We start from the raw sequence: 72,089 nt of genomic DNA, 5'->3' as shown, positions 1-72,089 counted from the left end.
CACCATTTGGTCTGGAAGGAACCCAAGTTCCAACATTATTCTCCAGAGAGACAGGTGTGATGTATCACCTTACATTAAGGAAATTCAGTTTCCTGCACTGGTTTTGAATCAAGTAATCCAGATATAAAATGATTCATGAAACTGAGCTTTCCTGGAAGAAACAGCTCTGTGAAGGAGGGTTTTACTGATTAAGTCTGATGAATGATGTTCTGGCTTTTATGTCTACAATGTTCTGTGAGAACCAGTGTTGTGAAGAAAAAGATGCAGCAAGATGGATGTCTTAACAGAGTGAAAAATTCGATTTCTTCCATTTTATATGAATTCTAGAGGAAATTTTATTGCCATGAAAGAATTCAGGTGTGATTTTTTTTTTTCCCCATCTAAAGTGCTATGTCAAGCCACCTTCTTGAATTTGGAAAGCACATACAAGGTCAGAATAAAGAAAACACCAGTATCTGGGGCTGCTTTGTCCCAGAACGGAGGGTGGGTTGTGCCCCTCGTGCACTTGGCAGGAGGGAACTTCAGCTCTCAGTGGGAAGGGCCGCGCTGCCGGCCCCGCAGCATCCTGGTGGCAGCAGCAGCAGCAGCAGCAGCAGCAGCATCCCGGCTGCTCCGTTCTCCCGGCTGTGCTGACCTCTGCTGGTACTTTTCCGAGGCGCGACGTTTCCCATTCTCTCTCATTTTCAAGCCCCTCGCATTACATTAACGCAGAGATGTTCTTCTTTCACGAATCCGTCCAGGTTTTTCTAAAACGTTTGTTCCACCGTGTGAAGAAGTGACGAACTCATTTTCTGTTGACGGCGTCCTCTGAAGTGCAGGAGCACAGTTTCAAATTCAGCTCTTCTTCATTGCTCCACTCCTTGGTCGTGGACCGAAAGCAAACTTCTTGCTCTCCTTTTCCCAAAAAGCCATCATCCCACATGCTCTGTATCATACCCAGTCAGGGAAACAGGGCTTGAGCTCTGTTGTAAGCCAGGCTCTCACTTCTAACACTCACTTCCATTCCATTCAAAGTACACTCATTTACCCTTATTTTTAATTTTGAGAGCTATGCTTGCTGTATTTGATCAATGATTTGGTCATCTGTGTCAACTGCTGTGTTAGCACATCCTCTAGACTTCCATTTACTACAGTATAACAGTTTCACCTTTGACAAGAGCATCTAATGATAGGACAAGGGGGAATGAATGGATTTAAACTGAAAAGTGGTTTAGACTGAGTTTTAGGAAGAAATTCTTAATTTGGAGGGTGGTGAGACATTGGCCTAGGTTGCACAGAGAAGTTGTGGCTGCCCCATCTCTGAAAGTGTTCAAGGCCTGGCTGGATGGTGCTTTGAGCTACTTGGTCTAGGGAAAGGGGTCCCAGCACATGTCAGGGGTTTTGGAACTAGTTAATTTTTAAGGTGCCTTCCAACCCAAACCATTCAATGATTCTATGAAAACCCTTCCTATTCTTAATAGAGCAGCCTTACTCAATTGACTGGCTTAATGTTTAAACTGGTCTTTCAATTCATGCAATAGCTCAAATGTTCAAAATAACAAGATCTAGTCCAGGCTAGTGGTTCCTCTTTGGCGAAATAAGACAAAAGTCTGTATAGATACATTCAGAATATCAGGCATTTTCCATGTTCCATTCTCAGTATGATTTATGCCTTTTTTCCCCCCCTTCAAATACACAAAGAACTGCCTTTCAATATCTGAAAAACAACTTCTGACGTTTCGCTGTGAATTCTGGATGTGTAAGATTCAGATGAAGCCTGATCAAGGACTGCAGACTGAACCCCTGAAGAATTTTGACACCTCTACTTGAAACCAGTTTTGAGTGTGTGCTGTCTCACATCTCTGTTCTGAGTAAGGCACCTTGACTATTTCAGGAGGTATGACTCAGTACTTTGGACACAGATTCTGTAGGTGTATCCTGTGAAGACAAACTCAGTTCCTTCTCCTGGTTGGGAAACTGAAATCCTCATCTCCCCTCAGCATTCAGTGAGGAGCTGGATGCCAGATCTATGCACCTTTGCTGCCACGGTTGTCAAGAGGTGCAACAAAAATTGAGGATTCATACAAAACAAGGTGGTCTCTTCTAATCTATGCTTACCTTTTTTTTTTAAATGAACTCAGTGCTTCAGGATTTGACCTCCAATTAACACAACTGTCCTTTGATGTTGCCTTTGAGCGTTCAGTTTTATTTTTGGATACTCTCTTTGGATATTCTCCTTTACCCACAAGGAAACATGGATCATTATTGGCTTTCTCCAAAAAAAAAAAGAAAATACCAGGATTTTTTTCATTTTGATCACCAATGATAGATAAAAAGTAGAACTGCAATCCAAACACTAGTAATTGTCAAAGAGCATTTGTATAATGATCTGTTCCCAACTTATAACCTTGTTTGTCTTTTGACTGTAAAATTGCTCTTTAGTATCAGTTTCTCAGAAAGAATGATCTTTCTCCCCATCCCTTGGTTTAAGTGGCCATCCCTTCATTCATTTATCCCCTGAGTAAGGAGAAGGCTGAATCAATTAATCAAAAGCTTGCAAAACAACACTGAGCAAGGAAATGGTTGGTTAAACATTGCTTTCAATGTAGAATTGAGCCTTAGAAATTCCAAAGTAGGTGTTTTCTTTTTACAAAAACAACCTTGAGACTGAAAAACAATTTTTTTCTTTCAATTCTCTTCTGGCATCTCCTTTATTCTGGATCAAACTGAAGAGCTTCATGAAAACCATGTCTGCAACTTCACTTTTGGGCTTGCCTGTTTAAACATGATACTACCACGGGCTTCTGCTTTGGTAATTGCAATTTAATGGAAAGGTAAGTTAAGGGCAAGAAAGAAGAAAACTTCTAAAGTGTTAATTGATGGCTATGTAAATAACATATCCTTGTCACAGCTGGGTCCTAACGTTTCATTTTATTGGTTTAGTGTGTATAGTAGCAAGGTCCAGAACTGGAAAATGGTAGAAGGCCAACTTCTTACTGGATTTCCAGTTGGAGACTTTACTAGATCTTGAAAAATTTTGTCTTCAAAAGGTAATTTAAAGTAATAAGGACATTGCTGTCAGAGAGTGCTGGATAACTAAGGACAATATTGACACCTGGGAAGATGTGGAAGAGAAATAGAACGAATCCTCCTTGAGCCTAGGGCTAGAGAAGCAAAGTTTCAGGCAAGAGACAAGATGGAAAGCTTCTCCAAAAAATGGGACTCAATTTTGATCCCTTCCCTCAACTCAGTGCTTGAGGACTGGAAACATATACCAAAAAAAAGACCAGAAAGTAACTGAGAGGAATATTTTGAGCAGGGCTTCCAAATGGATAATCCTCAATGCCTTCCTAAAAATTTAATTTTACTTAAAAATCTCCTATATTATGCACTTGATCTCAAGGGTTTATATTTAAAATGAAGACATTCTCAATTTCTTTATAGTCTGCATGCAGGAAATTACTTCAGCTGATGCTGAAATGCAAAGTTATGCTATTAAAATTTCATGTATCTGTTATTCTGATTAAAAATAATTTTTCTACTCAATTTAATGGTATCTGATTCCAATTTTCTTTTTTATAGTCGTCAGGAGCTAAATACTCGGTGTACCTGAATGCATTGACCCTAATCACAGAAGACTGAACATAGAGACTGATCAAAATAGCTCACTCTAAAGCTGTGTGTAAATATTATTTCTGCATTTTTGGATGGGTCAAGCTTATATTTAGCCAGTAATGTTCATCAACAAGTCATGATACACAGTAAAAGCAAGAGCGATCTTTACGCTCATTTGCTTTTTGAAATTAAAGAGGAAATTATTTTTCATGGCTCAGTAAAGGTAATAATAATTACTGACAGGTTTATAATAATTCACAGAGAAGGTGTTTGCTGGTGGTTGATTTTCAAATGCAGAACCACAAGTAAATGAAATCAAATTAATTTGGAAAGCATCTTGAGGAGTGACTATGTACTGTTCTGCCTCAAGCCTGGATCAAGCACTCATCCATTTTGGACAGATCTTACCTGTTTGTATAAGACTTTCAGTGATGCATACTCCACAACCAGGAAACCGATTTTTGGGCTTCAGCAAAGTAAGAATTTCCCTGAAATCTAACCTGAAGCTTCCTTACTACAGTAAGACACTCTACTTCTCCCTAACCTTCTTTTGAGATGAATAACAGGTTTTTGTTTTCTTTTTTGCACAAATTTTTTACATTTTCAAAACTGTTACAATGTCCTGTCTGTTTTCCTTCCCACTTCTCATCACCTTCTCTTCTCTAGGCAATCATTGTCATGTCACCTTGTCTTCCACACCTCACAGACTTCTGACCATTCTTGTCACTCTTCTCTAAGATTTCTCCAGTTAGCCCAGATCTCCCTTGGAGCGTGATACTTGAATCTGGACACAGAGCTCCAGCTGAGGTCTTAGTACAAATAAAAATCATAGGTCCTACATCCTGCAGATTTCTCTCTATTTTCCCATGTGTACTTGTCTTTTCTGGGATAGCGCACCAATGTTGAATCACAGTCATCTCACAAACCTCTGGCACTTTTCTGGAGAAGTGATTCCTAACCAATCAAGGTTAAGGTACCTAATCTTGGTCTATACGTCTTTTAAATTACTTCAGTCTAAATGCAGTGTTTTACACTTTATTCTATTGCTTTTAATGACCTTATCTCAGTCTACAACCCCTCAAGAGGAGAAGAGGAGGGGCAGGTACTGATTTCTTCTCTGTGGTGACAGTGACGGGGCCCATGGTAATGCCCTGAAGTTTTATCAGGGAAGGTTTAGGTTGGGTTTTAGAAGAAGGTTCTTCACCCAGAGGGTGGCTGGGCACTGGAACAGGCTCTCCAGGGAAGTGGTCACAGCCCCAGCCTGCCAGAGCTCAAGAAGCATTTGGACAGTGCTTTCAGACACGTGGTGTGACTCTTGGGATGGTGCTGTGCAGGGCCAGGAGTTGAACTCGATCATCCTTGTGGGTCCCTTCCAACTCAGCTAATTATGTGATTCTGTGATTCTGTGGGTTTTTTTCCAAACTATTAAGTTTCCCAGTAATTTTCTTTCTTCCCCAAGTGCTTCTCATCATAACATTATCTGAAAGCTTAAAAAACAATATATCATTCCTTGTGGATCACCGAAACCATTAAGGAAAATATTAAATAATACCAGGCCCTTGCAGAATTAAACTCTATATACCCCTGGACTTTGCCAGGGAATTGCTCACTAAACAAACAGAATTGTAAGTACTGCGATTTCTGGGAAATGTTTTATCTGCTTTCTATGACTTACATCTTGTAAATCTTGTTTTCTTAAAATGATATGAGAATCAATGTCAAAAACTTTGCTAAAATCACTGTATATGACTGCTCTCAGTTACTTGTAAGGCCTGGTGTCCTACAGCAAAGCAATGAGATAGGTTTGATATGATTACCTAGTAACTAATGTAGGTTGTTATGGACTGTTCACTTTTCTTTTTATGTTCCAAACACTAATAAATATCCTCTTTGTTCCAGTAAGGAAGCAAACCTTAGGTAAATGGATATCTTTTTCTCATTTTTTAAAGCTATGTGCTCTGGTGCTACAGCATCACAGCTGCATCTTCACAAATCCTCAAGGAGCTGTAGCTGAAGATGTGCCATGAGTAGATTCTGTAGGTATTGCAGTACTCAGCTCCCAGGCCTCTGGCATGAAAACACCCAATTTCTCTCTACCCACTCTCTCTAGGGTTGCTCAGTCATCTGTATAGAGCAACAGGGCAGAAATTATGTGTTATGTATTTTCAAAATTTCATCGTATGATTTCAGTCATATAAGTTTCCTGTATTACCAGTAACATTGCAGATTCTCTTCCACCTAAAAAAGCAATGAAAGATACATCACATCAGGGTGATCAGAGCCATCAACACCTGGAATTCTTGTAAGGATGATGCTGTCTAACACCTGCTTGTGCCCCTGAAGCTTCCCTGTGGGCACACCTTTCAGCTGGAGCAGAGCACTGCAGAGAGCCAGCCAAGGTCTCTTTGCTCTGTGTGGAGCTGGTTTGTACCTGCAGGACACAGCACCTGGTGGGGGACATGCTGTGCTCCCTCCTGAGGAGAACCTGAAGAGAAAGGAGGGACCCAGCTGCCTATGCACCCTCTGCCCCAGCTCCAGTGTGGGCTCCTCTTCTTGGGATCACAGCTCCTTCCAGGAACCTGCTCCAGGGTGGGCTTCCCACAGGGCCACAGCCTCCTTCAAGCACATCCACCCATCTGGCATGGGGTCCCCCACAGGCTGCAGGTGGAAATCTGCTCCACCATGGACCATAGGCTGCAGGAGCCATCCTGCCTCACCATGGTCTTCACCCTGGACTTCAGGGAATGTCTGTTCCAGTGCCTGGGGCACCTCCTCCTCCTTCTTCACAGGCCCTGGGGGTCTGTGGAGCTGTTTGACATTTTCTCACTCCTCTCTCTGGCTGCTGCTGCACACCAGGTTTTGTCGGCCATTCTTAAATTCATTATCCCAGAGACTCCTCCACCACTGCTCGTGGGTTTGACCTGGACCAGTGATGGCTCCATCTTGGATCCAGCTGGCATTGGCTCTGCCAGACACGGGGGAAGCTTCCAGCAGCTTCTCATGGAAGCCACCCCTGAAATGCCCCTCCTGCCCCCAACCTTGCCAAGCAAACCTAATACAAATGAAAGGTTTATAGCAGATTTCCACATTTCTGTTATTGACTGCGTATGCTAAGTGAGGATTTCCCAGATGCTGTCCTTAGAGACAATGAAGACATGGGTGATACTTGGAAAGTCTGAATACTATAGGGAAACACATGCCTCTATCAGCATGTTTAATATTTTTTGACAGTTTGACCATTACAACTGGAGAAATCTGATTATGCATGCATTAATGCTTTTGACCAATAGCTTTAATGGTAACCCAAGTTTCAAGGAAGAATTACCAAATTCTTTGGTTATAAATGTATTTCTTCTCTAAAAAATCAGACTGTTGAGAAATGTTAGTGATCCAGTCTTTGTCTGGAAATTTATTCACATTTGACTAAACTTTAAATGCTAAGGGCTAAAAATAGGTTTCTCATTCCCTTTGAGATCATATTGTGCTTAATAAGTTTAAGAATTTAGACCTCTTCCTGATTATCCTTTATCTGAGACAGTACAAGGAAATAGTATTACCTTTAAAGTCTGTGAACAATTTGGGATACACTGAAATTAATAACAAAAGGCTTTGGTGAGGGCAGAGCTGTAATCAATGCCTAATAGTGAAACTAAAACAATATGAGACAAGAGACAGATCATTGGTTTCATCTATCTGTCTGATGTTTTGATCATATCATGGCATTATATTCAGCAGAGCTGGGATGTGACACCGAATGACAGCACTGGTCACTTGGGTTATTTACAGTAGGCCAACAGGAAGAAGTCACCCCATTTTGAAGCAGTGCTTATTGCTTCCAGTCTCTTTTTCATATCACCTAAAATCTGATTTTCCTTTCAAGCTTTCCATGTTTTAAGTCTAGGAGCAATCATAAAGCAAACCTGAAAATGAAAAATAAAAATTAAAAAAAAAAAGAAAAAGGCTTTACAATTTCACCCAAGCAGGTTAAATGTTTTTGATGGTGGAGAGAGGAATATTAAAAGCTGCTGAAATAGTTGCTGCTATACATGCAGCTTCAGACCACGGGGCAGAGGCCAGGTTTTGGAGTGGCCTCTGCCTCCCTTCCATGTGTTCAGAGTCAGTACAAAGCACTAAGCTATTCATCTAGGCTCTTCCAGAACCTAGGACGTGCTGGGGAGACACACAGGAATGTCCTGAAGCCTCCTTTGAGAGTGCCCAGCTGCCACCTCAACCAGGAGCTTGGATGGCAGGTATTAAGTCCCACCACCTCCCCATGCCCCAGCCCGTGGCTCCTCACTGCTTGCAGCCCAGGGGAGTGAGGAGGGAAGGCTGGCTCAGCCCCAGCCTCGTCCCTGCAGGTTCGGCCTGGGGCTGACCCCAGAGAATGCAGAACCCAGACCTTTCCCGTGAGGGGCTGGCAAACAAACGCAGGACACATCTCCCTTCTGCAAGGGCGGCGGAGCACAAACCAGCGCCCCTCCTTCCCCGCACCGCATGGGAGGAGGTGCTGGTGAGTTAATAACAACCAGACCATTTTGCTCAGCGGCCATCTCAGTTTTTGCAAAGCAGTTGGCTGTGCTGCAGCGTGCCGAAGAGTTTGTGGCTGAGCTCTGCGTGCTTGAGAGGTGGCTTCGTTCCTGCCCCCTGGGAATCTTAAGGCAGGCGACCTTAAATGCCTTAAATACCGGCTCAGCTCAGGCACCATCTGGAAACAATGAGCTGGTAGAAGCCAAGGTGCTGATGCACCGAATTAACACAGGTCCCAGGTGCTGACATGTTACTTCCTGCTCTCCCCTAGCCTTGTTGTGTCCCACACATGGATTTTGTGGATTTGGGCAGTAGGGACACTGGCTAAGGGCTAAGAGCTGCTGTGCTGGCACGCTCAGTGCAGCTGGGGCTGGGCGATAAGTGGTCGAGATTCAAAAAGGATGTTGCTTTCCTTTTCTGCAATAAATCAATAAATTTCTCCTGGATTTTTCAATTTGTAGGTCCTTTTCAGCATATCTCTTACTCTCATCAGTTTTCTTAACTTTGTTTTTCTTAGACTATTATTTTATTTTTAGTCACTTTTTTGTTTCATTCAAATGTAGGATTTTCTCATTGTTTTTGCTTTCTATTTGTTTATTTTATTCCATTTCATTTTTCCCCTATCTTTTCTCTTAGTTCTCCCCTCCTCCTTTCCATCACCATATTTACATTTCTCTTTCAAGGCCCACTTTCCATAGCCCTCTTCACATAATCCCTGGATACACACTCCAACCCCCATATCAATCCTTTCTCTTTTTCTACTTATAACCTTTTGTCCTTTTACTGGTTTTTTCCCCTTCCAATGCACATTTTCTCTCCCTTCTCATATCCAGATGTTTTTCCCTCTCTATCTCCAGCTGTGCGAATAAATTACTTTTTTGTTTGTTTCAAGGAAGTTAGGTCAATCCTGAATAAAAGTACTCATATTTTCAGGAAACCAAAACAATGCAAATGATCATTTTGGGTGAATGTTTCAAAAAGAAGAAACTGAAAAATTTTTGAGTTTGAATTTTGAGAAATTTATAGTAAATCATAGCTGAAGTAAATTTGTAGATGTTGGAGTGACTGAAAAAAAAAGCAAAAGCATTTAGGCTTCAAGGGTGGAGGTGAGGGCAGGGCAAGTAATTTGCCATTTCCTTTTTGAAAGGAGTAAAGGAAAGATTTCTACCCAAAATGACTCAGGTAGCTCTTGCTACACCTTCGAAAGCATTTGTTTTGATCAAAACAAATATTTCGGGAGCAAAAAAAAATTCATCTGATAAAATTATTCTGCCCCTAATTACCATTTCTTTCTCTTCTCCTGTTCAGACTGGCTAGGTGCAAATAGCAGGGAGGCACAGCACACTTTTTAGCTGATGTTTGGATGCTGCTTTAAAGAAAAATAGTTGATCTATTCACAAGCAGGGAGCATCAGCTGTACTTTCGTGTGTTTCCCAGTCCTCACTTTCCTGGGACAGCAATTAAAACAGATCCCAGGTGGCTTAAAAATCTTGAATCACATCAAAAGCACAGAAGCTTCTAACTATTGACAGCACTTTCTCAAAAGGGGGGGCAAATATGTTTCTTGTCGATGTTCTGCCCTTCAGTAGAGAGCATTAGTCTCAGATGAAGGCTGCAAAGTGAAAAACAGCAGCTGAGGACAGCCAGGCTCTGCCCTGAGACATGCAATATCATTTCTGGTGATTCGGATCAGAGTCACATCTGGGTACCTGGGAGAAGAATCCAGCCCAGATGTGGCCCTGAATGCCATGTGTTTTCTGCCCATTGTGCCCAGGTCACAATCAGCAAAAAGATTTTGTGGGAGAGGAGGGGAAGAAGAGGAAACTGCCAATGAGAGGATATTCTTCACTCATAAATCCCAGTGCATTGAAACACAGATTAGACCCCTGCTTTCTTTTTAACCATCCCCTGCCTGGAGTCACTCAATCCTGAAATTTGCTGAACTGTTCAGCTCATGTCTGCCCTGAAGTAATGAATTGGCAGGCCTATTTCTAACGGTGATTAATGAAGCTTTTCAGAGGCAACCCATTATTTGATCCGAAGTTAAAACAGTCGTTCATCATTAATCACTACACGACATAGGCTCACAGATTCATAATTCTCAGCAAGCCCATTTCATTAAGGGTTCCTCTCTTTCTTTTGTTAACCCAGGGCTCCCCTGTCTCCCCATCCCTCATGGACGCCTTCCCGGCACTCCACTTCCAGATATGTTTGAAGAAAAATTCACATGCTCTCAGGGATAATTTCAGTCTCCACAGCCTCTCAAAACTACAGCATTTTTCTTTTCGATTTTAAAAATTCCTCTTCCCAGAGAAAAATGTGTTGGATTATCAAATATGAGCCAACATTGGCACCCAGTGGCTGAACAGATTAATCACAAATACATATTCCCCTGAGCTCACCTTTTCCATTCTTCAAAGACAGGTTTTCCCCTGGGATGTATGTGGTACTCTTATGCAGCCTTCCAGCTCTAGGCCATCTAGGCAGGGCTGTGGATTTGATATGCTAAGAGAGGAAAATGCAGGTTGTGGCTGGCTCTCCCCAGGGCCCATCAAAGTCACTCCACAGAAGTCCAACATAGTCAAAGCACCTGGGGCAAGGAGCCCTTCACTGACTCCCAGGAGGTTACAGCACCCACACAACATCATTTGTCACCCAGCAGATGTCTTGGATCTGCTCCTGCAGGCATCACCTGCTTGGACAAGGGCTGAAGGTGTTTGTTAGCCCTGCTCCCCTGCAGAGCCTCAAGACTCTCATAATGGTAGGAGTGGGCTTAGGCAAAGTCATAGCGAGCCTTTTATTTCTAAACTATTTTCTTGAACTTGCCAATGACTTGCCCTGGGGAAATGTGGTGGGTTGACCTTGGCTGGATGTCAGGTACTCACATGCCACTCTTTTCATCCCCCTTCTCAGCTGGGAAAAGCAGGGTGGGTAGAAAATAAGATAGAGAAAAACATTTGGGTCAAGATAAAGACAGTTTAATAAAGCAAAAACAAAGGCTATGCACAGAAGCAAAGAAAACAAAAGATTTATTCTCTACTTCCTACCAGCAGGTGATGTCCAGATAGTTCCCAGGAAGTAGGGCTTCCAGTTGCTCTGGAAGACAAAAGTCTTCTACATGACTTGAAATTCTGTGGTCAGGAATTCTGCTTCCTGCCTGAATTTTCTCATTCCTTCCTCCAGTTTCTTTGTTGAAGGATCAGCTTCTTGAATAAACTTTTCCTCTTCTTCCTTCTCCCTCACTAACATGTGATATGGTCCTGTTGTTTTCCTTATCCACTGTTTCTTTTTTACTGTTGGAGCCATGACTGTAGTGTCTGGGTGTCTGTCTCAACCACAGCCCTCTGAGAGTACTGAGTTGTGGCTCAGTAGGCACAGAACAAGCACCAGTACACTGATGGAAACTGGTTTTCACTGGGATAGGCAAAACACTCTAGGTGGCACACCAGTTTGTCAGGGTCACTTTCATGTTTGGGCTTCAAGTCCCAGGCTGTGGGATATGACAACCATTCCAGGAACCTGCCCAGATCCTTTCACACACCCTGCCACCCAGGAATCTGTTTTGGCCAGACACATTTCAGTCTCTCCTGACCTAAAAGTTGTTTTCTCTGACACCAGGATGACACCAGATTCCACAGACTGCATACAGTGTTAATTATCAGTATTAAAGAGCTCACAAGGGGGAAAAAGCATCTCAGGACCCTCATAATAAAACCATCCACATCAACCCTGGGTAGGAGGAGGGAGATGTATTCCCTCACCATCTCCACAGGAGAGCTCCCCCAGCACAGCAAGGCCATCAACGCCAGGGCAAAGCACAGAGCTGTGCCTTGTGCTAACATGTTTCCAAGCTCAGCACAATAGAGATAAGCAGTGCAGTCAACAAAGTCCATGGCCTGTGCAGGTGTTTGCCACTTCACAGCTGCTACAGCTGTAGCACACTTATTAAAAACCTGTCACAGTCTCGTGTCTCACATGGAGCACCAAAAAGGACGGTGATGGGCTGGCCTTGGCTGGATGCCAGGTGCCCACGAAGCTACTCTACCACTCTCTCCTCAGCAGCACAGGGCAGGGGAGAAAATAGGATGAAAACAAAACCCTTGTGAGTCAAGATAATGGCAGTTTAATAAAAGCAAAAACAAAGGCTGTGAGTGGAAGCAGAGGACAACAAAAGATTTATTCTCCAGTGCCCATCAGCAGATGATGTCCAGCTACTTCCTAGGAAGCAGGACTTCAGTACACAGAGTGGTTGCTCCACAAGACAAACATTGCAGTAACAAATACCCTCCCCTAATCCAACCTCTTAGCTTTTGGAATGGAATTATTTTATGGTATGAACATCCCTTCAGTCAGTTTGGGTCAGCTGTTCTGGCTGGATCCCATCCCAAGATCTTGCCCTTCCCCAGCCTATTGGTGAGAGTGGAATCTTGAAGAGACAGCCTTGGTGCTCTGTGAGTGCTGCTCAGCAGCAGCCAAAACACCGGTGTGTTATCAGCAGCAATGTGTTATCAGCACCCTCCCAGCTACCAGTGCAAAGCCCAGCTCTGTGAGGGCGGCTGGGGGGAATGTCAACTTCTGCTCAGCCAGACCCCATGGAGAGAGGCAACGACAGAAAAGCTAGATGGTGGCTGCCATGTGAAGGGGCCACTGCTGTTGCAGGTAGTGCTATGGAGACACTGACTCTGCCTTAGGGAAATTCATTGGCAGTACTTTGTCACAGCCCCCAAAACACACCAAGAACACCTGATCCTTGGCCCTAGCCACATTGGAAGTGCAGAAACATCAGCAAAGGGGGATCCAATACTTTCAAAATCAGAAGGTAAAGAGCAGAAAGGAAATTTTCAATAAGTTTGCAAAAGCATTTATCTCTGAAAAAGCTGAAGCATTGAATTAACAAACAGAAAAGTAGTTCACTGAATTAATGTAAAAAGTGCTAAGGCATGACATTAAAATGCTTCCATACCTACAGGATATACAGGTGATATTCAAAAATCCAATAAAGTATGGTAATTTGTACATAACATGAAATTAATATATATAAATTTCAAATAAATCCTTTGTGTTTTAGAAATGGACAACTTGGATTCCTTGGCTCCATAGGTGGAACAGCTGTGAAATATTCCTTTAGTCCTTTTAGCCAGAACCAACTTCTCCAGCCATTGAATTGAAAATGTTTCATCAGCTTTATCACAACGCCTCGAATCAGATGTAAAAATTAATGCACAGAGGAGTAAACAGCTTTTTGTTCAAGTCTACACAGAAATCTGTTTGAAGTATCATCAACTGCTTTCCCTACAGGACACTGTTCCTTCCAGCACTTATTTTGACTGTGTCCATACAACTGTAGTGTTAATTAATGAGAGGCTATATTCAGGTTTTAAAACAGTGCTTTACAGTATCCTAGCCCATCTGAGAATCCCTCTTTTCATCCCTACCCTGTTGCGTTTACCTCCAACCCATTAAGCAATACTACAGATGGAAGAGAGCAAGATGCTAGTGCCTTCCACTGCAAATGCAGGTATTGCATGGGATTGAAAACCCCACTTGAACACAGATGTTCATTGGCTCCAGAATCAAACACACCTGGACATCAAAAGGAAAAGATGTATTTAATTGAAAAGATCCTAAGGTAGAATTAAAAATATCTTAAACACAGATACATCATTATAAAGAACTTACCACAAATAAAATTAAAGTTCTCTATGAAGAAAAGTCCAATTAATTTTCCTTTCAGTCTGGGAAACTTCCCAGCAAGCACTTTCTGTACTGCAACCAAGGCTGTAAGCTACAATGTGGAACAGCACAAACAAGAAGGATATGTCCTAAACCTGCTCCATGGCCACACTGAATAGAGATGCCGAGATCATAATCAGTTTCTAAAAGAAAATAACTCACATAAGACAAAACAATATCCATTCTGCCTGCCAGTGACCTCACAGCTCTCCTGGAGAGCTTTCCTGGAGCTGTGAACTGGCAGCGGTTTGACCTCAGAGAACAGCGGCCCAGCGTCCCACCAAAGCAGGAGCGCTCTCACCGGGTGAGCTCTGAGCTGCACATTGGGGCTGGCCCTGCAGGAATCCCAGGAATGTGCTGGTTATGACTGCTCAGCGGGATGCTGCTGTCTGTGCATAACCTCCTGTCTCTCTGAGACACCATTCCTCCCAGGACAGCCATGTGCCATGCCAAGCACTTGGGTAAAACTTATTACCTGTCAGGCGTCAGGTAAAGGGCTGCAGGCACAGCTCAGGCAGGAGGCACCATGTGTACATCTGTCTATGAGCCTGCACTTAAGGAAACATTACTGCTCTGCAAAAGTGCCCCAAAACACCAGAGCTTTGCCTTTGAAACACCAAAAAGGCTTCTATGAGCACAGGCTCCCCTCACCTCAGCCCACCCCTGCACAGGCTGCCTTTTAGTGTGCAGCTACACGTGCCTCCACAACCCTCCAGCCTTTGAGAGTCCCACCTCACTGGCAGCCAAGGTGTTAATGTGATTCTGGCAGCCACTCGCAGGGGAAATTGGACAGCACTCCTAACCACGGGAAGTTCCCAAACTCACTTGGTTTTTTCATTGCTGGTGATTTGGTACAGAGCCTGCTCAGCGCTGTGGGCTGACATGTCAGCCACACCTCAAGGACACAGCTCTGCAGCTCAGCATTGCCTATATGTGTTTGAAAGAGGTTCTTTCCTTTATGCTTCACAAGCTTACAGAAGGCAGGGGGAAGATTCCCTTCCCCTCCCCCACCCCATCCCTTTATTTTCACAGGCTTTGCTCATAAACGGATTGGGAATACTCAGTGGGAATATATTCTCTGTAAATAGTTTCTTCTGCCTGCCTCCTCTGTGTAGCCAGGAATGAAGGCAGAAAAAGACTGTTCAAAAGAAGCTTGTCTCTTTAGTAGAAGGAGTTAAGATACTCGGCTGGGCTGAACAGATCTCAGTCCTGTCCCCTTGGCATTTATGCAATCTACGTTAGATAATGAAGTAAAATCAGGCATGATCTGAAGACCACCTACTAGGCTGCCACCCACCCTCCTCATCCATCCATCCATCCACTACTGAAGTCTCAGCCTGAGCTTCCTCCCTGTTCCCAGCTGGCCCAGCCTGGCAGGACCTGGCAGCAGGATGGGAGCAGCACCACAGCCCTGTGTCACAGCACAGGTGGGATTTGCTCCCCAGCAGAGCCTTCCCCGGGCATCTCCCCTGGCACAACACCTGGCTGCACCTAATCTGTGGCCCTGCTACAAGACTGCACAGACACACAAAGAAGTTGGGACAACTTGAGGAGTTACCCCGTGCCCACTGCCAGGTGTGTGCCCATTGCGTTACTGGTCCTGCAGCAGGGAGATGATGCTGCTGGACTTGTCCTGCTTTGCCAGGGCCACAACCCTTGGGAAGGCATCGGGGAGCCGGGCTGCGAAGAGCAAATTAAGGCTCTTTGTTTTAGCCAGCTCTGACAGAGTCAGCCGAGGGGAGCAGCTCTCCGCGGCTCCCTTGCAGGTCTCTTTCCTTTAGGTGGCGGTATGTGTTTGCAGCTCCCCGCAGCACCGCCTGCGCTCCCAGCCCTGCGCCCAGCATCCTCACCCCCTGCTCAACCAGCGCTGGGTTAATTTTCCAGAAAATCCTGCACAAGCAATTAAAATGTTAATGTTGTGAGGGAAATGCCTCTGTTGAAGTAAACTCATTCGAGAGTCGGTTGTGCTCGGTGGAAGGGGAACAGTCTATTGATTTTGAACAAGGTCATATCTCATCAGACTTGCCACCTGGATTATTTTTGTTTGCGCTGATCAGCTACGAAGTCCTTGATTTCCCAGCGAGTTTGAAATCACCTTAATGAAGCAGAAATTTAAGGGGGGGTATGCTTTCCCTCCCAAGACTTTTCTTTATTACAGAAATGTTCTCCCTCACCTGTTTATCTCTGACCACCTGCTCACCTCTGTGTTTGTTAACCTTATTTCACTAAGGCAGCAATAACTGATGCAAAAATCTCAGTCCTGGCAGCTGCCAAATGAATTCACACCTTACACTGGGATTTGTGCTGCAGCCAGCCAGCAGTGCCTTCCCTCAGTAGGATGAGAATGCCTCAAAGTGGAATTATTTTAGAAAACTACAAATTCAGCAGCAACATTCACGTGGGCATTGGGTAGTTATGCATTGTACTGTGTTTATAGTAGAAAGGAATACATAATAGAATAATAGAATAATATTATATTTCTATAATAGAAGGAAAGTTGTCCACTTTTTTACAGCAGTTTCTGCTGATGGAGGCTGCATGTGAATAACACCATTAAGACAAGGTATGCTCTGTGAGAGCATGCTGGTATTTCATTATGAGTAAGAGACACCTGGGACGGGAAGCAGAAGCACCTAAAGTCTCATTTCATTTGCAGATTCCTTATGGTCTCTGCCCAGAGCTTGTAGTCTTTCCTCCCCAAGCCAAAGGTCTTACAATGCTCTCTTTTCATGAGTGCGGTCACACTGGAAAAGGTGGATATGCTTCTTTATCATATCAAAAATAGGTTAGGCTATTTCTAGTGATATGGGCTATGACTCTCTAACCCAAATGCTAGGGTATTTGCATGCTTAATTCACAAGTCTAATTGCCATAATTGCACATGCTCATTAGGCAATTTTGTGTGCAAATGCTGAGTTAGGCACATAACTAGGCATAGTCTTTGCAGTGTGATTTGGTTCAACACTCATGGAAAATTTGTGAACAAATTAGACATGCAATTGAATGCACATTTTCTAAGCTAAGGAGTTGGGCAGGGCCTGGCACCAGGCAGACTGCAGTCTAAATGAATGAGCAGAAAGCACTACCCTCGTGAATCCTGGTGTAAGGCTGAGTCCTTCATCCAGAGAAAATATCAGACCTGAGCTGTCCTTCACATTATCCAAAGACCTACATCCTCCTTTAAGGCTGAGCTGGAATACTGGGAAGCAAAACAAATTTATCATTCATCTAAGAAAACAAAACAAAACAAAATAACACCACAAACCCACCAACAACAATTGTGAAGCTCTAATTTTACAATCTGATTGCTGAGGACGGGTGGATACAGAGCCTCCCTGTCAGAAGGGAGACAAAGCCAGCCTGTCTCCTCCTATATTCCCATTGAAGACACAACAGTGAGTAACCCAAGTAGCTCAGTGTTAGCAATAAAAGATACTAGCACAGCTTTAAACCGGCACAGCTGATTTGAGTTAGAACCCGCCTGTGCAAGCATGACTATAAGAAAGCCCAACTTTCATGGTCTAATGTTTGTAATTTCTCTCTCTCACTAAAGATATATGTCCTTTTAAGAAAAACTACAGAGGAAAATCCCCCAAAAGTAAGAATTCAAGGCACCGAAAGATTGAGTTATGGTTTGTTTAATCCTTCGATTTTATCCTTCCCAAGCCAGTCTGCAAACTCTCTTGCTCTGAATTTATGACAAGCAGGACTAAAGGGACTGTCTATAGATTAACATTGACATTTCCTTTGTGCATTAATCCTTTGAATCTCATTTACCATACATTTCTACTGAATGACATAAAAATGATCATTTTTTTTATTACTGAGTAGATTATGATGAGGGGCATTTTCAACGCCATTCAGAAAAATATTGAACGGGAGTCAGAGCTGCCGTTTTACCTCTGCCTGTACGGTGGCAATGTGGGCTCCCTGTGAGGGAGGGACTGCTTTCTGGAGGACAACAAGGGGCAGCTCCGTCCTGCATATTCCCATGAGCCAAAAGCACAGAATGCCACAAGGCCAGGGACACTACATGGGCTGTAACACCACCTAGCACTGAGCCCTTCAGATGGAGACACTCAGAGCTGGGACATCCTCAGCTTTGCCATGGCTGCAAGGAGGCAATTCTCCCTGTCCAAGACAGAGGCTGCAGGTCCATCATCTAACACGGCTCCTTGCCCAAAGTTTTTTGATAGAAAGTACACTTGCTACCTGTAGGTACATACCATAGCACTTACCCACCCACCATGAGGCTTCCCTGCCACCAAGAGCATAGTCTGACACATGCAGTTTCAGAGGAAAGAAAGGTTGTGAAGGTCCTATTTCCTGTAAACTGCAGGTTTGCATTAAATCTCCTTAGGTTTAAAAGTGTGAAGAACCTGGACATGACATGTTTTAGAATATATATGTCATGAATACAGATAAAGAATCATAAAATTGTTTGTGTTGGAAGATTGTCTCATTCTAACCCCTCTGTTATGGGCATGTTCCATTATTCCTGGTTGCTCAAAGCCCTATCCAGCCTGGCCTTCAACACTTCCAGGGCAAGGCATCCACAACCTCTCTGGGAAAACTGTTCAGTACCTCATCCCCATGGCAGTAAATAACTTAATAACTTAAACCTGCCCTCTTTCAGTTTAAAACCATTGTCCCTTCTTCTATCACTTAGATAAAGTCCCTCTCCAGCTCTCTTGTAGCCCCTTTAGGTACTGGGAGATGCTACAAGGTCTCCCTGGAGCCTTCTCCTCTCCAGGCTGAACAACCCCACCTCTCAGCCTGTCTTCATATGACAGGTGCTCCAGCCCTCTGATCTTCTTCTTTGCCCTTCCTCTGGCCTCACTATAGAAAGGTTCATGTCCTTAGATTCTTAAGCTGGGGGGCCCAGAGCTGGATTCCAGGTGGGGTCTCATGAGAGCAGTGTGGAAACACAGAATCACCACCCTCGACCTTCACATTTCTTTGATGCAGCCCAGGAAAGGGTTGACTTTCTGGGATATAGCTAGATAGACATACAGATATATAGATATAGAAGTAGAGCAACTTAAAGAGTTCAGCCCACAACATTCCTGTTATCCCCACCTCTTGTTCTTTTCCACAAGAAAGGATATTTTTAACCCATACAAGTTCAGAGAAGAGATATACTAAATAAAGTATATCTAAAGGCATGAATAAGCTATAGCATAGAGCTGGAAACTAAAGCAGAAAGACTGAGGAATGCAGGGCTGCTGAAGTCGTCTTTGTCACCAAAATTACAGCCCCATGGAACTGGAGGAGAGGAGAGGAGAGGAGAGGAGAGGAGAGGAGAGGAGAGGAGAGGAGAGGAGAGGAGAGGAGAGGAGAGGAGAGGAGAGGAGAGGAGAGGAGAGGAGAGGAGAGGAGAGGAGAGGAGAGGAGAGGAGAGGAGAGGAGAGGAGAGGAGAGGAGAGGAGAGGAGAGGAGAGGAGAGGAGAGGAGAGGACTGCAGTCATCACGTGAGCAAGCACAATGGAGCTCTATTCACCCAGAGCCAAGCAAACCCTTATGGTGCTGTCCTTGAACGTTTTGTCCTACAGCATCTTTAAATGGACACAGTTACTGCAATGTGACATGGAGCTGACTGGGAACCTCCTTGTGTTCAGTTTTAAAGGTAGCATGGAAAAATACACACAAAAATGTTGTAACTGTCTGGGAGAGGTAGGGGGGAAGGAGGGAGAGAAGGAAAGGGAGAAAAGGAGAAAATGCATTTGTATAATATTGCATGTGCCTATGATGCTAGCAAACATTGACATTAGGCTTCCTTGGTTTATTAATATAAAATGCTCAATTAAACAAAAAACATAGAAGATATAGAAGTTGATATTGTACAGTAAATGAATGTGAGCAGGATTAAAAAACACACCCAAATGAAAATTCAGGGGCTAAATACCCCATCCTGCTTTATAGCACACACAGCAGAGTAAGCCTAGGAAATATTCCTTAGGCTATAAAATTACACAAAGGACTAGAGTGTCCCATTTTTCTTTTTAATTTAAAGAAAATAGCCAGAGCCATTGAAGAGTGGGAATTGACCTCTTTGGGTCTCTCACTTTCTCAGAGACGTTTCTGGTCAATCAAGCCCGTACATCATTCCTGGAAGAATGACCGCAGCCTCCACACTTCTGGCCTCTACCCTGGAAGCCATTGCTTATATTTCCATTATCTCACTGTATGTTAGACCTGTCCACAGCCTTCCTCAATGGTGAAAGGTCAGAGGTCTCCCAAACTTAGATATTGGCATATAATCTTCAATAAGTTAGACACAGAAATTTCAAAATCCATATTCCTGAGTGATGGGACATGTCATTTCCCCTTTATGCTTCTTTTCAAGGGGTTACAGTCAGTTTGGACTGTGCAGCTTTACAATCCATCCATTTTAAAAACAATTAAAATAATATAGAGTTGATTTTATTATTTTTTTAAGCACCACAGCTTGCAGGAGTGCTGAGTGTGAATGACTCCTTCCCATATAACACAGAATGCAGTACCCTCCTGGGATGGGGACCACAGCCACTGAGCATCCCTGCTTTTTCGGCATGCCCCGCTTTCCTGACACTGGGAATGGGAAGAGACAATGGGTTCCTGCTTGGGAGCAAGGAAACACTGCAAAGCTGCCCAAGCTGTTCACAGATGTGACTATCCCCAAGATGATCAGGGAGGCATTTCCTAGTGCTGGCTGTGCCTCAGGTTATAAATCATTTCCATTTTCCTTTGCTAAGGGTTTTGGTTTTGTTTTCCTCCTTTCTCGGGGGGAAGATAAGCTCCCCTGTGAGGGTGGCGCAGCTCAATAAGAAAAAAAGCCTCCCTCCAAATCCTCCGGGATCCTGGGTGTGCTAAAGGGCTGCACTTAGCCTCAGCTCTCAGAGCAACGAGGGTGCTTCAGAGCCAAGGCTGTGCCTGGCTGGGGGGGAGGCAATTATCCACCAGGAAATGTGATGGGGGAGACACCACACACACACGCACACAGTGACAATGCAGGCCTGCTCTCCAGAAGTGCAGAACACTTGTGAGGCAGCGAACACCTCCGGCTCTCTACACCAGGAGTGAAGAGCATTCAGCACTTTAGCAGAGTTGCTAAGCATCCCCAGAACCTGTGTGGGCGTTTCTACCTGTGGTCGGAGTCTCGTTTACCCTGAGATCCCCTTACACCTAATTAAGATAAATCACAGAGAAACATACAAAGATGCATAATTCACCCTCTCTTCGACTGATTTAAGTGTATCCCTGCAGGGAACTTCACCCATTTAACTAAAATCAAGTTAGAAATCAATTTAGTTACATTAGTGCATTTTCAGTATGGAATAGCCCTTAATTTGAATGGGAATAAAGACCCACTATGGGCCGATTGATTCTGTTAGGTGAAGGAAAAGCTTTTATACTCAATATAGCTACAAACAAAATCTGTTTCAGAATGCTGCAGGATATTATATATAGGAAACATGAGGATCTGTGGATATAGGCTTGGCTTTTTTTCGCACAGCTCTGAACATCCTCATTCCTCCTGTGATTTCAGGCATTCCCACACAGAGTTATCCCAGAAAACCCTGAAAAAGGGGACAGTTTACCTTCCAAGAACCACAGGGGCTTTCTTTCAGTGGCAGAATGTGTGAGGGATCAGAAAGGTCTTTCCAATTTAATGTGTGAGCTCAGGAGACACAGGAGAAAGGAAAAGCCTGGCCTCCAGGAGCATTCAGGGGGAAAATGACGCACACTGGCAGGGAAAGGAGTCAGGATGAGAAATCCCATCTCAGCTTGCAGTGTGCAGGGACAAGGACTGAGCACAGCATTACAGGTTGAAGGGAGGGAGCAGATCTGCTTGCATCCAGCAGGACCTGGCAGGGAGCGGGTGTCATGCATGGAGCAGTTTGAGCAGCACACGTCCCCAGAAGGAGGGTTGAAATGTCCCTTCAGCTGGCTCAGCTTCCTCCAAGGCACAGAGGAGGCTGATGGGAGCACTGGGGGAGCCTGGGATCACCAAATGGTCCTGAGGGCCTGTTTGCAGCCACCTCTGGCTGACACAATTCTGGCTACATCTGCTGTCCGAAGCAGACCCCACAGCGATTGCATCCTATGGGATTCCCATTTGACCCCGTTGCCTTCCCTGTGTGTGAGGGAAAGATCAGGCAAAGGAGAGGGAACAATAATAAGAGGCTTCCAGCAACAGTGATCTGCTCATCCCAGCTGCTTAATTTTCATAACTGCAATTTCTTAGACCTCTGAAGATATAGCTTGTTAATCTTGCCCCCACTATCCAGCTCTTGACCTTCAAACACGGTCCTGGGAACAATATTATCAAAGATATATGAAGTAAGACTCTAGGTGGCACTTCAGGCTGCATAACTGTGACCTTGTCTATCAAGACATGCAGCATTTAAATCACAGGTTTAATCAGGTAATCCTTAGGCAATCAGGGTGATCAGCAAAAGTGTGTTAGCACTGTGTAGTCCCTGCAGCAATTTCCAGTGTACATTTCCAGTGTACCCAGAACTGTAGGTCAGTTCCACTCCACTGGAAGAGATCAAGTGAAATCTCAGTCAAGAAAACCAAACTACTCACTGGAATAAATCAGATACAGCCCCATGGAGCTCTTGCAAGACCACAGATTTGTCACCTATACAGAAGGAAGAAACCTAAATATATCTGTAAGCCTTAAATACTATAGATGAATGCTACTGTAAAACCACAGGCAATTCCGCAAAACATTGCACCACTCCAACACCTGCTGAAGGGGTACACAGGCTGTATATTTTATTTCTGTTCAAAATGCTCTGTCTATTTTCTTCCCATTTCATCAGAACAGAGCTAGCAGTATTTACTTTTCTCCTCTCTCCAAGCCCCAGTGACTAGTCAGTGGGTGCCTTGGACGTGTGCTTACCTGACAATTTACTAAGAATGAAGAAGCAGAGCAGCAGTGAAGCATGCTCCAGCATGTTTTTTGGAATCAGGCAGGGCCCAAATGCCAATGCATTTCTCAGTGGACATCTGAAGGTGCTTTCCACACCACAATTATCTAATGGCAAAGCTGCCAAAGAAGGATTCTGCCTTTTCTCACCCACAGCTATTTGTTACTCTCCCTCCTCCTTCCCATTTATCACTCCTAAGTGTGCTGATACCCTTTAAACTAAATCAGTGAAATAGCTGGTATTAGCAAAACCAGAAAAACCCTTCTGGTCTGTTTTAGATGACACCAGAAATAGCTGCCTTAATGTAACTGTGGCAGGGGACAGGAAACTGCAGTAGGGAAAGGAGCAGAGAGGAAATGCATTGGGAATGACAAGGACCTCTTCCAACTGTTTTCTTCCTACAGAAGCACTAATGGTGATTAGCAGGCAGCTGTCTATACTAACTGGACAAAAAAAAAATTTCTGTGCTCCTTCCTAGCTTCTCTTCACTTGATCTGTGTTAGACTAACTCACAATTCAGCATCATGAAATCCCACAGAGTGTCTGGAAAAGGGCACAGAAGACACTCGGGTCTCCCTGTGCATGGGGTCTTTTGTCTGCTGCAGCACTTCTCCAAGCCCTCCAATGCAACACAGCCTTTGCCTCACCACCCTTCCCATGCCTCATGCAAGGCCCTCAGGAGTGTTCATGTACCTGGGAGGGGAAAGACTGGTCCTTTTGCCTCCAGGCTTCACTAGCAAGCAGCAAATCTGGGGCAGCTGCTCCAGGAGGATTATAACACCTTCTCCCAGTGGGCCAATCCTTCTCCATCAGTTGCTGAACAGGCAGCAGGCAGTTGGCAGCTGCAGAGAAAAGCAAAAACAATAAGAAGAGAAATCTCAGCCAAGTTGTTGAGGATTTCTAAAATGAGGGTCAAGTTTTGCCAAACTTCTTTTCTTTCACGGTGAAACTAGTGAACCCAATTCAGAGTGGTTCCCACACCAAGCTTTCCTCTAATCTCTCCTAGGGAGAAGGAGCATAACCCATCAAAGCTGACACCTCCATGCAAGGTTAGATATTTCCAGGTACACAGAGGTATGAGTATACAGACTAGAGGCAGAACAAAAGCAATGATGTATTCATTTTTTATCAAATTCTTTCCATCTCTGTCTGAGTCTAGCTTGCCATAGCTGCAGAAACATTGAACAGCCATGGTACTGGGCAAAGCAAATTCACCTTTCAGGAGAGGGAACATCAGTCAGTCCTGCCCTCCCCACCTTAGCCTCTCTGTTTCAACAGCACCAGCACATTTCACCATAATTTTATTGCTCATTACCCTCAGTTTATTGCTCCCACAGTCTGACCACAGTTTGTTCCCAAGGATATAGTGGGGTATATAGCTCACCCTTTGAGCAAAGCTATGGCCAAACTCCCTGGCAGCCCCAATAGGCATTTTGGTCTCTAATTCCCAGTGAGGGTCAGGAAGGCTGATGTTGAGTAACACTGATGCACGCTCTATGTGACATGCTTGTGGTCTTACAGATCACATGCACTTTCTCACAGGGAAGTCCCAGCACTCGGGGGTCCCTTGGCCAGGTTTCCTCCAGAGAGCAGGAGCCCGAGGGGATGGAATGTCACTGGTGTCAGCCTGCCCACTTGGGAAGTAAGGTAGCCAGGGGAACCATCACTGACTGATGGATGGAGGACAACAGGTTCACAGGGCTCTGAGGTCACCCCTAGCATCCTTACCACCTTGTCAAGGCCAACAAGGGAGGACCAGACCAATGCCCTGTTGATGAGACAGCTTGGCCCTGCACAGTGTGCCCAACACCGAGAGCAGGGAGATGCCATTCTAGGGAAGAGGGCAGAAACACAGACTAAATGTGGCAGGTAGGAGATAGTACTTGTAGCACTGAATCCTGCTTCACAGTGCTGGGTTGGTGCAATACCCTGCTCCTACCTTTGGTACCTACAGAACAGCTCTTCCTTTAAATCTATTATTGCTATTGTCTCTCTGAGCCTGAGTGAGAAACTCAATCCACAGTTTTTATGCTTGTTTTTATATATATGGAAGGTGTAACCTAAAAAATTGGAGGATTTTGTCCTCTGGGCCAGCTCTGGACAGTCATGTCATAATGAGGAGCACCATAAATGTCAGTTTGCCTTAGAAGACACTCATCAGGGATTTAGGTTCACCATCCACAAACAGTATTATCTCCTGTGCCATAATCAGCCTGAATGGATTCCTAGGACCTTTGGCATTTCGAGTGAAGTAAAGTTACACAATTAAACTCCAGTTAGGAAATATCCATAACTTACCAACAGGGGAGAGCAGTTAAGAGCATTACCAGCTGTCAGCACCTGGGAAACTAAATTAAATGGCCAGAGCACTACGATATGAAAACTGAAGGAAAAATCACATGTGCCTACTTTCTTTATGGCTGCAATGTCATAGGTCATATGTTGTGCTAACCTGTAAGAAATAATAGGAACTTGGAGATAAAATATAGCTCCAAATGTGAACTGGGGCATGGCATAGAAAAAGTTATGCAAGGACAAACTGATTACTAGTATTTTGAAGTATAAAATCACTGTCCCAGAGACTTCTCTCTCTACTCTTTGCAGCTTCACAAACCAAACCAGCTGTTGAAAATAACATTGTTAGATTTTTTAAGATATAAATTTCCTTAGCTGTAAATAGAAATACAATTCTTTAAACTAAGACTGCTCTCCCACGTAAATTTGTTCAGGTTTTTTTTAAAATTGAATTAGTAACATATGTAATGACAGCTTTTCAGGGATGTGCGATGCTTATACAGAGATTCCTGAAAAATTTGCTATCACTCCAAAAAATGTATCATTCTCTTCCTGAATATCAAATTATCTGAGCAATGTAAGGCAAAACAGAAAATGAAGAAGGAACAGCTAAAGTAATTTGGGTGGGCTTTATGTGGGAGGAGCTGTGGCCTCACACATAGGTAAGGAGATCTCTTAAACCAGGTTTGTGAAATGGGGATAAGCAGTAGCAATAGGGACTGGTTCAACCTGAATTGGTGGAGAAAGAGGATGAAAGCATTGAAGCATCTCCTGTCTGAGAGACTGAGGATCCATAACCCCCTCCCATCCTTCCATGCAATGGAGCTACTTGTGTTCCCCAACAGCAGCAGATAAGGGGCACCAACTATCACATGTGCATAGGGGTTGTATCATCACTGTGAGGCATCAACAGCCTGATTTGGAGGGTTGGTGCAGGACAGAGGCTTGGCATCATCCAACAAGAGGGGCTGGGAAGAGTGCAGGAGCAGGCTTGGGGAAGGACAGCAATAGCAGGGAAGAGGCTAGTGGGAGCTGGGGTCAAGCCTAGTGTGGTGGGAATTAAGAGTCGGGCTATTAGCAGGAAATGTTCATACTTCTCAGAAATAGCAACACCCAAAATACTTTTGATCCTATTCATTTTTCAAAGGCATCCATCTGAACAGCAGCTCCTGTCTCAGGGTGCTCCTGTGGAGCAATGGGCAGAACATGCCTGTGGCCCTAGAGGAGCACAGCGGTGCTCTCAGCCAGCACTTGCCTGCCACAAGTACCAGCCTGTCTAATGAGGCCCTCCATCACTCTCTTCCCTGCTGGCTGCACACTGTGGGTGGCACTGGCACGGATGCCTTCACCAAAATGCTTGCTTCAGATCAGGGAGGTGCACCCATTTGTAACTCCACTCCCCTGGCTCTGCAGGTGCCTCCAGCCACACGCCACGTTGAGGGGGAGGAAATGACAATGGTTGTGATGGAGCCTTCAAGGGAATGCTGACTCACCCCATCCAGAGGTTGCAAGAAATACCCAGAAGTCTCTCTCAGTGATTTGCTGCAGATGGGGAAATGGAGGCGACTGGCACAATGGCTCACCAGCCTGCCATGGCTTTTAAACACCATGGCCTTCCACAAAATTGCTAAAACAAATACAGCAATTAAAAACCTCTGCACAATGAGTCTGGTTCTGCAAACAGACAAATGGATGGCAGAGTAGTGGCAATGACAAGCATTGCCCGGTAATCCATTTTCTCTGAGCTATGTAATGGTCACATCTATAAAGAAATAGTAGAGGAAAGGGAGGGAAGCACAGGAAATCCATCACTGCCATAAAGGGAAGGAAGCAGAACAGGAGCCTGGACCCAAATCTGGGTCCTCCTGGATTCCTGACCTCCTGCCAGGGTAAGATATTAGAAACCAATACCAGGGGTGGAGTAGCAACTGCGTCAGTGACTCATTCCCTTGGGAAAAGCAGAGCCATGCAGACAACTGGCACAGCATCTCACTGCCTCAGAAAGCTCACCCATCATGCCAGCAGCTGGCACACTTCCTGTGATGAACCAAAAATGCAGATCATTTAGCCTGGCTACCTGAGCATGATCCCCATTATTGTCTCACAGAAATGGAAACAGAGTCATCCTGATGAGACTTTTGATCCAAAAAAAGCATAGTATTACGTGAGATATGCAGGAAATGGAAGTCCAGATGGAAAAAGATTAGTAATTGCTTTTTGAGTTGTTTAAATCACAGCTGACCTTATTATTTGGTGTTCAAGCAGGAGAGAGAACTCTGAGACAGGACAACATTCAGGCTTTCTCCTTCCCCTGCCTATCCTGCTGCTGCCCATACACGATTCTGGTCATGTGCTGCGTTCTCACAGTTCCCACACAATCCCACCCTTGTGCTCCCAGCTCGGGGACCAGGAAGTTGTTTGTCACACAGCATGCCATTTGTCACATTTGTTTCAGGCAACGATAATACCCAGTTGCAAGTAGCACATTTTACTGCAGCAAATATTGCAGCAGTTCTTCTCCAGATGGGGAAATGAAGGCTCAGAGGGGTAAAAAGGCTTTCTTTTGGCCCCCTAGTGAGTCACTGATCTCCCAAGTACTAGTGTAAATTTAAACATCACTCCCTAGGCTTACTCTTAGATTTAGCTTGCCAATATATTCCTCTGAAGTCCATACTTGAGAATTGTGCTTAACACCTGCACCTAGAAGTGTATTTTTCTTTCTGGGAGAAGGCAAAGTGGGAAGGGGAATTATGCCTTGGTAATGCAGTTGATCACACAAAAACCTGTATACTTTCAGCTTTTGTCTAATCAGATTCCAGTAGAATGTACATAGAACTGAATCCAATCTGTCTATTTGTAAAACTTGACAAATTTTTGGCATCAGCAATAGAGAAGCCCATGCGCCACCATCTTTCCCAAACTGGGAATTTTGCGGCCTGATCCGTGCAGTTTGCCTTCCTGTGCCTCACACGTCTCAAGGAAAAAGTTTTGCCTGTAACTGCCCCTCTGAACACCAGTGGGGATGGTCTTTGTTGTGGTAGGCAATATCCCTCCTGCACATCTTTTCTTTCTCCTCTGATCCTTTATCCTGTACTGCTAGCCATAGGCAACGCCATAGAGATGCATCTTGACATTGAGTGTTATAGGGGTTGATACTTGAGACAGAGTTCCTTCAGAGTTCAAGGCTGGCTTGCTATGTGTTTTGTTTGCTCCTTGAACCTTCTTAAAGCCACAGCTGGGAATTTTAATAGCTTTCCCAGCTGTCTGTCTGTGATGGGGGAAAACCCAATGTGACTAAAGGCCTGGTATGACTGTGCTTCACTCCAAAGTAAAATAAAAACACCTTCCTGAAAGTAGATGTGTCACTCCAAAGTAAAATAAAAACACCTTCCTGAAAGTAGATGTGTACTTTGGATTTGAAACTACACAGCTGCCAAGATGAGCTACTGTTTAATTTTGGTGACACTTAGTAGGTCAGTGTGTCCTCCATCTGACCCATACCAAAATGGGTTGGTTTAAGTGGGTTGCTACAGAAAGACCCTCCCAGTTTTGCTCCAGGCTCCTGGGAATACAGACCATTCTCACCACCCATAGCATCACTTCCTATTTCCCCAAGCCCCACAAGTGCTCATGAGCCCTGACTGGCAGGTTTAGCCAGTGCTTCACTGCTCCTGCTTTTGCACTGAATGTTGACATGCTCTAAGTGTCCAGGGTCTGATGCTACAGTCTGCTGCATTATTATTGCTGAGGATAGGACAATTATTGGCATTTTACTATGACTTTATTTTCTTGGTTCATCATAGCAAACTAACAAGAGTGTGATCTATGGCAGTTTCCATTTCAGTGTCTCTGCAGCTCTACCGCAGAATGCCATCATCCACACCTCTGATCCCTGAGAGTCCTGTTAGCGCATCTTGTTGGCAGCAGAAGTGTTCTTCCACTGCAGGTTTGATCCAAAACAGCATATTCCACCATCTGCAGCTACCTGCTGGTGTCCAAGACGTAGTGAGGTGGTTGCTTTCTTTATCCAATAGCATTCGCCAATATTTATCTCTGGCACCAAGCGCTGAGGCTATTTTTGCTCCTGCCAAGGCGGGTTATCGTGCCTTTCCTTACAGGCACTGGGTAATGAGCAGTTTGTCATGCTCGGAAGGGGTCGCCAGGCTGAGGCAAAGGCAGCGTTTGCCCGTGCTGAGGGTGGCCCCCAGGTCAGCACCTGGAGGGGGCACAGCACCTGCAGCACTGACACCGCCTCCCTCCATGCAGGGCAGGGGCTGCTGCTGCCCTCGCCCTCAGTGCCATCCTGGCCAAATCTCTGTTTCAAGGTGAAATATGGCTGGAAAACATCCCAATCCTTTGAAAATATCTCGATAACCTTTCAGCACTCCACTCCCTGCTCCGACTCTTCATGGGCCAGCTTTTCTGCTTTACCTATGTGGACACAGACTATCCCACTTCAACTCATATTCAGGTTAGTTGTTGTTAATAATTTTTTTCTAGCTGGTATATTACTTGGAGAGTATTTATTCCCTTTTTACTTGTTTTCTTTCACAATTTTTTCCCTTCTTTCACAATTTACCCTCCTTCCATCTCCAAAGAACAAGCTGAAGAAGCACTCTATCTATGCTGTGGTTGTGAATTGGTGTGCACTTGCCTTCTATATAGCCACATCTTTCCCAACACCAGGATGGTGTTCAAGAACCTCACATCAGCTACTGTTTCTTTCAAGCATACCATAAATTCCTTTTTTTAAATAAATTATCTGTTAACAAAAGAATCTGCCATTTTATTTGGGGGCAGTATTCTGATATATGTATGACTTAAATTCAATTATATTCTTTGAGGAGATTCTTTACTTACATTTTATTTACCAAAGAGGAACGCTTACAATATGTTGTGGTTTCTTCTAGATCTTATATGAGTCCTACTGATGTGCCTGAAAGCCATTGCAGTATGTCCATGACTGGTACTAGAGTGGCTGGTATTGGTTTTGCTTCTCTCGCTTTTCATCTCATTTTCCCACTGTCCCAAAAGAATCTAGTTTATAAATTTGTTCCTTTTCATACCTATCATCTCAAATATTGGAATTTTGTATAACGTTCTTGGTCTTTCTTTCTCCTTCCTATCCCTTTTCCTTGTAAATAAGCATGATCACAGCCATCATTTCTGACTACCCAGGCAGAGAAATCAAATCACCTCTGAAATCATGCTCTCCATGAAAAGGAGATGAAAAGCAAAACAAGCAAAGACGACCTGGAAAAAAGAAAATGGAAGAACCATGGACTGCTGCCAGCAGCTCTGCTGAGGGCCTAGCCTGCTTGCCAGCAACTGAAAAGCTGCTCAGCATTGAAGGTGACTAAACCTAGGGCACAGTTTCAATGTCTGCCAAAATCAACAGTGGGCCAGAAGATGGCACATAGTGATTGCTGGATGTGTCTTCCAGTCCTGATGACTGGCCAGTTCCCAGTCCTGTGCCTCAGTTTCCTGATTTTGGAATGGGTAGAGCTGCTAAATTTTGTTACAAAAAACAGAACACCCTTTCTGTATGCCAGGAAATTAGCAAACACGGCAGTGGGAAGGGATCAATAGAACAGATCGTAATGATGAAAGAACTAAACTAAATGTCCCTTCCTTCAAAAGCCTCATGCACAGCCAAGGCTGGAGGCTGGCAGAAATCAATGAAAAAATCCCCTTCCCATAAAAAGTACAAAGTATTCGAATTATTTGCATTTTATCAGTAAGGGCAAATAAATGATAGAGAAACAGGTCCAATTTCTGTCCTGTAACCCTTGCCTCTTGCCTTTCCCTACAGGAAGGTGTAAAGCTCTTCTACAGGGATGGTTTACAGGGCATTGAACCCAAGAGCCTGGTCTGGACTCCTTCTTAGGAATGGACAACTGCCTCCCCTTCCTTGCCAGTCACCATGTCCTTCATTGGACCTAGTCTCAAGTACATGCAGATCCCTATTTATCAAGCTACTTCCCAGCTGTGTCTAGGCATACTTTGATGAATTAATGCATAGGATATTAAAAACTGTAACTATATAGAAAGGAACATCACCCAAAATATATTTAGCAGTCCAAACAGATTGTACTGTACAACATGGACTTTTGGCTGTACAGAGGGATATTTGCTTCCATTTCTAGCTGTTTAAAAACTAACCTAGTTTAGTGCATTAAAAATTGTTCCTCTCACCCTCATGCCTGTACACAAGGAGCAGCAGGACCACAGAGCACCCTGCTGCATTCACAGGTTGCACAAGATCACATCTGACCTTGACCTTAGCACACTCATGACCAGATGTGGCTCCAAATGTGGCTGTGCTGGCTCCACACCACACAGGTTGGATCCAAGATCTGGCCAGACCCAAGGAGAACAGATCATGGATCTGATCAAAACCTTTTTCCAAGGTGCTATACAAGCACTGGAAAGAAAGAGGACCTTGAGCCTAAAGGATAGGTAAGAAATGTAAAACAAGAATGCTAAAGAGATTTCGGTAACATGAATATTCTCTAGATATCTCCACGTGTTGTTTTATAAATTAAGACTTTTAATAAGCATTGAATTTAAAATGGTACCTCGGGCAGATGAGCCAAAGAATAGGCAAAGGGTAGTAAGAAGAATGAATATTTTATCTTCCAGAGAGGAGACTCTTCTTCTGAGCACGCAACAAGATCAAACTGGTTTAATCACAGAATATAAACTCAAGGCTAAAAAGCTGATCTAGTGTGCCTAGAAAGAGGAGAATCATTTAAGTACACCCAATTACTGTGTTCATAATAAAGTAGCTTTATTTAAGATGATAAAAGACAGGCAATGCCCCAAGGCATGTTTCCTCTGAAACTCAATCCATGCTCATGTTCAAACTTACAGGTGCAATGATCCCCTTGCTTCCATATAGTGAATGAATTTTGGGCAACAATTAGCTCTCACAGGGTCACTGATATTGTGTTTTCTTGCCATTTTGAAGCATTCAGTATTGGGATTACTTTCTTTTAAGTTGACCTGTCTTCTTGCATTCACTAGGTGTGTTTTTATTCAGTCATTAACCTTTTCAGTAAAGTCTTTGAAGATCAGTTCCTTACTGTACTTTGGATTGGCTTTCTGGAAGTGGTAGATCCCACTTTATGTCAGGATCAGCACAGACAAGCAAAGCAGCTTCCAGAAAAATTAATTTGTAGTATTTTGTGTGCAGGACAGAGTAGAAGAAGAGTCACTCACAATGAAGGCACTCACAATGACATACATGTTCATGAGAACCAAGATTCTGGGAATACCTATTATATCTTCTTATGAACACTTTAAAAACTAAAATTGTCTTGATATATTCCTGTTCTCCCACTCTCAGGAACAGTTACTGTTGCAGATACTTTCTTTAGAAAGTTTATATTTGACTCTACATTTCCAGAACAAAGCCTTTGGCCTTGGTTGTCCAGGCATCTGCACATGTGCATTGGTCACAAGAAACTCAGCAGGATTATGCATGGGTAGAAAGGTATTTTTAGCTCTTTATCTATGGAACTTTTTTCAGGTTGATAGAAACTATTTCTTCCCAAAGAAAGAAATGCTATTGATGCACATTCTATGTCCATCTTCTTGTGAGAGTAGTGTCTATGCTTCCTCAAACAAGTAGCTTTTACATAGCTGAGGTTGACTTACTAGAAAAGATCATTCAGCAGTGCAGACCACATTTAAAGAAAACATACTTACAGAAATAGAGAAAATAGTATGTTGCTACCATTGTCATCTGTGAAAATTTTTGCCTTTACCTCTTGTCCAGTTTTGGATTTAGTTTCTAATCCCCTTAACAGGCTTTCCCAAATACTGAGTAGTTTAAACTATTACTTAATATGTTCTTTGCTAGAAGGATTTTCTGCCTGTGTCTATGTACATTATAATATGTATGCACATACACATAACATTATTATTCCCTTAGTGGCAATTAAGCAGCATAATCCACCTCAAAGATATTTACAACAATTTAAACTACCCCGAATCAAGGAGTTTAGAGGATTAGAGATGAGATTTAAGCAGTTACTGAGAGGATAAATTTTACTATTCCTGTGCACTGTTGCACTGTTTGACTTTAAGACCAGAGAATGGAGAGTTTGGAAGTGATTGAAGCACAGAAGGAAATGAATCAAAAGCCCAGAATAGTTTGTTTGTTGAGAACTTTTAACTTTCATGTTTAGAGGAGGGTAGACAGCTGACTCCTTGAGCAAATTTGTTCAACTTCCTTGCAATCTCGTTTCATTGGTAATTTGAGGACAGTCAGTGAGTGTGTGTGTGTACTCCCACACCATCTCCAGCACCCTGCACATCTGTGAGCAGGCACAGTGGGTCTGGCTTAAACTGAAAGCTCTGGTATCTTCAGTAACATATGGCCTGCTCTGGGATAGAGGGCACAAACCAGCACTGAATATTCAAGCCACACTGGATTTATCAAAGGACAAAAGCACCCAAAGATAAAAATTTGGCTATGCTGAAGAAGGATTGAACTCATACAGATTGAATAGCTCTGCTGTTTGATTTTTCCAATGTCCATGTAGTGAATCAGCACACTAGGATTGTTTATGGGCACACCCTGACTTGTATTTGTGTCAACACATTTATGCTTTTCACTCTCAGACTCCTCAGCTGAAACAGTGTTGACTGAAAGTGTCTGAAGAAAAGCTCACCCAATTTATTTATCTCTTGCACAATCTGTGGGGCCAGTTCCTCCAGTCTACCTTGTCAATGGAGTAAGAGTAAACTCTCTGAAGCTGCCCCTCTTCTGTATGTAACACCTGGCATATTGTCTATTTTCCCTCTCTTTCTGCCAGTGAGAAGCTACCACTAAAAAGTGAAAAATAAGGAAAAATTATTGTTGCCACCTGGTATATTAAATATACATCCCATGTAATTCCCCAATAAATTCCTTGTATTACTCTCAGAGGGCAATTTCCCCCCCAAATTTATTTTTTCACGGATAGTATCTTCTATGCAAAAATGCATCAAACTTTCCTGTCACACCCCAGGTATCAGCTCCTATCATCCACTCCAGAGGAGAGCAGCAGAGTCAGAGCAGGAAATGGAGTTCTCTGAGGGTGTGGACTTTCCAAGCTGCCAATCTCCCAGCTGTGACTTTGCCCAGCAGCCCAAGGGCAGCCTTGCTAGTAGGAGTAGTCGTGTCCATGGGGAGTAGCCCCCAAAAGACATGATCCTGCTCCCTTCTCCACACAAGGCTCTGGCAAACTCGGGAAGAGCAAAAATCTACCCTCTGCACATCCAATTTTGCATTGCTAATGAGACCATGCAGCAAAATCTTCTTTCTGAATGGATGCTTCCTTCCCTTTCTAAGAAACATCTTCTAACATATCTGTGTTTGCTGCTTACAAGAAAGAAGGTAGGAATAGGAAAATGTGTGTGAAAGACATGAGGATGAAGAGGCCAAGCAAAAGGAAGCCTTGTATCATGGGTGTCATGTCATGTGTTTATATGAGCTTCACTTCCTGGAGATCCACACTTGGTCATGGATGGCACAAGCTCCCTGTGGTCTCTCCCTGTGGCAACAGGAAATTCTCATTGCAACTCCTCCTTGTGACTGTGGCTACTTCACTTAAGAATCATTTAGGGGGATCTATTTGCAAAGCTTGTAGAAGTTCTAACTGTGTTTGTGGTGGTCTTCCTCTTAAAAAATACCAATTATTTCAAACTACCTTGAAGTGCCTGCAGCAGTACCATGAGACAGTGAAATGCCCTGTTCACATACCAGAAGGAGAAACAATCTTTTGGATATGGCAGTGGATTTCATGCCCAAAGAGCTCAGAAGTTTATTGCATTTACTGGGGAGTGGGGAGGGAAATTACAAAAATTATGATAAACAGCTTGCCATAGCCCATCTACAGATTTCACCTGCTGACATGGTTTAGTGGGCAGACACTAATACCACCCTCGGGAGGAAGAAGGAAACCAGCGCTGGGACGGGAAGGGGTTAGGCAAGATTTAAGTGAGTGTACAGGAAGCAATAAAGGTTGTGGAGATTTAGCTGGGTTCTGGTGAGTGTTTGATTGAATCCTTAGTTAGGGAACAAACTTGACAACATTCTCTGTTTTTGCTGTAGGAACAACTGTTCACTTGTCTAAATCCTGCCCTCAGCACTGATATATATCAGCCTTCAATTTACTCTCGCTTCCATTCGAATCACAGTATGAATCAAGCACATCGCCCCTGCTACTATGCAGATGGTGTGCAGAAAAGACTACACAGTTTGTCTTAAGGATTTTTATTATTTTTTTTTTAAATTTTAATTAGGCCTGATTTGTTCTTCCATTTCCTGCCTAGGGTGAATTTAACACAGGTGGTGTCTTCCAGGGAAGGGCAGGGGATTTGGGTGAAACCTCAAAGCTGCCTGAACACGCTGTGCTCTTGGCTGCCAAGCTGAGCCTGCGTTTTACAAGCCCAAGTTTGGCAGAGAGCGATGCCAACGGGACCAGCCCCGGGAAGGGCTCTGGGAGCTCAGCCCCGTTGGCCAGCAGGGGAGCCTGGCCAGCAGCGTCTCAGCAGCCCCAGCCAGCATCAGGTGCCAGAGTAGATCAGATCAGAGGTCCAGCTCGCCTGAAATCCTGCCTCTCCTGCTTGCCTGAAATCTTGCCTGTTCTGTTTCCTGAAATCCTGCCTCTCCTGTTCCCCTGAAATCCTGCCTCTCCTGCTCCCTGAAATCCTGCCTCTTCTGCTCCCCTGAAATCCTGCCTGTTCTGCTCCCTGAAATCCTGCCTCTCCTGCTTGCCTCAAATCCTGCCTCTCCTGCTCCCCTGAAATCCTGCCTGTTCCCCTGAAATCCTGCCTGTTCTGCTCCCTGAAATCCTGCCTGTTCCCCTGAAATCCTGCCTGTTCTGCTCCCTGAAATCCTGCCTCTCCTGCTCCCCTGAAATCCTGCCTCTTTCTGCTCCCTGAAATCCTGCCTGTTCTGCTCCCCTGAAATCCTGCCTGTTCTGCTCACCAAGAACACATGCAGAAGAATCCCCCTGCAAAGGAAAAATGAATGCCCATCCAAAAACATGTTCAGCAGTCCAGTTTCACTGCAAGAGGGAAGTACTCGCTGTCACAAGCCATGAAGCAGAGATCTGAGTTATTAAAATAATATTACATTAAATTATGAGTTCATAGATTAACTTTTACCCTGGATAGTTTAACTGCAGATGTAGGCAGTATTGATTGCAATGTCTTACATCTGTTAATCCTACTGAGCTTTTTACCTCAGTATTTTCTCAAGGCCATGGCAGAGACACTGTCTTAAAAAAGCATTTGCTGGTTTAGATTTAAACTTGTTGCTTTTATTTCTGGATCTCTCTGTGATATTTATTACAAAGGAGGGTACACAGGAGTGACCACATGACCCCTTGGTACCATCTGTTATTTTATATACTGCAGTGACATCCCTCCTTGCCACCTTCCACTACTCAATCGTCCATATCTTCATCTCAAAGTGTTTCCATACCTCTTCATCACAGGTTTTGTTACTCTTCTCTGGACGTAAAAATATGTCAGCCATATAATCTTTTATGAGGTGAAGCTACCCTTACCTAAAAACAGCATTCTAGCTGAGGACATGCCATTGATCTTTCCATAAAAAGGCATTGTAATTCTCACAGCACTATCGTTTATGCCTCCCTTAATAGGAGGATAACCTGATTCTGGGAACCTATTCCCAGGGAGCAGCTAGCTGGAAAGAGGTTCAGGTTCTCTGAGTTTTGACCAGAACTTTTCATGATGCGGCAAAGCCCAAAGCTACGTCTGTCGGCAAGGTCACCCTTGCCATGCACACGTGTAAGGCTCTGTCCCACTGCCTCCACCCTGCTCCGTGGGAATGTTGGTTGCCAGGCACAGCCTTTGTTTGCCTGCCCAAAATGAAGTGCTGAGCCCCACTGTTGGCTGGGCTTTGTCCCTGTGCTGTGGAGGTGGCTGCAGTGCAGGAACAAGCAATAGCAGCAGTTCCAGGGGGCCCAGGGCAAAGGTGGAGGTCACAACCTCTGTGTATCATTAGGCAATTAGCCAGAGCCCTCTCTAACCTCTCAAAACACAGGGCCCTGGGCAAACTGTCCTCCCCTGGCCAGCCATGGCGACCCTCTCTAGCTGTAGCCCCACTGGGAGTGTTTTGACACCCTCTCAGATATTCTTCTGTTCTACATATGAACAAAACTATTATATGGTTTTCTGTCTGCATCTTGCAAATTGCCAGATTTTGAGGCACTGGAAGACGACCTTTTTCAAGGAATTTCACAGAACTGGCACTCTCAGAGCTGCCATAGAAACAGGCTGGGTATTTATAGGTTTTGTCCAAGGTGCTGTCCCATCTCAGGATCCTTCTGTCTGTATCTAATATTAAATGTTTTTGCCCAAAGGGGCTTAGAAAACAGTGGCCAGAACCATGTGTGAAATGAGAAGATACAGAAGGGAAAGATTTAAGGATTTAGACATAATTGAACCTAGCCAACTCAGCTAAGCAGACCCCATTGAGGTAATTCCTGACACCCTTGAAAATCTACCCAGATTTGGTCACAATAAAACAGGCAAATCTCAAAATGCCTTTTTCTAATTTTAATTCTCTTCATGTTTGCAACCTCAGTCCAAGAACTTATGTGCCCAGGTACAGCTGGTATGTTTCTGACTGTACATTCAAAGGCTAGGTGGTCAGAATATGCCATTTCTGAGACAGTGGGAATTTCTTCTCCTGTAATTGACACCAATGTCCTTTGCATGAGACAGTGAAAACAAAGGAAAGGCAAGATAAAAGGAAAGATGAAGGAAGGAAGGAAAGAGGGGTCAGTCAGACAGAAGAGGAGAAATCAGAGCACCAGATGTATGCTACATGTATAGCATTTTATTAGATTACCCTATTAAGCAATGGTGCAGTTTTGTGTATGGCAGCAGAGGCCCCTTCCCTCTCAAGGCTATGGCAAGAGAGAGAAAAGATGGTCCTGTTGTTAAGGTAGTGACACAGAATTCAGGAGATCTGGCTCCCATTCCTGGCTCTGACACAAACCTTGTGTAAATCACTTAATCTCTCTGTGCCTCTGTTTCCCATCTGTGAAACAGAGATAACACATCCTTTTTCTCACCCCAGTCTGTCTTGTCTATTTAGATTATCTGCTTTTCTGGGCAGGAAAGCTTCTTACTGCATGGGCTTGGGTTTTCAGTTTGTTTGTCCTCAGCGCTTTTTGCTGGATCTTTTAAGACCAGAGGGAACCAGAATGATCATTTGGTCACAACCCCTTATACAAGACAAGTCCTGGGAGCTCCCAGAATTAATTCCTCTTTCAGGAGCTGAGATTGACAAAAGAACAGACTTTAGGAGAAATATATATGTATGCATGTATGTATGTATGTATGTATGTATGTGTGTGGGTCTGTAATGTAAAAAAAGAAAAAATCCTGAAATCCAATGTAGTCTTTAATAAACAGCTATCAGGAAGCTTCACTGATAAAAAACTGGTGCTTTATTACTTGCTCAGTTTTGTCTAGAATCTTTTCTCACTACTAGAAAGATGCTTTGACCAGCTGTTATCCGTGCTGAATTCAAGAGCTCTCTCTAATCAATGTGTATGTACTCATGGTGGGACTTATTTTCCCTAACTTTTACTATGCCTGTAACCCAACCTAGCTGTCCCAGTGAATACAGGAATTCAGGCCAAAGATCTTGGATAACTCTCTTGAAATAGGATAAAATGGCCTCTGAAGGGGTCTGTATTGTCTTTCTTGTGCACAGATCTTGGATAAACTTATTATCCCTATTTGCACCCTTAGGATAATATTGGAGCAGTTACATGATGTTTCCCACTCTTCTTGACATATCATTTCTTTGCAGAATTTATACTTGAGATTATTGCACTACATGATGAGAGCCCAATTGTGATTGTACCTCGACTTCAGCTGCAAATGTTGCTCCTGTTAATGTGTATTCAACCCCTCCTTTCTCCATCATCACTATACACTGATAATTGGTGACATCCAGTGAGATAAGTAGATTTGAAATATTTTCAAGAGAGAAATAAATTCTATTTTGAATTTTTTTAACCTGGACAAGCTCTAACCACTGAGTAATTGAATAAAAGACCTTTTCCTGTGGTCATATGTTAAAGAAAGGCTGCATCTGCTTTTGCATTTTGTGCACAGACTGATCCTTGAAGTGTGCCATAAGCACACTCCTTGGATCAAGCTCTGTACGGGAAGCAGATAGACAAATGTATAGTTATGACATTGGTACTGAACCGCTCAACCTTGTCAGGATTGAGGTGTCTTCTGGGAGTGCACAAAAGCAGAACCTCAGTTGCCTTGGAAACTTCTCCAGCTGAAAACCAAGGAGATTAAGGCAGTTCTGGGCAGCCACCGAGCTGAGCTTTCAGGACTGCCATTTTAGATTCAGATGCCTAAACTCCTCCTAACTTCTCTCTTAAACCACAGTTTGCAGAGACAGCCTCCATTTGAATAATCAAAATGTCAAGCCACACAAACACATTACGGAACACTAAATCTCTTCATATCAAAACCGTGAATTAAATTGCCCCATTTGAAATCTGATTTTAAATGATATCAAGATAGTTTGACAAGAACCATCCTGATTGTCTTTAATTATATCACCTTTTTTTAAATTCCTTATTACTCAAGGTCCCTATCAGCCATTCCATTATTTTGCCTGGAATAGAAGGCAAGCTGACAGGCCTATAATTACTCGGGTCACTGCATTTACCTTTTTTAAATATTGGTACAACATTAGCTTTCTTGTAGTCCTCTGGAACATCCCCAATGCTCCATGGCTTGTTAAAAATCAAAATTAATGGTCTGTAGTGCTCCTAGACTATCGATCTTAAAATCTTGGATGTAAATTATCCAGACCTACTAATTTTAATGTATCTAACTTTAATATCTGCTGTTTAACACATTTCCTTAGTTACTGCTAGAATGAAAAGCATTTCATCATCATTCTGTCCTGAATCATCTGGCTTTTCCCCAAATACTGAACAGAAGTATTGATTGAACACCTCTGTCCTTTCTGCGTTATTATCGAGAATTCTACCAGCTAATAAATGATTAATACCACATCTAGGACAGGCTTTATACTTGAAATCCTGTATAATTTCCTTTTCTTCTGTTTAAGCATTTCTACTTGTCTTGATTTTTTTTCCCTACCAAATTTTCTGGTGCTCGGTATATGCTCCCTTTCTCATTTTCATGTTTACATATTTACTCCCCCGCTTTAGGGAATCATAGCAGTTCTTTGTTTTATGAAACAGATCCTTTGGAAGGCAACATGGACGTGTTTGTGTCCATTAAACTGAAAGGAGGATAAAGGACCTGTCTTTGCCTTTCTTCATCTAAACCCTTTTGAAACTTGGCCTCAGACACAAGTCTATTGTATCCAAGTCTGCATTTCCTTGCATTCTTGGAATGAACCATCATTTTGTTAAGTGAATGATTCAGTATTTAGCCTGTGGTCCAAAACTTCAGCTGATTAATGCTGTTGAAGAGTCTTCTGACATTACAGGAAGAAATGAAGTGAAACTGGGCTCTTCCTAAAACTTCAAGCATGGACTGCTGACACATGTAGTGATGTTTTGGAACCACCAGCAGCAGATCCTCTTTATGTTTCCACTGAGGAAACACACCTCATACTCTTCTCTTGCAAAATCTCAGGATTCTTTTAAGTGAGCAATAGACCTCGAACAGCTTCCTACAATGCAGGGCATGTGCCATGCAGATGAGCAGCTTCTATCTTATGTAATAATGAGCAGCAACGCTTACATAGACATGCCTTATTTTTTAAGCACTTCACAGGAAAATAAGATAGATGACATTTTTTTTCTCAAAAATGTATTTGAGACAAAATTAGCATTACAGTTAGTTGTGAGTTAGGAGAAAAAGGGAATTTTCTAGAGGGAGGTAGCAAACTTTTTGTTGGACTTTGGGTAGATCTTTTAATGTCCTTACAATGTAAGTACTTTAATAATCTGTACCTATGGGTATATATGGACCAGACAATACACTGTGTTGCTCCTTTCAAGTCACCATTCACATCACTGAGATGCATCACTAATTATTTTCATTAAATAAGACTGACTTTTTTTGCATAATCAACTCCCTGAAGGACTGGGATTGCTCTATGCTTCCATGGAAAGAAACCAGCCCTTGGTCCCACTAGTACCTGCAGTGTTGATGAAGGGTCTCATTTCTTTCTCATCATTAAAGCTACAAAAGCTGAGGTGCAACGTGTGATACCACAGCCCACTAGCAAAAGAAGTAAGAAACTGAAGTGACAAGGTTCCAACAACTGCAAAAGGATGCAAAAGTGAAAAAGAAATAGCACTAATTCAGAAAAGTTCAGAGGAATAGAGAAATCTCCACTTTTGGCCTACCCAGACGCATGAAGAAGTATGGTAATTTCCACAGCGTGGCTGGTCTCACCACCTTCCACATTGCAAAAGCAAGTCCTAGAGCAAGCTTACTGTGGAAATGAAAATGGCTGTTGTGTAAGTAGCTGCAACTAATAAATTCAAAGCAAGTCAATACCATTTGTAATAAAATAAAATATCAAAACTAATTTGCACTTCTAGAGTAGCATTAGGAACAATAACCAAGCTGCAGAAGCTCTTTGGAGGCTCACAACTGTACAAACTAAACCTTATCCCCACTGAACTTAAAGGGAGTGTTCATTCATGAACTGAGACAAAGAGCAAAACCAACTTCTGCTGACAATACTTTGTTGTTTCAAATGGCAAATCCATGGAAGGAAGAACAAGTCTGATGTTCCAGAGAGGCGTTAGGGCATGCCCACTTGTATCAAGATGCAAAGCTGGGGCCTTATCAGAAAACTCTTCAAGGCAGATGTATTTCTTACTTAACCACTTTAAAAGACGCCAGCATGTTGAAGTTGCAGTCATTTCTGAAAATGAATGAAGAATATGTTAAAGCATAAATTAAGGAAATAAAAACTAGGAATCACAGCTTCCTAATGTGTAGGAAACCTCATTTATAGGCAAGTGCTGGAAGGAAAAGGTTGGTAGCTTGCCTAATTTTAGAGCTGAGGGGCCTACAGATGCTGACAGTCGTACATCTGCTCTGCCTGTCTTCTGATGGACAGGAATCAACTCCAGTCCAGGAGCTCTGCAGGCACAAGTCCAAGGTAATAATCTCAAAGTGGCACAGCTGTGGTTCTTGATCAGTTCAAGTGTGTTTTGCACTCATGATCAGCAACAAGACCCTACAGCCAAGGGGACTTCCGAGTAATCTGAGTTCCCAGCTGTGGCAATAACCAGATCATCAAAGGATGATAAAGTCAATATTGCTTGGTTGCCTTGGGAACCAGACAAATGCCCAGACCTGTTCCCTTTAGTAACAGAGTAGGGTAATAAGTCGTTTTTTCTTCCCTCCTGTGAGGCGTTCCCAGAGCTCCTGCCTCGTGAGCTTTGTGGGATGTGGCTTGCAGGTTTTGGAGAGATGAGCATTTCAGTGCTTGGCTTGTGCAATCAGAACTTTGGTTACAAGACTGCAATAAGCATGCTAAGAAGAGGGATAAAGTTCTTTGGGTTTGGCACCACAGGAACGCAGCTGCTTCAGTGCTGGCCCACATGTGGCTACCTTGGTGTGTGGGTGGAGAAGAAATGGGGCTGCCTGCACCCATCAGGGTAGATGAAGCTGGATGACTCAAAAGCAGATGTTGAATTAGAGACCCCTGCATCTGACTCACAGAAATATCCTTTAACCACCAGCCATTTCTCAGAAAATGTGCCTGAATAAAATACTCAAACTGTATTCTTAGAATGGGGGAAAAAGAAAAAAAAAAGCAGAAGAATTTATTTTAAGAGAAACCTCAGGGCTCACCTGAAGGACCCTACCAAAGTTCAAAAAAACCCCAGGTTTAAACAGCTCTAATCCAGATTGACCAGCAGCATCTGAATAAAGGCAGACCAATAATCCCTTCTCCAGGTCCAAAAAAGACTTGCATAAGTTCACTGTCTTGCAGTTATTTCTCGTTCATCTGAAAATTACTTCTATTAAACTATCCAAACCAGAAAAACACAACACATCCATAGAAATAAAGGGTCCAAAAATTCAGTCCTACAGCTGTTGTAACCACTTAAACATTTCAACAGTGTTTATAAATGTATGCCAAACTGGAATTATTCCTTTCATAATATTATGATTAGTATAGTAAAGAACTGCAGTTTCAAAAATAATTGTGCAGCATCACTCATAAAGGAACGTTATGCAAAGAATATTTGCCATAATGTTTTGGTCCAAAGATTTCAGTAATGACAATCCAAACATTGACAATAGCATAATTTCTCTGATGTTATCTAACTGAGAGATACCACAACACTCCTCGGTTACAAATCATCATCAAGACACTTCAGAAATTACAGTAATGTGGCTAGCTCTTTCCCTTTTTGCATTAATTTCTTCACAAACTTGTAGTGTAAGATTTGTAAAACAAGAAATAATTATTTTTAATTTCTATTGACACCTAAAATAAGAACAGCTTAGTAAGACTTCCAGCAATACCTTAACATATGCCATTAAAAAGAAAGGAGGGAAAAAAAACACCTAAATTCAGTGGAAAGCAAAGGGAAATATTGTCTTAAGAAAATAGTTATATATCAATAGTTCCAACAGAGAATAACAAATGCAGATTTAGGAAGACTGAGAAGGGGAAGTTTATTTATATTGACTGGAGAATATAAGGATGACAAGCAGAATACATACCTCAAGACATCAGAAACCCAATAATTTGCTGCCCACCGTTGAAAAGGCAATATCCAGCTCATGAAAGACTACCTTAGGTATCCTCTGCAGGATGACATTTCTGACATTTAAGAAAACATCTTCCAAATATAAAGCAGTAGGTGACAGAAAGTATAAATTATTTGAGCCTTCATGAAAATCAACAAAATGCAGACCCAGAAGATCGGTTGAATTTCTAAATATTTTCTCATCTCACTAATTCCTCATCAGTCTCAAAGGCAAAAGATTACCAACACTCAAGCTGAACAAGACTGATCTAAGTGATATCCAACAGGGATTCAGCGCAGTCTCTCCTCGAGTTTGATTTATGGCTGGTCATCTTTGCTTTAATGTCCTAGAAGTCTCTCCTACATAATATATGTTATCAAGATTGAGTAAATTACAAAAGAAGCATCATGCATAATTCTAATTCTCTTCTCACAACAGGATGTTTATTTCCTGTTTCAAGATAGCAAAAAGGATTTCCAGTTATCATATTACAGCAATTTACAAAAAATGCCTGTAGGCAGGAAGTTCATGAGGAGTGAAACTGGCTCATAACTAGGTTAGCACATGTGAATGGACTCTGAAATGTAAATTTATTTTTGTAAAAAAAAAAAAAAGAAATGAAAAAAAAAAAAAAAGAAAGGAACATCAGCAGATACACTCAGGTATTAAATGAACCAAAGGTCACAGTGGCAAGATTAGTGCCTAGAACAAGAGTTCCTGGTTGGGGATGGAGCATCCAGGCACCCATTGTGAAACTAATTACAATAAAGCTAAGTCAATCTTTTAAAGAAATAACTCTTTGTGTCCTAAGGAATAAAGAGAAAAGGCCTCATCTTTCAGTCTCTGACTTTTCATCAGCCCCTTTGGGCAGAACTGGATCCTCACTCTGACCTCCTGCAGATGCCCATGCACATGCCTGAGGCTCTGAGAGCAGGGTTTGGCCTCTGGTGGACTTCAAGCAAAGTTATGTGCATGCAGAGAAAATTCAGACTTGCAGAGGGGCTGGAAACTTACAGAAAACATAAGCCCCAGGAAAAATGAGTGGTCTGAAAACATTGCATACACTCTTCAGAAGATGCAACTTGAAGACTTGTTCTTTGAAGGTGCGATGGCATCCAGGGAAATGTCCTGGAGTTTAAATAACCTGTTCCCTTTGGGAGGTTGGGAGGTTCAGTGTGGAGGAGTGGTGGGTGTTCAAAGCATGCTGTTCCTGCTCTATACTTGGCAGTGACCCCAAACAGAGGCATTACAATCCTAAACTCCTTTAGTGTGTGGAAAGCCAGAGCCAGCATCACCTTCTTTGTTGTCCCTTTCCTTCCCACCTCCATCCCAGCATGTCCCTAGAAGGTAAGGTGTGGGCCCTGCTGAAAGCCATTTTCCAGGCTGCAGTACCATGTAGGGTGTCCCTCCGGACTTCTGTGATGTGTGTGGGTGCTGTAAGCAGCCACCTGCAGTCCAGCCTCCTCTCTTACTAGGTTCTGCCCTGGACAAGCAGCACTCCCTCACTGATAAAGAAAATTATCATCAGGAAATTAAATTCCTCAAGCTTCAAGTGTGTGTTCAAGAGAATCATTAATCAGCTGTGTGAAGGAAGGATGGATGCTCTGGTCCACTGTAGGCATACATGTAATTTGAAGGTGCAGTGCAACATCACAGATACCATTAATTAGAAGAGCAGCCATTCTCTGAACTTTGAGCTCCTATTTCTTTTAACTGTAGGAAACCCACTTGGCACGTGGCTCACAGATCAGGGTGCTTGCCATTGTGATGATTACACCAGGCTTCAACATTTCCACAGAGTTCTCTAGGAACACATGCCTGGGAAACTACAGGGGAGTGTTTAGCAGGTATGAACAAAGCCTTAAAGATAATTCACTAGAACCAGGGAGGCATCCATCTTTCAATAGGATGAAATTTAATACGGAGCAAATGTCACTAAACAATCTCATCCTTTTCAGAAGTTGATCCTCAGCTGTTATCAACTGAGAGAATTGCACCATTTTGCAAAGAGCAACCTCAGACCCAGCTGGGTATCAGACTAAAGATTGCAATATATTAAGTACAAGTCAGAGAATCGGAAATAAATTCCTCCCACTGAAAGTGGTGTAAACCTGGAGTAATACCACTGATGTCAGCCGAGTAACAGAGACTGCCACCACTGTGCTTTAAAGAATTTGGTATTTGATCTCATTCTTTTTCATGAATTCACCTTAGAAGCCCATCAGGCATAGTCAGTTCTTTTGTCTATGCTATGCTGCTACTGCTGTAATTAATCTTTTTCCAACCACCCTATTGGCAATTTCCCTAATGCACACATCCTCCCTCTCCCTCCCTCCCTCCCTCTCCATCTCTTTCTCCTCCAATTCCTCTCTGCTGTGCACTTCCTCCCTTACCAGCCTTTTGGGAAAATACCATCTTTTCTCTTAGCCTGTGAGCCAGATTGTCTTTAAACTCTTCTCTTCAAGGTACAGAAGTCTTTTACTCAGATGTATCTGTGCCCTGAATATTAGCTTGGTTATTGAAATGGTGATATAAATTAAACCTTCACATTCACATTAGTACTAATATAGCTACTTGGCAGTGTGGGTGTAAGTAAAATCTTTTTAATACACCTTAAGTTCTGACCAGAGGGGTACATGCTATTACTTTAAATAATCTCTATTTTTTTTTCTATGTAAAAAACTTAAAGAAAAGTAACTCATTTTGAATCACACAAACCATTTGAAACTACAAATAATTTCTTAGTATATTTTTAGCTATCAAATTGAAGCTTCTTTCAAGGCAAAATATTTTCAAGCAGTTAAAACCAAGATGGGTTTTTTCTAAAAAAACCTGAGATGAAAAAATAATTTTCAAAAAAAAACTGAGGTGAAAATTCTGACCAGTAAAACAAAATCAGCACCTGAAATGTAATTTTAGTGGAAGTGAGTGTGGCCAGGTGACACCTGCTCACCAGTGCCTCATGCTCTCAACAGGTGCTGGAGTCTGGGGGACTTGCCTGCCACTTGTCCTTGCCCATTGAACCTTTTGCTTCCATTCACAGTTGCCCTCCCTATATGTCAGTGGCAGGGGTGTCTGTGTTTACACAATCCACCAAGTTTCACAATCTACTGATTGTGATTCTTCACCAAAACAAAAAGGCAGGAAATTTAAATGAAAACTTTTAATAAATTCTCATAATAATAATAATAGTATATAGACAGATTGATATGTATACTACAGCACTTTCCCAAATTGCTTTTTTCCCTTACCAAGCAACTCCTTTGCTGCCTCTGTGATGAGAGGTGAAGTCTCTAATAGCCTCTATCAGGCTTGTGAACCATCTAAATCCTCATCTTCCTGAAGGAAACCCCTCCATCCCTTCTCAATCCATGTGTCACACCGTGCACTGCACACCCTAACAGTACAAATAACATTAGAGACACTGGGGTGGAAGTGCACAGGCAGCACATCTCACCCACAAAGGTGCACACTCCCTGGATTCTGAGGTGACTGCAAGCACTTTTTTCCAGGTGCTCTTTCATCCAGGTCCATCTTTAGAAGCCCACAGAAAATGTGGTCACTGGTCACTTGAACAGCAGGAAGGCAGACATTCCATTGCTATTTGTGTTACTGTGGGATAACACTCATCCTCATGACCAAAAAGGTTACATCCAGAAGATGTTACATCACTTTCTGTAATGGGCACTTCCCACATGGATGTTGGTGGTTGTCCAAAAACTGGATAATGGCCAAGTAGTATTTTCATAACATTCAATTCTCACTCACAGACAATGAATGTTATGAAACAGACAATGAAAATATTCCTGCCACTGATGCTCCCAGCACAATTTTTATTTCTTCAGTGGTAAGCATGACTTTGGTGGGAAAAGCAGCAATAATAGACCTTGAGCTCTTCTATTACCCCACCACGGACATCTCGTTTGACAATGATAGTCCAGACAGAAACCGATTTGGAATAGTGTGGTATACATTGCAGACAATGTTGAAAATTTACCTCAGGACTTCCTGAGGGTCTCAGGTCTGAACTGTCCTAGTGCTGAACTCCTTGCACAGTTTCTTGGAGCTCCTGGCCCTCCTAGATCCATAGGACAGGCCTTTTTGAGACATTTTGTCCTTGTGCTTCTGTTCTACTGTCAGTCACTGGTGCATAAGGACTCTGAAACCCTCACGGCTGAAGTGAGAGGTCCCCAAGTGGCCTGTATGATCCCCTCACCAGTGTGTGAGATCACCCTCTGACATCACCAGAAAGTTCTATACCTTGTCCCATGTTATCTTACTCTTCCCAGCCTTACACCAGCTTTGGTCTCCCTATCTCGTAATCCTTGGGTCTGCTGAAGGCAACGATGGGATGAGCTTTGCTTCCTGCAGGGTCAGCCTTGCCTACATTTGCTCAGCAGTTCCCCATAGCGGAGCAGGCAGTCATCATTAGAACCACAGAATGAAAGAGTTCACAGATGTGCTTCAGCTTTTCAGAAGTCAAAGTTCTGTGGCAGTGCTTTGTGACATCACTCAATGGGCATAGCACGAGAAAAGTACAGCAGAGTGGGCACATGCAAAAAAGCTTAAATGTCCAGACCCAGGCAAACCCTGTGGTAAAGGGTCAGTGATGTTTTCCTGCCTTCTATTTGCCTCTTCCTTGCTTTCCAAGTTTCACTCATTTACCGACTGTGCACCTCTCTTTAAATTCATTTCTGCCCAGTGTTGACTTGTTACACTGAATGGATGTTATTCTGAGTCTGTTAAGGAGGTGCAGAGGCTGCCTGCATTCAGATTGTTCGACAATCTCAACCATAACCTCTTCCTAACAGGTGTTCAACACATCCCAACAGGATACATTTATCCTGAAGCTTCCTTACTGCTTTAAACAAAACCTCATATTCCCTGTGCCTTCCCTTTCTCCTCCTTTTGATCCATCCTTTTTTAAGCCTTGTTTGTGCTATTAATAATCGAGAGTTCAGCGCTGTCAGCACATTCAACACAGCAGAGAACAAAGGGCAGAAAACAGCCCCACCCAAAATGAGTTTACAGCCTAATGAAGGCAAACAAAACCCTCCACTTGGCTGGCTGCACAGGGCGGCAGGCTGAATGGGAACTCCTGGGCTGGGATGGGGTTGGGGGGGGGGGGGAGGAGGAGGGGGATGTCCTTCAAAAACCACAATTTTAAGTGGACAAGAGCCTGCTTATTCACAAAAGACAAGAGTTTAAGGGGAAAGTTCCTGAAAGTGAAAATGAAAGCCTGATGAAGCAATTTTTGGGCAAAGGGACGCCAGACAGATGGAGATAGGGAGATGGGTGGGTGCAAAATGTAAGTGAGGAGAGATATGCAGCCTAAATAGCTAATCAGTAAGAGGGCAAAGGCACCCAGACACCCTGCGAAGACACACTCATAAAGAACCAGGGACAGATGGAGCCAGAGCTGTGCAGAGCCTTTGAAGGAGCAGATAAGCAGGTTGAATTTAATGGGGGAATGTGAGAGGTTGTAACTGAAGAGCTGAGGACACAGAGGATCATTAAGAATTTGCAAGGAGTATTGAGCACTGCATGAGGAGCTTGGAAAATCTCCCGTGTTTGAAGGTTTTAAGGACAAGTTAGATAAACATCTGTTGGGAATGGTGTAGATGCGGCTGATCCTGCCCTGGAGCAAGAAATGGGTCCGATGACCTTTTGAGCTCCCTTCCCTTTTCTCTGTGGGTGTGGTAGGCCAGGAAGATAATTTGCCAGATGGTAAATACATTTTTGCCCAGATTGCAGCTGAATAAGGAGTACTGATTTGAGGGACGAGGGGGTCCCAGCCTGTACCACTGTGCAAAGGTATCACATGAAAGCTGGAAAGGAGAAGAAAGAATTAGGTTACTGCACAGTCTTTTCTGCTGAGCGTCAGCCAAGTGTATCAATGGGAGGGAATGAAAGAAAAGAGGAGATGAAAAATGGGTCAAAGATTGCAAGTGTAAATTCAGTTGTGTTCGATATGATGAAATCGTTCCTATGAAAACTATTGTATCGTTGAATGCCACTGTGTATTCACTCACAAGGCCATAAGTATGTCTTTCCCAGACTAGCTATAATAGAGATCCTCGTGTCTCTACTCTAAAGAGACAATGCCAAGGGGGTCAGCAGAAGCAAGGAGAAGCACTCTACTCCAGCTAGTCTGCAGGTGAAGTAGAAAGGCAAGAAGAGTCAGCAGCAAAACAAAGGAATCAGGTATTAGAACACACACACACACACAGGAGACACTGAGATGGCAACAAGACAGGGTTTAAAGTAGGGAGCAGAAAGATAAGCTTTTGTAATAGGAAGATCCTCTTTATTGGCCAGACCAATTGTACTAAAGTGAGCTGAATGAAACTTTTGGTTTAAACAACAATTTGGTGTTGCAGAGAAAATATTTTCTATATTCTTACATTTCAGAGCCATTACATTTTCTACATTTCAGAGCCATTCTTAAATGGCTCTGAAAGGAGCTCAAAGACTGTATCCAGAATGAGGAGGGAATTGAGGTAGTGGAAAGGCATGGAAGCACTATGGTTTTAGTTTGTTAACCTTCCCTAGATTCCCATGCCTCTTATATTATTTAGAAAAGATGAGTCAAATTTTAGGCTCTCTAGCAAGCTCTGTGTGTGTGTGCATACGCAGAGAAGTTTGTACATTGAGTCCTTGAGGAAACAAAATGTAAACCAGATGAAAACTATATTCCTCTAGTGGGATACAAGGAGATATAACAACTACTGAGAACTGGGCAGAGAAAATATCAGAGCTAGACTATGAGACTAAGGATTCCCTCCTGGTGTAATGCATGAGATTTGCTTCTGAAATGCAGGGTAAATGCTCAAAGCCAGGAACAGGGCTTAGCCCAGGGCTTAGTTGCAGGAAGACAAGTCCTTTGGGCCTCCAGACTCTGGGCACTATCATAACCATTTTGTGAGAGTCCTGTTGTGTCACTCTTGCAGTTCATACTGGTAATGGAGAGGGAATGAAAATAAAAGAAATAATTAGAATACAGTTGATGTAAAGCTGAGTTTGAGTTGATAAGTAGATCACAGCAATGTCAGAGCAATGGAGGAAGACTAGAAACAGAATGGGCAGGCAGTGGGCCAAGGATGAGGAGATGGCCATGAGAGCTATCAGCAAGGACAGGGGAATGGGTTGCCAAGGGATTACCAGGCAATGGAAAAAGAACAGGCTACAGACAGAGTGAAAATAACAAAGAGTCACTGAATGATTAGTCATAAATGAAAGGCTGAGGAGGAGGAAAGCACAAAGATATCTGAGGTGAAAAGAATCAATGAGAAATTGATTATTTGAGTTATCATTGGTGACTTGGTAGTCACAGACCGAGGAAGGTGAAAATAGCAAGAAGCCATGGCAGCAGCCAGAAAAGGTCACATTGACCTTGACCAACACCTTGTTGGTTGAAGAAAGTGCCTCATTTCAGCCTCATAGCAGACTAATGGATGGAAGATTCAAGGGAAGTCATATGCACTTTCACAAGGTTTGAAGTCAAAGGTAGATAGAAGTTGCTGAGGAAGAAAAAGCCTAGATTAGATTTTATAAAAAGAGATGAGGGATGGGTCAGATGACAGAGGGAAAAGAAATTTAAATGTTGGGAAAGTAAACTGTCTGTGACCTGGAAGATAAGAATGAAACACAGCTCTTTCAGGTCTTTGTTCATGATTATGTATGCTGTCTCTTAGCATTTATAAAACTGAAAACATCTTCACTCGGAAGTAGTGGCAACATTTAGAGACTGCTGAACTAATGACAAGAGAACTCTAAGCTATTGAGAGAACTCAGGGAGATTGCTACTGAAAAGAGGCTCCTGGTTCAACCAGGACTATTTAGGTGCTCAGCTTCCACATCCCATCTGCATAGCTTCAATAAAGTGTCCAAAGTCCATCCAGAGCGGCTTTGAAACAGCATCAAATTTATGTCTTTTCTTCTCTGTCTCTCTATTTTATTGCAGAGGAAGCAAGGATCACAGCTTTCTGACAGTGACTCACCACCTGTGCCTGGATGCTATTTCAGCTAGTTTTTCTGCCTCCATTTTGCCCAGCAGTAGGTATAATACAGTGCTAATCTCACTGAAAACCAGTAGGAATTCTCATCCAGAGCTAAAAATCACAGATCTCACTTTTCCATGCAGCAGAAGCAAATCTGCTATCTTTGGTGTGTGAGTGTGTGTGTGTGGTGTGTTGTGTGTGTATATGTGTGTGTATATATATATAGATATATATGCATGAATCATAAGTGATCTATCATCATTAATTCATTAGATATTCATTGTAATTACCCTGCTTGTGATGAATTAATTTGTCATTAATTTAGATGTCACACATACAGTACTTTTTCAAGGATTGCCATATGATTCAACCTTAATTAATGTACCTCTAAAGCAAAATGCTAACAATCAATTCACATTACTGGGATGCTTAGGCTGTCAGCAGGAGCATGTTTATTATGATTATTATTATTTATGGACACAAGGAAGAAGACATTACAATATTTGCAATCATCTATACGTTCCATACAGTAGGATATCTTAGTCCCAACATAGCTATATGTCTGCATGGCCTTCCTTAGCCAATTTGTCTAATCGATTTGTGAATGTCCTTATCTTTAAAGATGTCACCTTGTATTTACAATCATTGGCAGGTCATTATCCATAATGATACCTCAACAAATTTTTTTCTTCAGTAATGAATCCTATTACTTAGCCACTGTACGCCAGAATCTCTTTTCACTCTCTTACAGTCCTTTTTGGGGGTGGAAGAATTTATAAGGATGTATCAAAGGTTTAAAAACAATCCATGAGATATTTGTATTCCAGAATGGGCCTTATGTGAATAATGAAGTGACACTCAATTTAGAGAAGGCTTTATTACTAAAGAAGGAAATCTTATTTCAATCATATCTTGATTCAGTTGAACTCCAGTTCAGTTTTCTCAGTGCTGTAGTAAGAACACCAAGTACAAACATTGATTACAGTAAGATATACAGAAGCATCAAATAAGAACGAGCAATATTTCTGTTCAAATGCGCCTCGTCCTTCACCATAAGAAAGCACAAAAGCTATGAAACTGGAAGCATTTTAGAATAGCTACGAACTATGAACTCTATTTAAATTAAATGTAAATAACTAAAACCAAAGGGAAGCTGCAATACATAAAGAATGTACTGCAGGAAACAATGAGATATGGAATTTCTGCTTTGTATAGGCTTCCATATTATTCCTACAATGATTTTGGATGCATCATTATTCCTTGTAGCCCTCTTGGTTCTTCAATTTCCAAATCCTGGGAACAGTATACTTATGCCTGCTGAGTTCTTTTTTCGCAAGTTTTGTTTCCATTTTTCCTCTGATGCAATGTTACATTTTGTGTAAAGGCAGTGAATAGTTTATTGTGAAATAGAGGATTAATATTAATGCACACTCGTAACAGCTTTTATCGGGAATACAGTGTGAGCCTCCTTGAAAGATTTTTTTGTCCTTTTCTTGGGGTATGACAGTATGATGTATATGATCTATCATGCTCATTTCCTTCACGCATTCTTAGCCCTACTGGAGCAGCCTCAGAGTGATGGTAATCTTATGAAAACTCAAAATGATTTGTTTATTACTGAAGGTTTATTTAAGGCTGTCACCATGACCTATATCCATTAGTAACCTCAAGAATTCTTAAAGGGACACAGGTCCCATTACCTGCTATTTTCAGCTGTACTCCATGATAGCAGAAAGCTAAGGCTGTTGCTTCTAAGAGCTTTTGATAAATTATATTGCTATCCTTCCCTCCCCATCAACCTTCTATGTTCTATAGATGTCTTGCCTGGAAAAATGTTTAATCCCTCCCATATCACTCAAGCAGCACATATAGGGGCATTGAAAGAAGGGAAATGAGGTAGCAACATCCATGTATTCCAGTGTATTGGTTTTCAGCAATTTGACTCCACAGGCAAATTGTTTTGAATAAAAAAGAGCAGGAGCCCAGATTCACTCAGAGGACATGATGACCTAGCTCAGCACCAAGGTCCACTACCTACATGGCCTTCACATTTACAAGTTTACACCCCAGCTCCCTTACAGATGAGCCACCTAAGGTACCCCCTTTCCTCCAAGAGCAGCCACCAGAAAAGCCCCTGTCCTTCCTCCCTAAGCTGGTCTGCCAGGCCCAGAGTATGGTCACACGAGGGCTTTGTGCAGCAAAGGTGGAGGAGAAAATGGCAGAGATCCTCACCATCTCTAAGCTTCATATTTAGTACCTTAATTGTCATACAGAAAAGTATAAATATTTTCTCACATTGTTTTGAAGAATTCCATCCCATTTCCCCAGATGAAGCCCTAAGTTATGATCCCTTGCCACTGCAGTCAGTCCTGTCAAAGACATTACACTTTGCATTTCACTTACATTCAGATGAGAGCCAGGGCTACATTCTGACTAGCTGCTACGTGATCCTTCTGGCATACCTTTAGGCTGAATGACTCTTCCAGTTCATGACATCTGAGGTGCAAGTGAGGCAACAGCTTCAGGTTTTGGCAGAAAAGGGCAGGCACTAACCCCAGAGAGGACCTGCAGCCACGAGTTCTGGGTAGTGAGGAGTGGCCACCCCCTATGTGAGCATAGTCAGGAGCTATTCAGGATCTTCACTAAGGATGGTCATGGATGGGGCTATCTTATAACATACCACAGCTATGTTATATGTAATTGTACTACAACAAAGTGATGTGACTGCCACCTGCCCTGTACTGAGTATTTCGCTATTCTGAGAGTAAAAGACATAGGTTTAGGCTCTCTTCAGCCTCAGAGGCACTAAGCCCATGTCCCAGGTAATAACCCTGTCCACCAAACTGTGACAAGACAATCTATCCCAAGCCTGCAGCATAAGAACAGTAGGGTTTTCACCTGGCATTGAGAATCAGTGTTAGGGAATTCCAGAAAGAAACCTCAGTTATATATACACAGGATCAAAGGATGACTCAGTAAGAGACCTCAAGAAGTCTCATCTCAGCTATGAGATCAGAATAGATTTGCCACGGCCTTGTTCATTCTGGTTTTGAGACCCTCCAAAGATGGAGATTACAGCCTCTGAGTGACCACTGCTTGGCTCTTATGATGGGGGAAAAGCTTTTTCTTATACCCATCTGATACTCCTTTATGTCATTCCTTGACTTCCTGACTTGTACCTCTGTGGAGAACCTGAATTTGTCTCCTCAATAACATCCTCACAGTTACTGGCAGGCTTCTAGGAAGGATAGAGTTCTGCTCCTTATGTCCTGACTCAGTCCATAGCACTCAGGGTCCTCTGAAGTAACTGTAGATCCTTCAGTCTGTGTCATTAGGTAGGGGTCTCAGACCTCACCCACCTTAGTGTGCACAGTGATCCAACTTTGAAAGAAAGACAAGAAAACTGGAAAGTGCTGTCACACCAGGTATGCCACGGTGTGGTGTTTATTGTGCCCTTCTAATCCTCAGTCCTCATAAAAGTGATGGTAACTTTCTTGCCATGCCCTTGTGGTAGGAAATTATGTAAATGATGGGCACCAGAAAAGATAGTAATAGTCACAGACTTTGGCACACCTACCTTTCCATAATTCACTGTCAATGACTCCTAAGTGGAATGCACAGACCCATCTAATAGAAGGGTGACCACCTACACAGAACAAACACTTCTGAGCACACAGGGAAATCAGGTTAAGATTAGGCAAAATCTATTGGCATTTTCCACAGATTCACACCTGTAGCTTCCTGTTCAGCATGCTGATTTCTGTATTTCCTATTCTCAGGCATCTAATTCTTCCGCACTAGATAAGCAAGTCTGTCATCTCACATGAGCTAGGATTTCCCCAAGATGATGGGATGTAAAAGAGCAAAGGTTTACTGTATGAGTTCACCTTGAAAATGTAGTTCAAAATTACAGCGTTTACCTCCACAGTCCAGACTATCTCAATTAGCACATATGCTCTTCCTGCCTGGCTAAATCAACTGACTGCCCTCTGAGATCTCATCTCTTGTCTTTTCCGCCTGAAATCTCCTGGTTTATTTTACCTTATTCATGGACCTGGCTACATTGAGCTCTGCATAAATCTGCTGAGGAATTAATGAAATAGTATTAAGCTATATTCAATCTTCTAGCATGGGAGAAAACAGAATCCTTCTTCTCCTATCTTCTTTCCTGTAGAGAGAGAGAAAAATCTGCTGCCCTTGTCACCTGACTTCACACAATGCAACTCTTTACCTTTAGTCCTTGTATAAGGCTTGAGATCACAGGCTTGAATCATCCCTTAGCTTGGTTTGTGAACTTGTATGTCTCATAGAAGACAGGCATGAACAGGCCTGTGACACAAAGTTAATCTCCAGAGTCAAGAGGCTGGATCATTTGAAGTCTGTAGGCTGTAAAGCTGTATATAAGGAAAGTACACCCATTACAGTGGTAGTGCAGGGTTACAGACAGACTTTATAATCTTAAAGGTTTCTTCCAACCTTGATTCTGTGCTTCTGTGAATGTCATCCATGCATCCAGCTCAAAACATGGCTCTGCATCCAAGTGGCAGAGCTCACCTGGCCAAAGATACCCATATCCTAGAATTCACTTTAGCTGATCAGCTAGCAAAAAAATGCAAACCCAGTCATCAGAAGGATCAAGGTGCCTGACTCTCATTTGCTTGAGAGTTAGGAATGCCAAAAACATGACTTAAAGCCCAAAGTACCTTTGGGCATGGAGGTCCCTGGATACAGGTGATCAGCAAAGCAAACCACATAGGTTTAGGACTACAGGCCTGTGGCAACACTCTGTAGCCATGCAGAACTCTATCATGTCTGCAACAGCTGGGTCGAAGAATTTCGTACACAATTACAAGCTTTATCCAGACCTTTACAAATATTTTGTGTTGGTCTGTAAATTTGAGTTGTTTGCAAAATTCAAGGTGATAATTAAAAAGAAAATATTTTAGAGAATATTTTTTATGTAAGAAAGAAAAAATGAAATTTTTTAAGTTAAGACAAAACACAGGTTAATGTAATGATGGTGCTAATAAGGTGCATTGATAGAGTATACAATTAAAACTAATCCCTAAAAATATTCAAATATGACAATGATATCAATAAATAATAAGAGGACTTACTTTCAAATAAATTACTATTTTAGTCATACCAAATTCAGGACCCAAGGGTACAAAGACAAAAATAAGGACTCCTCAAAATCTCCATTCTTTCTCATTATAAGGGTATGATAGCCCATATGGTGAGAAATGATTTTTAAAGTTTGCAGATTTCACCCTTCAACTGTTGGGAAACATGTTTTCTTTAGCACCAAGGCAAATTGAGGCATCATTTGAAATTCTTACTGGGTAAGGAAAGTTTGACTCACTTTTAGTGATAAGAAAGCGGCCCTTCTTTGGGCCACTACAATTCCAATCACAGCAAATGGCCCGCAAGGACCATCTGTTGCTCTGTTGAAATGCCTGAATAAGAGGGTGAAAGAAGAGGAGATAGCTGATAAATTAGACCTCTCCTGAAACATCTATGTGCATAAATGTTACATCTAAAATAGCTTCATGCTGTCAAAGGAGGATAAGCAACTCTTCTGGTATGGCTTGGAGAAGCATGGGTGGAAACTTCTAATGGAGTGCTGTGTTTGAAAGGAAATTTAAAGTCCAGATAGGTTGTTAGGAATGCTACATAGAGCCGTGTACCTTTCTATAAGCTGCGACTTAGCTGGGCTGCAAATAAATTGCTCGCATAGATGAAGAAATCACAGTGTGAAATCGTATGCCTGGTGCTATGCAGGAGGTCAGAGCAGATGAACACAACAGCCCTTCTGGCCTAACAATCCATGGAGTCTACCAAATCTTGCAGGAGGTAGTCTCTATGCAGACAAAAAACATAAAAAATCACCTACACAGTTACAGTAACAATATATGGAAAATGGGGAATCTTAAACAATGTGAATTAGTCAGAGGTCATTTTTTATTTACTGAACCATGTATAGATGTGTAGGTGGCAGAGGTAAATTAAACTCATCCTTAGATTCAATCACCTACCAGATTTGTCCAAACTATATAAATTATTTAGTCTAATTCCTGTATATTTATGTATTTTGGAACAAAAACAGCAGCATTGGTGGGGACTATCACAGAAAGGCTTTTCCAAACCACCAGCATCTGCCTCTAAACATTAACTGGCTTGCTCACAACTGAAATGCACACAAGAAAGATTGGCACCTGCTAATGAAAACATTGCTTCCCAGCTATGTTGGGTAAACATCAGTTTGATTAAATCATTTTGGGTTTAATAAAGAAGAATGCGTTAGGGTTAGGAGAAACACCGCACAAGTGGCTGGATCCCCATCAGGTGCAAGGGATATGAATATACATATACATATATATGTGTGCGTGTGTGTATGGACTCTCTAGTGCATGTTTTTGTCTGGCAGAGCCCTCGGCGGCGGGGGGCAGCTCCGGGCCGGGTCGGCGGTGCCGGTGCGGCGTTTGCCCGGAGCGGGGCCAGGCGGGCTCCCCGCGCTGTGCCCGCAGCCCAGCGCCGCCGGCCCGGGCAGAAAGCGGGGCGGCAGCCGGCAGATGGAGCACCAGGCCAGAAACCGGGCTGGGCAACGCGCTGGGGGGAAGGGGGGAGCTGCAAAACTGCCCGCTCCTTTGATTCATAAAATACATAAATCCGCCGCGATGAATAATAACAGGAAAAAGCGGTGACTGTGCGCTTCCCACGAGGCGAAAATACTCAGAAGTCCCAGCACCCGCAGGGTGCTGCCTGTCTTTAGCCTGGAATTCATGTTTGGACGGCAGCTCCGCAGGGTGATTGCTGAGATTCGCGCACCTTCTCGTGCTCCTCTTATCTGTTTCACTCGCCTCCGTGGAAAAGTGTGTTCCCATCACCACCCTGCAAATTAACAGCACGGAATGCCGTGACTGCTGCTTGGTGTTGTAAGACCTACCATGCACAGTCAGTGCAGCAGCTTATAAAGTCTGCAAAGTAGAATAGTTCTGTTTTTTAAAAGAGCGTTAGAAAAAAAAAAAAAAGGCATTTTCAGGAGCCCTTAAGAAAAAAAAAAAAGTTTAGATAAATGGCCCACAGGCAGAGATAAAGCCCTGAATTTCAAGGTCCTATAACTCTCACAGAAGCTTCATCATCATTGTCACAGCTGACGTACAACATTGATTTTTGTGCTATTATCCAGACCAGCCAGGACATAATGTGTGAACATCTACCACCTATTTTTCCACTGGCTTTTATTTCTAATGTGCCCCAGACTCCGAGCAAATGTGAATCTGAGCCCCTTAGTTCAGTCAAATTTATTATCCTTAAGGGAGGGGGCCCGAAATCACAATTGTAAGTGCTCCCTCCACTCACACACGCATGCACGCACACACACACTAGATGTGCTGTCTGTGCACCACTCCCCTATTGTTTTCACTGTAACTGATTTTGGCACCAGCTCTTTAGCACTTTGGAAGGGCCTTCATTAGCACTGGGACACTGTCCAAAAGGAATCCAGAAAAATCAACACATGGCTGCTCTTGTTCTCATGATAAATGACAGCTTTGGCTGAAAAACAACAACAGTAAGGAAGCAAAACAAAACCCAAAAAGCAACAAGGGTAGCCATAATGTGAATAGGAGAAGTCAGACATGACTAACTCAGCCTGGATGAGGGAACGGGCTTGGCTAGGAGGGGGCAGGGGAATTCCTCCCTGGGTACTGTATTAAAAAAGTGGCTTGGTTTGGTTTGGCCTTTACGCTGACACGGGGGGCTCGTTCTCGGAGGGGAGCGGAAAAACACAGCCAGACCTGACTACGCCACTTCGATGACGTGGAGCAAAGGGCACCAGCACAGTGAGCTGTGGAAAATAAAATGTCTGCCATCCTCATGAGGAGGAAGAGGGACCCATGTCCCTCGTGTAAAGCAGAGCTTACAAATGCAGAGAATGTATTAGGCTGCCGTATTAACCCATTTATTCCCCAATGGCTGTGTTTACACTCAAATCCTGAAGTGCTTACTCAGGCAAAACTCCCAGTTGACCTAGTCCTGAAGGCTTTAATCAGGAAGTATGCCCAATGACTTCAATGGGAGCTTTGTCTCAATAACTATTCAGGATATGGCCCATAGGGATCTTGAAACTAGAACTAATTGAATTTTTTGCACGACATGCCTTTTCACTTGAAAAGAACCCTTTTTATCCAAAAACAGTTCTTCACAAAATGCATCAGTCATTTTTCTTTATTGGAAATTTTCTATCATATTTTACCAGAATGCTTGCAAACTTCTTACTTTGTACAGTTAAAAAAAAAAAAAAAAAGAAATTAAAAAAGCTGGGGAAAAACCAAATCCTTATGGACATCTTTACTTTTTAGCCAAGAAAAAAAAGACAAGCAAATAGCATTGAAACAATGTTGATGAAAACTGTGGAAAACACTAGAGAATGTCACAAGAAAAAGTTAAGTCCTTTTTTAAAGCAAGGAAAATTGGCTCAGTGAGTTTATTTTGTTACTACTGTTAAAAATTCATTTCTTGCATTTTGATTTCTTACATTAAGAACTACGATATACTACCAGTGAATACAGAAGTTTGCATATGTAGTTATCTTAAATCACCACAGACAATTTTTGAAGTCATTTTGTAGCCTTTACAAACAAAACAAATGTCAGCCCTGACATGGGAAGTCTTCCATACACTTAAGCATAGGAGCTATAGGGAGTCCTTCAAATTGTACAAAATTCAACAAATATTTTAGAACAGACTGACATTCAGAACAGAAGACAGATGTGGAAAGAAGCACCATGAAGAAAATTTTGAGGCAAACATCTACACAGATTTTTTCACATAAAAATCTGTGAAAAGAGGTACAAACCCATCCTAATTGTGACAAAATTCTCCTGGACTGCTGAAAAAGTAGGGTTTGTGCCTTTATTTTAAAGTCTGAGAATAGCCTGCTTTCCCAAAAATGTATTTCAGGGTCTGGAGTCCAATTCAAAAATGTTTTAAAATACATTTTGATCTTATCTTTTCAAATGAGAATATCTATTGAATTTCAGGGGGAAAAGAAATAAAAGAACAATTTAAAAATCTGCTGTATATAGACCAAAGTAACATTTTCCAAAAATCCTCCTTGAGCTCTACACACCACGTATCTCATCCCAACTTGGCACACATCAGATGGCTGGTCAACAGCGACCCATGAGAATACACACAAGACCCTCACACATCAGCTGCATTACAACTTGTTCATTACCACGCACAGCATCCCACATTGATCATGAATATATATCATTAGGAAACAGGCTGTACACTGATGAGAAGGAGTTTGGAAATTGTCCTGCTTGAAATTCACATGAGAAGCACATTTCCGATAGGTGCTTAGCCTGTTGACTTGATATGGTTAAAAGCTAAACAAGTATTATACTGGAACTTGCACCTGGATCTCTATCCATTCAAAAATATTTAGAGACATGTCCTATAAACTGATTTTTATTTTGCTAATAAACAAAAGGCCTGAGGAGATTGGCTGAAAGATCCCCTCTGGTCTCTGAATTTAAATCAAGCTTGGGTCAGGCATTTGTTCTGAAACAGCATGAAACAGCACACCTCAGTGTTTTCAGATGAGCTTCATGTAAAGCTAGATCTTTGCAGAGCTACAATTCAAACAAAAATACAGGGACACTAGTAGACTTGAGTTTATGCTTTCCCACATCTCCCTTGTGAAGCTAAATCACTGGGAACAGTCAGCTGAGTGACTTCTAAATTCCCCTTCACACCCACCCAATTAAACTTTTATCATATGGGTTGATCCTGTGATATAAAACACAAGTGTGTCTTAATGCAATTTGAAGTCGCAGGCAGCCTTCTGGGAAAAGGGCAGATGCCTGATGTACCTTAAGCTGATGTATTGGATGCTGTTTTTTCCTGCTTTATGCCATTAGTACACTTGTTCACCATCTCCCCTACCACATTGCCATCAGGGAGATCTAAGCTTGGCAGCAGGCTGGGATCCCTGCCTCTAAGCTGAAAGAGGTTGAGCTATTTGCAGAAATAATGCTTTCCAGACGTACTAAACAGCACTCATCTTTCCAGATGGAGGGGCATTAGTGTTGCTTCCAGCCATCTCTTCACCTTCTGGTGTACTTGCCACTCCTCCTGTATGCACCACGAGCCTTATGCTTCAAATACCTCTCCTGCATGCTGAGAAACTCTGCGAGCTGCCTGCACCTTGCAGCCCTTGGAGCCAGCTGGAGGAGGCATATAGCCCATCCCATTTTAGCGTGGGACTCCTGTCAGATGGGAAATGGGACAGGAGGGAAATGGGGGACTCTGAAAGGAGCCAGAAGTTCAAGGGCCCTTTTTTTCTCTTGTGATCTGTATTGCTACTTAAAGGATTTTAAAAGGAGAGGATTTGGCAGGTAGAGATCTGCTGAAGAGAAGCTTGATAGCAGCCAAGCTAAAGGGAGGAGGAGAGAGAGAGAGGGAAAGTCAGTGATGAAGAGGTAACGGCCCCACTGCTAAACTAAAGCTTTTAATGGTCCCACAAGACCTGCAGACTGTCTGGTCCAACGACTGACTAACGGCTAAGAGCCAAGCCTTGAACATGCAGATCTTGGATCTGTGGCACACCAGGCTACAGCAACCCCGACGAGGTCATCTGGATCACATGAATGCTTCAAGTCAAACAGCTGAAAAAAAATTTATTTTTTCTTTTTTTTTTTCTTTTTTTGTTCTTCATGTGAATCCCCAGTGGAAGAAATCCACCGAACAAGCATGTTGATTTTGGCAAAGGCACACACAGTCACTCTGTTCTAAAGATGAGCTGACACGTGCAGATTCACAGATTAGCCATTTCTAAAGGTTAATTAAATATTGCCATTGTTTTCCAAGCTATTAATGTATGTTATTCTATTTTTCTCTGTTGAAGAACATCTGGGTTTTGGAGCTAAAAAATATGCAACCCTTCGTCCTCCTTCAAAAAAGGTCTTAAAAAACACACACAGGGTGTCTCCTTTCAATATATGGCATGACTGTCTTCAGAGTCACATTACAAAGTTGAGGAAAAAAATCTTTGAAAAAATATTAGGAAAAATGTTCTTCCATAGATCAAAACATTTGATGTGCATTCTCATCTACGGAGCGTGTCTCAGAAGCAGCTCACACGGTAAATGAGCTGTAGAAGAGGCTCCTGGTATTAGTCAGCCCTTCGTTATTTGCTGAAGTTACTCAAAGTGATTATATTCAGATATGTTCCTGCTCCATCCTTTGATGCCAGGATATATTACAGCCAGTTTTGTTTACAATGCTGGCACTGCTAGGTAAATTAAGTGAATCTGCACAGCTTTCCTTATCCCCGTCCTGTGTCCCTTCTCAGCACTTTGGACTCATTTTGTGAACAGACTTGAGGTGAAAGAAAGAATGAGTAGGACTAAGAGAATGCAAGTAGACAAACGCTGATTTGGTAGTTTTCTTGGCAGGGATGTAAATGACTACAGAAGACTCAAGTCAGTCCTACCCAAGTGATCAAGCTTGGCAGCAGAAGCAAAGGAAAGCTAAGCTTTGCTTGCAGCTTTACTCTGCTGTTCCTGTGATAATGTGAGACAAACCAGCTTCATTCCTTGCACCAAAACTCCTTCATTACATCTCTGTGCCTCCACATCTCCATGTGCTGTCTGAAAAACCAACATGATAACATTTGCCTCCTCTTTGCACAGATAATAATAACTGCTTAAGATGCACTTAAAAAAGGGAATTCAATCCAGTACCTTCTGTGCCTCCATTTACCTCTCTGTCAAGAAGTGACAGTCACATGCAGGTAATTCGCGGTTGTGTCAGAAAGTTCAAGCTATTAATGCAAAAAAGAGCTTGAAAATTCTTAGTTGTAAGAAACACAGAAACATAAAATATTGTTCTCAGGATGAGAATGGGATTTTTCATATTCCGTGGCTACTTCTCATCAACCAGGCTTTGAGTTTCAACTTATGCTGTCTGTAATAATCAAAGTCCCTTGCAAATCCTAAAGAGATTAACCCTCCCTGTTCCTGATTCTGGCCCCAACTCTGTTCAGGTCCCAGTCACCACCTAGGGTATAGTCTTGCCAACTTATGAATGAACTAAACCTGCTGATGATACAAATCAAAGACCAGTGATGGTCCAACTCACATTCTTCTGCATGACCTTACCATCTTTGCAGCCAAGCTGTAGTAGTACCTGACCCCTTTTTCACCCCCTCTCTAGGATGTCAAACTGTGGTGGATCACTTCCCCTGTTTACCTGGCCACACTGGCAGGAGATGAAGGGACCTCTGTACTGTCTTTTGCATCCCTCTATAGGGATCAAGGGCCAGAAAAACAAGGGCATAGAATTCATGGTGGGGGATAACCCTGGCTTGGAGCAAGACCAACCAGCATTTGCAGCATGGCTGCCATATCCTGTGCTGCCATGTGCTCTACACCACCATGTGCAGTTGGTTTCCCTACTGCCCAGTGCTATTACATTCCTGCTGAGATCACCACAGTCAGATGAAATGAGAATAACTCTGTTATTTATTTCTGCTCTTCTTGGAAGGATTGACAATTCCTTCTAACAAGCATTTCACTAGTCGACAAAAAGTTATCCATATTGCAGTCCCTGTTCTGACCGGCAAGTTAGCAAACAATAAATCTTAATTACACTTAAATGCTAGAAATTTGCAATGAATGGGGCCACATTAGTCAGTTGTAAATTGGTCCTGACTCCTGCCTCTGCTTTGGCTGGAGATGCAGCTGCAGGAATACATAAATTAGTTTTTTTATTTGTTTGTGCCAGTAGAATCAGTTGTAGTTGTTTCTTAAGAGCATTTCCAGTATTAGTGGGCTTACTGGCATTCATCCTATTAGCATCTCTGATGCAGGTGCCATCTGGAAAGTTTTATTTTAAAAGACTTTTAGTATTGTACTTGGGTTAATAAGAAAGCATTATTTTTAAATATCGCGGCAGTTTTCCAGAGTGCAGCTCAGTCTCATGGCATCTGCTCAGTGGATACTTGTTACCTTTGGGTTTATTGAAAGAAACACTCTGAATAACCTTTTTGTTAGCAATCTGCTTTATAGGCCCTGCAATGGAACAGCGCTGGAGTGCAAATGGAGTTGCTAGCAGAGGGGATTTTCTATGCTGGAACAAGCTCTTTGGTATTCCAGCACTTATGTGTCATAACATTCAATAAAATCACACAGACTCCTCCCCACTTCCCTCTTTGTGAGATTCTGCCATCTTAATTCAAGAACTGGAGCTCAGTTGACAGCCTAGCCAAGCTCCACTCCCTGTGCAGTTCCCCCTCTGGAAATGGAGGTCTGGGAAGATTTCACCATGGCAGCACAGGCAAATCTATTGTGTATTGCTTTAAACACTGCAATGAGGCCAATCTTAAGTGACTGCTCCTACTGGTTGGGAGCACTGACAAATTACACTGAATGAGTAATGGCTCATTCACAATAAATTAAAAGAATCGCCCACTTCATTTCCAAATTTCATCCATTCCAATATTTAGCCTTCCACGGGAAAATGATTCAATGGAAATCCTGTTGGTGAACAGAAGAGTTTCATTTATACTGAGCAAAGTGAGTGCCATTGCCAGAAAAAACCCTAATACCCTTCATGAAATTCACCTTTATTAGTAGCTGACAGAGTTATGGTTAGCAACCCAAACTAGCTATTCAGCACCTCCCATTAATGAAACCAGAGCAGAAACATTTTTTACAAAAGCATCAGCTGAAACTTGTGCTCCTGTTTGGAGACACCATTCTTAATATACAAAGCCAAATTTTGCAGAGTCAAGTGCAAGAAAGTTGCAACCATAAACCAAAGTGAAGGAACTGAAATGGTCTTTTCCTATGAAACAGTGGTGTAAGAACTAAGTGTCACACGAAGACTTAGGGCCTAAACTTCTGACTGGGTCGGTTCTGGTGTGGCTCCACAGAAATCAAAGCAACAAAAGTGCAGAGGCTGAGCTGGTTCACAATTCCTAAGTGTTTCTTCTACAATTCAGTGTAACTTCTATTCTGGAATAAGGCCTGGATCTTTTGAAATATGGTCGAGTAAAAATTAAAGAAATAATATCCTCAGAAACTGTGTCAGGACTTCTGTAAGCACTAGGAAAATTATTCTAACTGAATGAAGTGGAAACTCTAGATTTGTGAGTGTTCCTAGCATTAAAACTGCAGAAACAAACACAACCTTGGGAGGCTCCTAAAGGTCCACCATCTGTACTAAAATAGCAAATAGTACAGGAGTTGCCATTGGACAGATCACCAAAATAACCATGTTCTGCTTAAGCTTCATTTAGAGAACACAGACTAAAGTAATAAAAATTGTGTTTGGGAGTGGCAGTGGATAGTTTTCTGGCTGAACCTTGGATTTAGGTTCATTTCTAAAGAAGGCAAAGTATAGTTAATCTTGGAAGAAAGAATATCACCAGTCAGCTGACACCAGTGTGGTGCTGTCATTCTTTTATATGGTTCTTTTCTTCTGGTGCCATACCTGATTTATGAATAATTTACAAGATAAAAGTTTATTGACAAATTCTAGAAGAGAGAGTTGAGTTCAGCTTTGTGGTTTAGACAACAGCTGCTAGAAAGATGGACTTCAGCGTGAGCTAACAAGCAAGTGATATAAGAAATATTCTAGGAGATACTTTAGAAGCCTTGGGAATGTTATTTCTGGATGCAAAAACAAAATGTTGTCTCTAGCCACTGGGCAAGAGCACTCAGAAAAGACCAAGAATAACTAAAAAAGCAGGTGGAATTTGCAAATTAGTTCAAACCAAGATGAACAAAGGCAGATCGTTTTTTAAATAGAGAGAAATACCTTTGGTAGCAAGGTCATATCTGTCAATTTTTATACTGCCTGTAAGGAAAACTTTCTCCACTTGGATGAATGTATTTCCTCACATGTTTTTCCACATTGTGTCAGGATGCCTACAGATGTAGGGATCTGTGTCTCAAAGTGCTACTCAGCCAAGCAACAGCAGTGTCATCAGGTGCAGTGACTCTAGGTCTGCACAGAGTATCTGGCTGCAGGACTGGGAGATCAGGTCCAGGCAGTCCAGGAGCTGGATCAGAGCTGATGACCATCTGTACTAAGTCTGTCAGCCAAAACTCTCTTGGCCAGTACAGAGCTGGAGAATGATCATGTCTTTGTCTCTTTTTGATCTTTCAGATTATCCTGGGAATCAGGGGAGCTACTGGAAAGGCACAATACAGGGCTCAGAAGGAGAAGAACAATCTGATAAAAATCCTGGACCTGAGCCTCCTTGGAGCAGAAGATCTTATTCTTGAAAGCAAGCAAATCTGTTCCAGAGCCTTCCCACTGTTGCCTCAATATATAAAAGTTAGTATTTACTACTTATGGATTGCCTCTTCAGGAGGATTCTGCATTTTTTCAGGCTCTTGAAGATGAAGGACCATTTGGATTCTTTCAGTAGATGTCATCCAGGTCTGATTGTGAAGCCTTCATGGAAATGATCTCTCATAATATAAATCAGTCACAACTCTGTGAAGTGTCATCCTGCTGAGGTTTGAGATCAGAATTCTCTTCAGGCCATTTCTCTATCTCCCACCTCCAGGAAATTTGTATCTAATTTCATAACATAGTTCCTGGGCCAAAGTTCTCTGACTACAAAGGTCGTAAAAAATTAGTGGCAAAATGTTAGTGATGCAGCTGTGATTAAAGTCCTTATCAAGGAAAGGCTTTTCCCATGTACTTTTATGTTCAAGCCACCAAACCAGTTCTGCAACAACATGTGGCAATGAGAGCTTCCTGTATAGCCGATGTCTTATCTGAGAAAAGACTGACTTGACTCAGAGCTAATGAGGCTGCAGACTAACTCCACAAGGCAAATTCACATATATTAGGCTGGCATGAGATCTAGGTAATAGGGTGTTGGGATAATTTTGATACCCACAGGAATTGAAGTACTTGTAATAAAGGAAATATGCCAACAAGGAACCAAGATTTTACTGATCTGGAGGTAGTCATTAGCCCCATAGGCTGAGAAAGAATTAGCAACAGCTAATAGGATGCAGAGAGATGTGCATATTTATGTGATCTGAATGCCATGCCTTATTAGATGGATTCTTGCCACTGTTAGGAATTTTATAACAATATTTTTGTTTATGAGGGGGCCAAATAGCAGGGGTTTTGCATACAATCGTTTGACCTGCCTCCAGTCTACTCTACTCTTTCTTGTTTCCATGTCTCTCAGTGAAGAACTGACAAATCTGGCACTCGATACAAACAGCAGATGGGACAGCCTCCAGTTTTTGTTTCAATGCCACCAGTAGTCATCAAAGGTGAGGAAACTAAGCAAGAACCACAAGCACATACCCTTTCGTTATTCTTTACTAACTACACAGAGACACACACAGCCTAGGGCTGCTGCTGTTTAGTGAGATCCACACTTGAGTATAGACACAGTAAAGGAAGATTCACTCTCCTACAGACCTGAAAAGCAGCAGCATGTTTACAGCTGCTCCTCAAGCTTCTTGGGGGAGGAAAGGTGAGAGGAGAGGTGAGAGGGACAAGTTCTGACCTGCTCCAGGAACAGGGGCTGGAGGCGGTTCACAGGGACACTGACAAGGCAAGGTGGAAAGAGGGAAGGAACAAATGAATGCATTTCCAAATGCAGAGCAGCTTCTGCCAAAAGCAAATCCATTAGCAAGATCCTTTGAAGAAAATGTGTAGGTAAGAACCATTAACCACTCCTGGGAGATAAAGCATTGGCATTGAATATTTACTCTACATAGAAATGTGTTCCTATATTCCTGACATGGTAAAACAAGCCTAGGACTCCAGCTCACTTATTATCCCCCACTGTTATTCTCTCTTTTCTTATGCTCACCCTGCTATGGAAAAAAAAATAAAAAAAGAAAAGAAAAAAACCCCAAACAACTCTATTAATGGAAAACATCTTTACTCCAGTGGAATCAAGAGGTGTGCACTGTCCCTGAACTTAGCTCTGACGGATTGAAGAATTCAGGTAATTTCCAGCTGCCCAACATCCATCTAAGTTTCTTTCAGTCTGAGTGTCACAGTGGTGACACCACTCTGACCTTCACCCTGGCACCACTTCTGAGCTATTCACTGTGTATTAACAGTGGTTTTTGATACAGGATCAAATGCTAATGATCCCACCTAGAGTATGCCAGTACCACCTAACCCTACCAGAAATATATCCAAAGTTACAGGCTCTGACTGCAGATCCCAGTGATCCTACTGAGTGATTCTGAGTGCCAGCCTGAGTTCCCACCATATCTTCAGACTACAAGTCAGTAGGCACATGTCTGGGCATGACTGGAGCATGTCCTCCAAAGCATGCTGAGATTCAAATATCAGGTAGGCACTTGGTCTCAGACTGTCCGCAAGACATCTACAAAGAGAGGAAGTGGACAGGGTACAGCATGGGCCATATTTATGGAACCACATATATCTATTTTTCACAGTCCTCTGAAACTGCCTAGTCCAAAGGAAGACCCATCAGTGCTCATCTCAAAGTGTTTAGTTAGCACTAAGTCTCAGTTTATTTTAGCTCTTCATCTGCAAATCTGCTACAGCACACCACATAAAACACCTTTTTTCCTTTGCAGCTTTTCTCCCCTAGTCTGACCTCGAGATGTGTAGATAGGGGAAACGGTGGCAGAGGAACAACGCGTCGCTTATCCGCTTCCTGCTGCTGACAGGCCTGCATGGCTTTACCTAAGGCTTGACCCCTATCTCTCCTGCACAGCTGCCCCAGCAGATGCTGTGCCCATCGTGGAGATGTGCTACTCATCAAGATAAAAGGAATAAGAATCTATCTCAAAGCACTTAGGTATGATTAAATAAAGGAGGCCATTTCCTGTGCTGCTAATCTGGTGCCTTTCAAAATCACTAACTTCACTTTTTTTTTTAAAGTTACCATCTTTTAATTCTCCTGGGTCTCCTCTATAGTTCTCCTCCTCCTTCCTGGGAAGGGGTGATCCACTTCATGATACGAGAGTGGCTCACAGGGCTGATTAAACTGAACTCTGTGCAACACAAACAGCAATTTTTCATGTACAAAATGAAAGAATTGTACTGCTCTCTCTTTTGAGTTTTGCCTGGGTCAGGATACCCAATTAACCTGCAGGCTCTTGTACTGGCAGCTACCTGCTCTTCACTTTGAAATCAAGTCACTCTCCTGTTTTGGGAGCTCTGCTGCTCTGGAAGTCTTCCTGTCCTTTAATATGACAGAACAAAGCTGAAGCATCTACTGTGAAAAAGTGAAAAAACCAGACTCATTCAATATGGCCTCTTATTTTTTGAGTATTGCAGTCTAAAGTTCAATAACATCTTAACTGCTTGGCCACTAAGAGACAAGGTATTTTAGGACTCTAATATCTGATGAGTATGTACAAAGTCAAGTAAACCTCTAGGTTGCATCTTCCCACAAACAAGAAACCTCCATACGTGTCTGGGTTTTTTTTTTTGTGTGCGTCATTCAGAGAAACTCAATCAGATTACAGACCTTGCTGGGCCTTCTTCATCAAATACCAGATGCTACATACAATTTCCCATGGAAAGCTCTAATGTTTGGTAGTCCTTTTTTCTTTTTTAATAAAACACCTCCGAATTTGCATATTTATCAACATGCGAGCACGTGAGAGTGAAGCAGTGATTGTGACTAAGCTGACTGTCATTTGCAACAGCCACACCAAATGTGAGGAAGGGCTGCATAGGCAGTGAAGTCCAATCTGTTCTAGGCATAATCCAACTCCAAAGCTTCAACCGTGGGGCTTGACACTTGAAGTGCAACAGACGTCTGATTGCAGGGAAGGCATCCCTTGCCTTTGCTTTGGAGTGCTGATCTGTGCATGTGTCTGCTGAGCAAAGGCATAGGCAAAAATAGGGTTGACTGTATCTGACAAAGTGTCAGATGCAGGGAGCATGTGCTGCACAGGGCACAATCCATATCTCCATCTCAGCCTAGATGGGCATGTGACTGCCATAACTTACTTGTTCAGAGCCCATCTTTACTGCGACCTACTTAGGGTCACCACTAGTATGGGGGTAGTTAAAATCTACAGAAACCATATGCAACTGATATTTCTCTGCTGCAAAGTTTAGCACAGAACACAGTTATTTACACACTGAGTCTGACTTACCCATATCTTATGCCATGAACAGCCTTTTACATTTGTGCAAAGGAGTGATAAACTACCACCAAGACAGCATGGTAATAAAAGGTGCAAGAAATGGAGACTGAGATTGCTGGCTCACAGAGATCCGTGTCTTTCAAAACTATCTTCTTTTCTATAAATACAGACTTCTAGCCAAAGCTAATTAATTATTTGAAGCTGGAGATTTGGGAAACAAAGGAACAGCTAAACCAGTGTTCTTTTCTCTTCCTCCATCAGACTCTACTCAGTGTGATTTCAAAATACATGCAGTGCTTTGGAGTGGACATTTTTGTCCCAACTTTTAAATTCACACAGATTGTAAGGCTATGCCATACCTTGAAATGCACTTGTATGTGTGAGAATATCCTGCACTGGCTGCATGGAGGCTGATTGCTAAATTTCCCAGGAACCTGAGTTTTTCTGCAGCCCAGAGCTTCTCATCATTAGAATTCCCCAGGTTTCCACCTCCTTCCTCAACAGCCATCTGTCCTGTCCACACTCCAGCTGCAGTCAGACATCCCTCACCACTTACACCTGATCTTTTGACTCTATGCACCTGAAACAATTCTCGCTCAATCTATCAAGCAATACACATTTAGACAATCAGGAAAGCTCTTCCAAAAGCTATGAACAAATTGCCCAGTTTAAAATCACCACTCCCTTTCCATGATATCCCAGGCAGGGTTAAAATGGAGGGGAAGATTTATTTGAGGAAGAAAATTCCAGTGCATTTCGATACCATAGTGCATCCTGATGGAAGAGTTTTGTAAAGGCTTCTCTGACAGTTGTTCCTTTGATGCTTGATGTTGTGATATTCTCATGGAATTATAGAATCTGTTGTGATATTCTCATGGAATTACAGAATCATTAAGGTTGGAAAAGACTTTCAAGATCATAGAGTCTAACCTCTGGCAGAACAGCAGCACATAAATTAAACTAAAGCACTAAGTGCCATGTTCAGTCACCTCTTAAACACTTTTGGGGATTCCACCACTTCCCTGGGAGGTTTGTTCCAACACTTAGCCACTGTTTTGGTGGGCAAAGTTAGCAGATCAGAGTTCAATATGCAAAAGAAGGTGATGTCTACACAGAAGGGC

General features: G+C 42.7%; 1 long non-coding RNA gene across 1 annotated transcript; it reads left to right on the top strand.

Moving 5' to 3' along the window:
* The first annotated feature begins 29,253 nt into the window (after positions 1-29,253).
* On the top strand, positions 29,254-69,652 carry LOC134430316 (uncharacterized). The gene is made up of 6 exons (XR_010030791.1): positions 29,254-29,538; positions 51,796-51,887; positions 67,016-67,186; positions 68,061-68,148; positions 68,725-68,834; positions 69,442-69,652. It is a non-coding gene; the product is annotated as an uncharacterized LOC134430316 (long non-coding RNA).
* Positions 69,653-72,089: the final 2,437 nt, after the last annotated feature.

This window comes from Melospiza melodia, chromosome 1 (genome assembly GCF_035770615.1).
Source record: "Melospiza melodia melodia isolate bMelMel2 chromosome 1, bMelMel2.pri, whole genome shotgun sequence".
Lineage (NCBI taxonomy): Eukaryota > Metazoa > Chordata > Aves > Passeriformes > Passerellidae > Melospiza > Melospiza melodia.
This window is presented reverse-complemented; position numbering and strand designations above follow the sequence as displayed.